We start from the raw sequence: 72,089 nt of genomic DNA, 5'->3' as shown, positions 1-72,089 counted from the left end.
GGCATGTTTAGGCGATGTTCAGTGTACCTTAAAGCAATGGTAGGCTTTGGTAGACTGGCCGGACGACGGGCTTCACTGCAGGGAATCCCATAAATCATGAATACTGCAGTAGTGAATGTAAGAACATCTACTGTTCTCCTCCATTACGTTTGTTGCAGTGATTCTGTTCTACTTTTCTCTACTTCCTCCACACTACCCTCCCCTCATACTACTAGCTATGTTATCATTTTTTCCACCCCATTTGCTCTTTTGTATACTTGTGTAGTATGAGTTTTTGTTTGTTATATTAATACTTGTTAATGTTTGATTTTATGTATTTTCTATATGCTTCAGTTGTATTAGACATGAGTAAGAAGTCATGTTTAAGACATGCATGTTGTGATTTTTATTGCATTTCATTTTATCACTTCATCTTTTGTCTGCTTTGACTCTAGTGGTTAGGCAGTGTTTGCTTGAGGGTAGCTATGCACCTTTTTTCCTATTTCTGCTGAATTTAAGTTCATCAAAGGCAGAAAGCAGACCATACACTTTTTTGTAGTACTTGTATGTAGTCGGTTTGCAGTAGCTGGATAATATTTGCATTTTTATTGAGTCTTTCCTGTCCTTTTTAGACAAGGAATGTCTCAAGGTTTGTAGCTTACAATTTTCTGGCTTTTTATATGTACAAGAATGAATGCAATTTTTTTCTTATGCATATTTCTCCATCTTGTGGGCACATTTAGTGTAACAGCTGCTGTGCATTTCATTTTTTTTCTTGTATTGCTTTTAAAGGCAAGAATGCTTTTTTAAGTGCACTAGAACCAGCTACTGAATATTGTAAAGATGTTTCTGACTAGCTGTTATTCTCCTGAGCAACATGTGTTGTGTCTCGTTACAATCTTTGTTAAGTAAGTACTTGATGTATTAGTAAACTTTATGTTGTTTGTTGTGGTACTACCCATCTGAATGTAACGGCTCTCAGATATTTGAATATGTATTAGTTAATGTACAACTCTATGACTTTACATTGTACAAGGATAGTAATTTCTACTGTATATGCTTTCCTGCATTAATATATGTTTACTTCCCAGATAATATTTCAAATATCACCTTGTTTCCTCACTCTGTTTGGTCTATCAAAAGGGAAGTAAGACGTAGTACATACTTATTTTGTTTTAATTTTTAGGTGATGTAGTGTACTGGCTCACTGGCCGTTTTGCGCAGGAATGGGCGTGGCCAGAGGGATTGACAGGGCTAATGCCTGTGATGAGGTATGTAAATGATGAATGATTGGCATGCCATGCAGATTTGCCATCGACATCATGCATACATTGATTGTTGCTTAGTTTGTTACAGCAGGAGTATTCATTGTGTAGGCATGTGCTGGGGGTGTTCCTCCTGCAAAAGCAAAGGGAAAACAGTAATGCCAAAGACATCATGCATACATTGATTGTTGAGTAGTTTCAGGAGTATTCATTGTGTAAGGAAAGCAAAGGCAAAACAGTAATCACCGGTACTGAACAAAATCACCTGTACTGCCCTGTTGCTATTTATCGAGTGTCCATTTCATACAACAGTGTGTATTAATGGGATAGGTAGCCCTAAACAAGTAAAGTGACCTAGATATTTTGTGCGTGTTTGTTAGAACATGCATGTGTGTGTATGCTAAAATATAGCAAATGCGTGTATGTAATCATACACGTGTGTTAAAATACAACAAATGTGTGAACAAAGTAAGGCCCCATGCCTTTTTCTGGCAATTTACAATAATGTCATGTCTCTCTGACTGATACACATAACGGAAAAACAAGTCCTCAAATGAGTCACAAAGTATGAATTTGTTCAATCAATAAAATAGATCTGTGACTCAGATAAAGCACACCTATCAAATATCACACCGTTATATAAATGCCTGCTTAGTACTAGCTTTTCTGATGACAACCACATCATATTGGTTATTCATGAGGACAGACAGATGGGGCGGGAATTGGGTGGTGCTTGCTACTGCACATATGGTGAGCCAATACACTACAACATCGCCAATTTTTGTTGCTGCTCACAGGCATAATGAGGGCTGTGGTGGGTCAGTAGAACATCATCTTCCTCTGTTCACCTTCAACTATGCTGTCACAAATGACCTTACAAAAGAGATATAGTCCCTGAATTTGTGCTTTACTTGGAATTTGTACATCTGAACAAGGTATTAACTCAACGACATGGGTGATTGTTTCCCACGGAGAGCTGGACTGGAGCTGAAACTTGCTTGTTCCTATTCTTTTCATACCCTTCAGTACATTAGTTATATAGAACATATAGGGTTACACCCCTATCTACTGCACCTGTCATTCACATCGAGCACATCTAGCCAGCTATTCTCAAAAGATTTTGTCTTCCTTGCTTAACTTTAACTCAGTCAGTCATGGATTCAACTCAATTTGATTATACAACTGAAGTACCATGACACTGTATTCTGTAGCAATTACTAAACATGACTTGTTATTGTCTGTATTCATCTGCTCTCTTCATTTTAGCAGTTTTAGTATACATATACATATTTTACCAAGTACAGTTTCCAATTTCCGATACTCAGATTAATATGATTTAAATGGAGCACATGTATGGTTTGAGCTCCAAGTAATGCCAAGCAAATCTAGTATTAACCAGTGCATCTTTTTAGTGTTATTAAACACTTACATGTGACTGCAGTACTTGTCTGCTCTCTCTGGGACATTTTAACAGCAACTTAGTATTTTAGATTAGGGATAACACTGGTCAGATCTTAAATTGCACTTAAAACGTTCCATGCTTTGATGATAAGGTAGTAAACCAAGCTCTCATCATGGCAGTATGGAAGTCACAGAGCAGCTCTACATCTATAATAATTACATATCCAGGGCTTCAGACCTAAGTGCTTCCATTCATGAAGCCTGCTGGTCTCATTTAGTCCCATAACCAGATGTCTCACCCTTTCTGCCCTTGTACTTATTCTTCATAATTCTCTCAGCTGGTTGCAATATTCCACTTCTACTGCTGATAATGCAGTAACAACTAATGTCAAAACTGTAGATGTACCATGACTTTATAGACCCATATCACCTCCAGCAGAACCAAATTCAAATCAACTCTTTGCCGCTTATGTTGCAGTAATGATATTCAGTCTCATCCTGGCCTTAAACTTGCAACTTTTAAACTGAATACCCCATTAGGTAATAACTTGGCAAGAATGTAGGTTGCAGCATATTTTAACTAAATGTTAGGAACCTACACAGAAAGACTGAACACTCCATAGTACATGATTCCTCACACATGTATTTTGTATATCAGAATAGTACTTTTAAACTCATATTTCAGGCAGGGAAGTGACTTTAGCTGACTACTAAACTTTGTGGACTGATGGATATCCCAAAGGTGCTGGAGGTGTGGTTATATTACTCAAAGAGAAAAACTACCATATTGTCATCATTCGACCACCACCTAATCAGATGAGACCAATGTAGTTAGTACTAGTCTTACAACTGCTTAAAGACTTTCAAAGCTACATAACAATATACATCTCCAAAATAAGGCAGTAAATTTGCTGAAAATACATTTCACTGTTCCCTCATGTACTTGACAGCATTTATAGCAGATAGCATTAAAATATTTTACTAACCGATTCTGACCCACATTGTCCTGGGATGATTATCCTGTGTGGTTCAGCACAGTTTATAAATCTGCCAACCCACAATGATACTGACACAGGTAGGAGAATATTACTAAGAATTATGTTGTTCAGTCTCTAGCATTCAAACTCCCCGGACACTGAAAGGTTCATCAAGTAACAGTCTCCTAATACCTCTCAACTGTTCAGATTTTCTCAGACTGTCCAGATTTGTCACTTACATTTTTGATCTGATTTAATAAAATTTGTTGTTTTCTAGCAAATCATTGAGGCTTGAAGTTGCCAAATAATGAAAGACATTTGAGTATCAGACTTCAAAACCTTCAGAAAATGCATATTGACAAAAAAAAAGACTTTTTTTCTAGCAACTTTCTAAACTTATAAGAACAAAGTGTAACATTTGTCTTGTTTTGGGCCTTTAACCCCCTCCGCCATTATTTTGGCTTTGTACAGATTTCTTGTCCTAAGGCCATTGAGAGCTAGTGACGTGACATGCTAAGATTGTCAAGACTCACAAGTCTGACAGGATTAAGTCCATGCATAATTTTGACTGTGCATGGTATCTCCCTGGTTACAGTTCAATGTTACTTGGCTCAGTCATTTCAGCTTCATCTTCATTGGTGCTGCTACTTCTTTATCAATATTTTACTCGGTATCATATATCAGGTTACACCTTTCAAATCTGCTGCATCTCTGCAATCAGGCTGCTAGAATGTCTGTTTATGTTTCAAGTTTCTAAGATACTTAGTTGGTTTTGGAAATTAGACATTACCCCCAAATCTTTCTCTTCTGTAGAAACCTGGATCAAATAAACAAACCACACAACCCCAAGGAAACTAAGTTGGTTTAAAATTAAACCAACTTAAATTGGTCCTCACTTAAATATCTCCCACTTAATGAAGCAGTAGAATACTTTAACTCTACGTTCTTATCAATTCTAGACCAACATGCCCCAACACGAACCATCAGAACTAAAACAAAAATAGCACCCTGGCTAACTAATAATACTAGGCATAAAATCATTCTTAGAAATAAATCTTGGTCTAAATGGCGAACCACTAAAAATCTAACTGACCGCCAAAATTTCAGAGAACTTAGAAACAACACCAAAAGATCTATCCTAACAGACAAAAAGAACTATTACCTCCAGCTACAGCATAACACTAATAAAGAACCTAAAAAAATCTGGGCCAGTATTAACAATCTTCTATCCCCAGGTCATTCCATTTCACCAAATCCCCAGGACTCTAACCCAGATAACCCTAAACAAACAGCAAATGATTTCAACTTGTTCTTCACAAATACTATCAAAACACTTGCTAGTCATTTATCTCCTGATACGTCAAACCTACTTCCACCTATATCAAATCCACCTCCTACCCTCCACTTACAACCTGCCTCTACCTCCTTCATCACATCACTGCTCCAAAAACTAAAACCAACCACTCCCTCTGCAGACAAACTGCCTGCAGAATTCCTGCAGGTAGGTGCCAAAGCCTTAAGCTATCCTATTTCCATTCTAATTAACAGATCTATAAAGGAAGGAATCTTCCCCTCTCTCTGGAAGATATCTCATATCATCCCACTACATAAAGGAGGCAGCTGTAATGAGTTTTCCAATTTTCGACCAATAGCTCTACTCTCACCACTTGCAAAAATTATGGAAAATGTATTCACAAACAAATACTAAATCACCTTCTTAACAACAACCTACTCTCTAACTGTCAGCATGGTTTCAGACCCTCACACAGTACCACTACAGCTTTACTCTCCTTCACTGACTCCATTAACACTAACCGTAACAACAACTACTTATCATCCTCAGTCTTCATCGATCTATCCAAAGCGTTTGATATGGTGAATCACAAACTTTTACTACATATTCTCAAATATTTTGGTCTTGACCAGCTAGCCTTATCCTGGTTTGAATCTTACCTAGAAAATCGTAAGCAGGCAGTACTTTGGAAAAACTCACTTTCAAATCTTCTACCTATCTCCATAGGCGTACCCCAAGGCTCAGTCCTAGGCCCTTTACTATTTTCAATTTTTATCAATGACCTTCAAGCTGCTATTCCTCATGCTACCTGTATTCAATACGCAGATGATTCTACTATAATCTGTACTGCTAACTCTCTAACAGAACTCCAGTCACTTACTCAAAAAGCTTTTAACACTGTAGAACAATGGTTCTCTGACCGCTGTCTACTCCTTAACCCCAAGAAAACCAAACTGTTACTTTTTTCACCTACTCGTAAATTGACTACACCACACTTTACTCTTACATCCTCTGACAAAACACTCATTTCCCCTGGCTTAACCACAAAACTATTAGGAATAACCATTGATAATAACCTCAACTTTGATTCTCACATCAACAACACCATAAAATTAGTAAATAAAAAAATAGGATCCCTTTACAGAATAAAACCTTTCCTAACGCCTACAGGAAGACCCATCATTGCTAGGTCTCACCTAATTTCTACTCTTCTCTATGCTTGTCCCATTTATACTAATCTTTCCAAAAACAACATGAAGAAACTTGAAACATCCTATCATAACATAGCTCGATTTGCTGTAGGATCTCCTTTTCGAACTCATCACTGCCAGAACCTAAAAGAACTAGGCTGGCTTGAACTTCCTAACCAACTTGTTCTTCAACAAATCTTAATAGCTCATAAGATTCTATATCAGCCAACCAATACACCAATACTCTCTAGCCTTATTTCCCCATACAAAAACCTGAAACAACTTCGCTCTGCCAACAAACTCCTGATTAATATTAGTAAATCTCACAATCATGCAGGTGACTGTTTATTCTCCAACTCTGTTGGAAAAACATGGAATAATCTACCCTCTCATATCACTTCTTTAACCTCTTTCCAAATTTTTAAAAATCAACTAAAGACTCATCTCAATAAACACTGGCTTTGCTCCTGCACTAATCCAGACTAATGCTCACTCTGCTCCTGCACTAATCCAGACTAATGCTCACTATATAAAAAAAAAAAAAAAAAAAATTTTAAATTCTAGTATCTTATTTTATCTTTTTAAATCATATGTTTAAATTGCTTTGTGTCTCATGTAATATTTTCATGCCTTTTTGTGAACTTGTACAACATATGGAGCTTTTCTCCCCGGGCCTCTACTGAAAATGGACATATATCCAGTTGGACTAGCCCGGTCAACAAATGTAAAATAAATAAATAAATAAAATAAAATAAGTTAATACCTTTTACCTTAAAAAGTTTACCAAATCAAAAGCAATCTTTCACAATAAAGTCATCAAATAATACTGTCATTGAAACTGTAACTCACAGTAAAATTCTAGGCATTATAATAGATGACAATCTCAGATATGACCAGCATATATTGCACACCATTAATGTACACACTATAAACGAGGCTTCCTTTACAGGATTAATGGCTATGTTAAAGATACTGCAAGACAACCTCTAGCTACCACTTTGTTATTGCTAAGTCTCATACATTGCTCCTATCCTAACAAACGTAATACTCAAAGAGAGAAACTCACCTCCTGCTTCAATAAAATAGCTAGATTTGCCACCAATGTCCCTCATAGGACCCACCAAGTCCTCAAGTTGTCATAGTTTAAAGCAATAAACTGTCTTGAACTGCACAACTTCCTAACATATTCAAAACTAACCATAGTGCACAAAATCATTCATCATCTAGAAAAATGCCTTGCAGTAAAAAACACATATTACTGCCCTACTGTCTAGCAAGGGACCTCTGTTTGAGTAAAAAATTCTTATTACTCACGGATAAGTCAAATAATATTACAATACATTGCTAACTCTGGAATAATATCCTCACACAAATAAAACTCTGACAAACTCAGTAGTTTTAAACCACTGTTTAAACAACATTGAGTCCTGCACATGCTCATCACCAGGTTAATACTTTGTGCTCACTGCACAATACTCTGCAAATACTCTCCTTAAACAGAATACTCTCAAACTCTCACTGAAATGACAAAATTTTTATTCATAACTGCTACCTGTATAATCCACTAAGTTACACGTGGGCTTTCTCATTAGTAACGTCTTCCTCTGTAAAATTGTAGAATGTATAAATGCAACTATTGTATGTGTACAAATGTAAATAGAAATGTAACTAGTCTGTGTTTATCTAGAGCTAAGTATAACGCAATGCAAACAAATGGAGTTTTTCTCCCAGGGCCTCTGCTGAAAATGGATATTACCCAGTCGGACTTTCCTGGTAAACAATAAATAAATAAGTGTTCCTGTTTTAGGTTTGTGTTTTGCCTATTTATTGGTAGTTACTGCAGTTTATCTAAACCAGTTTAAATTCATATTTTTTATCATTCTTAACTGGTTTAGTTTGTGGATTTCCAGTATCACTTCAAATCTTCCTCATGTTTCTGCTTCTACATAAGAGATGTTTTTCATCTGTGCTTATTATTTACTGACATTTCTGTTAGAGCACAGCTGTCACTATCCTTGGTTTATGTGATGTGATTTAGTCCTGATGGCTGTCATCTTGGTAGTAACTTTCTTTAATCCAGACACCCGAGTCAGTTTAGACATCTGAGAAAAAGATCCCAAAAATGAGAGGTCCCAGGACAGCCTTGAAGGCCTCCATTGGTGACAGGAGCAAATAAAAATAATAGTCCTGCTGTTCTTACCTGTTGTGTGTGACCATATAGCCAGTTCTGGGCCCAAGTTATTACAGTTTCATTTAACTCTAGATCTATGAGTGTGTGTATGAGTCTGTCAAACACTTTAGACAGATAAACCTACATCCAAGGCAGTACTCACACTTTCAAGCAAATTTATGGGGCTAAGCATACAAGATCCATCTTTGACAAAACCATTCTAGATTAAATCAGGGAGAAGGAAGCTTCCTGTGTTTGCCTAAAAAGTTCCATGACACTACTCTCCACTACCTTGTACAGTATGAGCAAAACAAAACAAAATACACCAGCAATCAATACTCTACCAAGACTGCTGCTTTAACGGATTCAAATTTTTGTTCATACATTTTTGAATGTCCTCAGATAAAAACACATCCTCAAAAGTGAATTTAATTACTAAAAACTTCTTGTTCATGTGATCAAAACTAGTTAATGTCCTGTAAGTTCATTATGTTATTTCGTCAGGTTGGGTGCTAGGGAAATGTAGTCATTTACGCTTGGTGCTGTCTCATTATTCTTCAATACTTGCCAATATGTTTCTCCACAAAGAAGTTCTATTTTACCATTCCTCTCACTCATATTGTCAACTTTTCTAAAACAAAAACGAAAAACATTTTGAAATGTTTTGCAAACGATGTAATGTTTGAAGAGGGCTTTTTTCATATCCTTAATTTTTTTATACTATAGCAATGTTTTTGTATCCTCTTAGATAATTTCCTTTGAGTTTTGCCACATAAAAACTGGGATAGGGGTTGCATGTTGCTAAATAAACAACATTGCAATGATTACAATTGACTTTAACAGAATACTTCAATACCCTAGAAGAATTTCCAACCACAGCATTAGGTCCTTTGTGAATGTATTAACAAGATCGACAAGAGCCACACTTAACCTTGGCCTCAGTCTGTTTCAACAAGTGTTTATGTTCCCTATTGTGAACCAGTATTGTTGATGGTCTTCAAGATGAAATTAAGGTTTCTTTTCTTCTTGACTAACTCTGGCCAAAATGCAAAAAGTAACGTCTGATGTGCTACAAATCATGGGATTCACAGGAATAAAGTAATGCCAACACCTTGGAGATAGAAGTACTTGCTCTTACTGTCATGACATTTCCAGATGCCTCAAAATAGGGACAAATTTGACATCCCTGTTTGTTTTAACATATTTCTGGATGTCATCCTGCAGCACTCTTGGATAGCCCCTAGAAAGAAACATATCTATAAGACTCTAACACTCCTTCATATACATGATATCAGTGAATGTTAATCTGGAAACCATAAAAATTGTCATTTTGTAATGTCACGTTTCTATCCATAATTGTGTGTAGTCTTGAAATGTACAAACTGGTTGGAATATGTAGGTTTCAATAAATTCTAAAAGATATCCCATTGACGCCCTTGGTTAATTCCACATCCAAAATATGTCAGAATAATAGTAACATTTGAAAGCAAATTCCAAGAAAGCCAATGCCAATATGTTTCTCCACAAAGAAGTTCTATTTTACCATTCCTCTCACTCATATTGTCAACTTTTCTAAAACAAAAACGAAAAACATTTTGAAATGTTTTGCAAACGATGTAATGTTTGAAGAGGGCTTTTTTCATATCCTTAATTTTTTTATACTATAGCAATGTTTTTGTATCCTCTTAGATAATTTCCTTTGAGTTTTGCCACATAAAAACTGGGATAGGGGTTGCATGTTGCTAAATAAACAACATTGCAATGATTACAATTGACTTTAACAGAATACTTCAATACCCTAGAAGAATTTCCAACCACAGCATTAGGTCCTTTGTGAATGTATTAACAAGATCGACAAGAGCCACACTTAACCTTGGCCTCAGTCTGTTTCAACAAGTGTTTATGTTCCCTATTGTGAACCAGTATTGTTGATGGTCTTCAAGATGAAATTAAGGTTTCTTTTCTTCTTGACTAACTCTGGCCAAAATGCAAAAGTAACGTCTGATGTGCTACAAATCATGGGATTCACAGGAATAAAGTAATGCCAACACCTTGGAGATAGAAGTACTTGCTCTTACTGTCATGACATTTCCAGATGCCTCAAAATAGGGACAAATTTGACATCCCTGTTTGTTTTAACATATTTCTGGATGTCATCCTGCAGCACTCTTGGATAGCCCCTAGAAAGAAACATATCTATAAGACTCTAACACTCCTTCATATACATGATATCAGTGAATGTTAATCTGGAAACCATAAAAATTGTCATTTTGTAATGTCACGTTTCTATCCATAATTGTGTGTAGTCTTGAAATGTACAAACTGGTTGGAATATGTAGGTTTCAATAAATTCTAAAAGATATCCCATTGACGCCCTTGGTTAATTCCACATCCAAAATATGTCAGAATAATAGTAACATTTGAAAGCAAATTCCAAGAAAGTGGTAGTGTCCTTTAAATTCAATAAAAAGTGGTCTAACAACTCCCAAGAGCCATTCCAAATAAAAAATCATTCAAAAACATGTGATAACTCTTTAAAAGCATGTAATATTCACTGTTGTACACAAAATTGTCCTCCCAATAACACAGAACAATATTTGCAAATGTTGGGGCACAGGCTGCCCCTGTTGCAACTCTACTAGGTTGTTCAAACTATTCTCCTTCAAATACAAAGTAGTTATTCTGTAAAACCAGATTAATAAATAAACACATATTATTGATTTTCTGTGTTAAAAATGACATACGAGTGGCTAGAAACGCTATGAACCAATCCAATACAGTAAACAAGTATTTAATGTTTCCTGTTACTAAAGTATTACTAGATTCCACAGGAACATTACTCAATTTGCCCAAGAATTCCCAGGAATCTTTTTTTTACTCCAGGACGTTTATCCATAAATGTTTTTAGATTTATGATCAATAAAAACTGGTAAAGGCTGCATGATGGATCCTTTTGAAGAAATAATAGGTCACATAGGTGAATCCTTAATATTTTTATGTATTTGATGAATCCCCAAAGTAATTGGGATTCATGGTTTCTTCACCATTAATTGAATTCTTTTTTTTTTTACTCAAGTGATTCAAGTGATTTTTATTTCTGATAATAAGATAATGAATAGTACACACTCAAAACCTTAATAGACAAACATAAATTAAACAAAATTAACTATATACAATATGTACAGTTACCTGAAAAAAAGGAAGAAGGAAAAATTCAAGAATTTACATTTTCAGTACGTGAATAAATATTGAACAGATAACTTTCAGATTGTCATTGAAGAGATAAAGGGTCCATTTGCAAAGTGTCAATAAGGGATAGGACTTTTTCCCAGGGATTGTTGATGAATGGTTTAGGATAGACTCTGTATTCTTTGACTTTGGTCTCCTTAAGACAATTTATTTAAAAAAGGATAAGAAGTCTTTGATGATAGGAGGAGAAGTTGAATTCCATTTCCTTGTAATACTTTTCCTGGCAATTGTAAGTATTGTCCATAGTAAAAAATTATTATCTTTGTTCTGAGTGATACCATAATTAACATTAAATAAGATTAAGCCTGTAGTTAGTAAAAAGGAGTAAAAAAATAAAGCTTTTAAGAAGTCATCCAGATCACTCAAAAATTGGTTTAACATAGGACAGTCATAAAAGACATGTAGCCAATCTGCTTTGCATAGTTGTAAGCATCTCCAGCAAGAAATGTTCTTGGATTTACTAAGTTTAACTATTCTACTAGGAGTTAAAAAGGCTCTACGTAAAACTTTTTAAGTGAATATACTCCAGTATTGTGTCTAAGAAGTAACTTTTACAGGTGATATCGGATTTCTTTAGATGTAGCATTTCTAACAGAGCTGGGTCAGACATGGCTTTGAAAGTCAAGCAGAAATCACCTTTAAGAAGGTGATATGAGACAGAGAATAGTTGATGATTTTTGAGTCTGTCCATACAGGACAAGTGTTTAAGGCCTAGGATCCTCTTTGTGAGGTACTTTTGCTGCCTCTCCAGTTGTTGCAGGTGTCTAGTGAGGTACATGCCAAATGGGGCATTGTACTCGATGATTGGTCTAAAGAGGGAAGAGTAGAGGGAGACAATGACCTCTTTATTCTTGGATGCAAAACCATTAGTAATGAGATGTGCCACATAGAAATGCTTTCTGACTGCAGTGGCAATGTAGTGGTCAAAAGAGAAGTTGCTGTCAACCTGTGTTCCCAGATCTCTTACAACACCTTCTGTGTTCAATTGACTACCATCGATGTAGTAATTCAAGGGAACCAATTTTTTCCCAAGGAGGATGACACATTTTCTGGTATTGAGCTTAAGGCCATGGTTCTGACACCAATCATCGGTCTCATTGAGGCCTTTCTGTAGGATGTCAACATCACTTGGGGAGTTAATAATAGCTCCCAACTTGCAATTGTCTGTGAACTTTGTCAGCCAGAGTCCCTTCATGTTGGCCTGGACTTCAGAGTAGTAGATAGCAAAGAGGAGAGGACCCAGGACCGAATCCTGAGGTACTCCCCTTGTGACTGGTCAACATTCTGACTTGGAGTCAGCTACTTTCACATTGTGGGTTCTGTCTGTGAGCCAGTTTGCAACCCACCTAGCGATATAGGAGTTGATGCCTAGCTTAGTGAGTTTTTCTATTTTTCCTGAGTGGGGAATGGTATTAAAGGCCTTGGCCAGATCAAGGTAGGCTGTATGAACCACCTTGCCTTCATCCACAGTTCTGGTGACTGACTCAAAGAAGTCGACCAAGTTGAGCAGGCATGATCTACCCTTCACAAAATCAAACTGTGTAGGATCCAGAGTTTGGAGATTCCCTATATCCTTGTTTATTAGATCCATGATGATCCATTCCATAGCTCTGCATATCAGACTTATCAGGCTAATGGGGCGATAGTTCCCGGGGTCTGTAGTCACTCATCCCTTGTGGAGAGGGATGCCTGTCGCAGTATGCCATTCGGTAGGGACAAAGCCTGAGGTTAGGCTGTGATTGAACTGGGCATACAGGTGAGGTGCCAGTTCACTCTGTAGTTCATGTAGAACACAGCCAGGGATATTGTCAGGTCCCATAGAAACTGTATTCTTGGCCTTGGACAGTGCTGTTTTAACCTGTGCAGCAGTAATACTGGGTGCCTGGCAGTCTACTGGTATTGTGATTGGTCCTTTGGGGGGAGAGAGGAATAAAGTTGGTACTGAATCTGTCAGCCAGTATAGAGGTGTAAGAATAACCAGTCATGTGAGGCCAAATCAAATTCTTTCATAAGATGATGAAGATCAATTACTTTTTGTTCATTGATACATTGTTGTCAACAAGTGAATTTTTTTGTTTCACATGAAATAAATGCATTCTTATTTATTTTGCCAAAATAATTTGTTGTAATACTGAAGTGTATTAAACGTTCAAACCAGATTTTAACATCAACATTAGCAATGATAAATTTACTAAAATCGTTAAGGATATCATTTATGGAATTAAATTTAGTTGGTGTAGAGATGTTACATTGTGAGATATAACAGAGAAAATACCAACATTTATTGGGTTGATTCTCTGAAGAAAGGCTTGTTAGAATATTGTTTTTGTTTTGTAGAATAATAAATGTAAATAATTCCAATTAGAAATATAATCTGGGTCTATCCAATTCAAAATAATTTTAAAGGTAGAAACTTTAATATAAGTTTCAATATCTGGGAAGTTTACCCCACCCTGATTCCATGGTCTGATGTGATGTGAGAAAGTGATTCTATTTCTATTAGGAAACCAAACAAATTTTAATAATAGCGTGTTTATATCATTTATGAAGTGTTATTCTGGAAGTATTGAGAACTTGAATTATATACAGAATTTTGGCCAACAAATCATTTTTATTAGTTGAAGCCTGTCTTCAAAGGAAATAAAAAATTAATTCCATCTATATATAGAATTTTTAATTATGTTTATAATATTATCAAAATTGGTTGTTATTGCATCTTCTATTGTACTATGAAATGACTATAATCAGAGAATCAAGATAATTTATTTTCCAATAATGTTGTTTTTACACATTTATATTTTCATCTTTTTGTTCAGTAACAAATAATCCAATTATTATTATTAAATTGAAGACCAGACATTGCAAAATATTTATTGAGAATTCTAATTCTGATAATATTGTGTGTGAATTAGTTAAAGCTAATGCAATATCATTATTTTGGAGCAGTATTGATTTTAAATGTTGATACTATTAATCTTTTGATTATTACAAATTAGAATGGCAAAAATCTCAATGGTAAGATGAAGCAGAATGGGGACAAAGGAGAGCCCTGTTTAGTACCTTTTGACAGAGGAATATAACTCAAAGTGAACGGTCCTAATTTAACATAAGCTAGATTGTTGTTATAAATATTTCTTAAAAGAGAAGTAAAGGAAGAGAGAAAATCAAACAAGTTTAGAACTTTGAATAAAAAAAATCACAATTTAAAGAATCAGAAGTCTTTTTGATGTCCAAACCAATTAACAAGGTTTCTTTGTTTCCCCTATTCAAAAATTCAGTAAGGGTTGATATTCTTCTAATATTATGTGTAAGTCTGTTGTATATAAAGCCTGTATGATTATCATTGATTATATGAGACAATGGTACTTTTTTGTCAGTGAAAATGGGCATGAATGTCTTATAATCTTTATTTAGTAGAGAGATAGGTCTATAAGAGTAACATAATTGAGGATCTACATTCTCTTTTAGAATTGTGGTAATTAATGACTATCTCCAAGATGGGGGAATATTATTTTGTGCTTGAATTTCCACCATAGTTTTATGAAGGAAAGATATAATTGATGGAGGAAAACATTTATATATTTCTATAATTATTCCATCCATTCCTTGTGCTTTGTTAGGTTTAACATTTTTAATTTTATCAGTAACTTCTTTATATGAAATTTGTGACTGAAGATTAGTTTTTAATTCCTCTGGAAGTTTCTTAATATTAGGACAAACAAAACTTAGTTTTGAGAAGTTGGACTCTAATTTAGTAGAGTTATTATGATCTGTATAATCCAGAAAAAGAATACAAAGGTATGCAATCCTGGTAAAATACACAAAAATAAAAATAAAAAGCAAAACAAGGAGCTCCAAGGGACCAGAACCAAATCTCCAAATTTGAATTTATTAACACAGCTTTTAAAAATGAATAAAATCCACCATCAAATACACTGCCAAAGTATGGTTTAGTGCTTTCATCAGTTAAAGTATGACATCATCAGAACCGTACAGTAAGGAACAGATGAGCAACAGATGAGCAATATATATAAATTAAAAAAACAATCATACCCCTTCTAGCAACCATTCATTAGTCTTATACATTTAAATTAAGAGAAACTTAAGAAAACATGTTCATAATACATTTGAAAATAAGAAAAATATATAAAAATGAACGAACACATAAAGTTTACAACCACATAAAATTTTAAAAGTGTTTACACTTTCTGTGATCTGTCCTTTAATTCACTAACTATGGAAATTGTCTCATTTAAACCAGGGAAAACATTTGCATTGAACCTAAACTGCCAAAACATTTTCCTAGTTAATAACCTGTTTTTCCAATCCCCACAGTAATGTGATATGTTTATTTTTTCCACTATGAAAAATTTAAACTTCTCAAATCTTGTACATATTAACAAATGTCTTGCTAATGTGCTTTCATTATCATTATGCTGAATACTATACATATGTTGGTAAATGTGTTTGTTAAATGCATTATTAGTCTTGCCAATATAAAAGGCAGGACATTTCATGCAAACTGAAAAGTATATCACTCTTTCTGAGGAGCAATTAAACCTTCTGCCCCTGGCGTAGATTTTAACTTCACCAAGTAACCAGCCTTCATAGTCGCACTCAATGTAAACACATTGGTTGCAATGTCCACATCTTACATTTTTAGGAAAACTGTCTATAGTTCAAATGGGTTTGTTCTCTAAAATGTTCTTAAAATTGCTATTTCTTTTAAAAGTAAATTTAGGTTTAACATCCTTAAACCTGCTTAACCCCTCGCCATTATTAATGATAAACCAGTTTTTTCATAACTATCTTCTGTATTTCTTTCAAATCTAAAGAATAGTGTAAGACCATGTTGGTATTTAAATCTAAACAACTTTGTTTATTAACCAACCCATTTTCATTGTTATAAAAACATTTTCTTATAATGGGGGAATAAATATCTTTATGCTTACTCTAAATTTGTTCTGCTAACTCATCTATTAAAGAAAAGGGGTAGTTTCATTCTACAAACATCTTTTTAGGGTAGTAAATTCCTCATGACAAATATTATCATCTGAGGTGAGCCTAGACACCCTAATAAATTGACTTTTAATTATCCCCTTTTTCTGGTGGTCAGGGTGGCAACTGGAGAAAAATAAATATGAGTTGCAGTATGTAGGCTTTCTATATGTTCTTGTTTCAAGATTACCCATATTTGAAATTACAATTTTAATGTCCAAATAACTAATTTTGTTGGCATCTATATAGTGTGCAAATTCTAGGAAGTCAGTACTTAAATGCATCTGCCTCAATAAATAGTTCATTAAATTCATCAACACTACCATTTCATAATATAACCAAACCATCTAAATATCTATAATATGCTTTACAAAGCTTGAATAAAGGTAGTTGAAAAAGGGTAGTTAGTTCCCATCTTAATAGAGCTCATTTGGCAAATACAGGGGCACAAACTGCACCAATAGCAACCCCTGAACACTGTTTGTAATATTCATTGCAAAAAAACTGAAAATTTTTAGACAGAACAATATCCATGAATTCAATCACTAAAATTTCATCATTATCAGATAGTTCCCCATAGGTTTGAATAATCTCATCAAACCAAGAAAGTTCAGTTTCCTGTGGAATTACAGAAAAAAAGATTTTTGATATCACATGTTATCAAAAAATGAAAATCATGATCTGTATATCACAATTTATCCAATAAATCCCAAGAATCATGTATATATACAAAAGGCTTACAAATATCTTTAAGTTTAGTATCAATCAATTTAGCAATGTGCTCAGCTATTGATCCTGCAGACACTTCTACAGGTCGTAAAGGTGGGTCACACAAATTAGAATGAAGCTTTAGGATGCTGAAGATTCTTGGAATCACAGGTTCTTGTACCATCAAAAAGTCATATAAGTCCTGGGTAATCTGATCGAACAAAAAATAATTCATCCAGGGCTATTCTAATAGCCCTGTAAGCAATATTCACTCGCTCAGGGAAACAGAGCTATAAACTGCAGTATTACACAACAAACTCAACATTCGTCTCTGATAATCAAGGGAATACATCATGACTAGGCCCCCTCCCTTATCAGGGCACATACATCTAATATCAGTATCCTCAGTAATAGATTCTAAAATTTGTAAAGCATATTATAGATATTTAGATGATTTGCTTATATTATGGAATGGTAGTGTTGATGAATTTAATGAACTATTGAGGCAGATGCATTTAAGTACTGACATCCTAGAATTTACACACTATATAGATGCCAACAAAATTAGTTATTTGGACATTAAAACCGTATGTTCAAATATGGGTAATCTTGAAACAAGGATATATAGAAAGCCTACACATTGCAACTCATATTTGTTTTTCTTCAGTTGCCACCCTTACCACTAGAAAAAAAGGAGTAAGTTAAAAGTCAATTTATTAGAGTGCCTAAGCTCATCTAAGATGATAATATTTGTCATGAGGAATTTACTACCCTAAAAATATGTTTGTAGAATGAAACTACCCCTTTTCTTTGATAGATGAGGTAGCAGAACAAATTTGGAATAAGCATAAAGATATTTATTCCCCCATTATGCAAAAATGTTTTTATAACAATGAAAATGGGTTGGTTAATAAAGAAGGTTGTTTAGATTTAAATACCAACATGGTCTTGCACTATTCTTTAGAGTTGAAAGAAATACAGAAGATAGTTATGAAAAACTGGTTTATCATTAATAATGATGAGGGGTTAAGCAGGTTTAAAGATGTTAAACCTACATTTACTTTTAAAAGAAATAGTAATTTTAAGTACCTTTTAGAGAACAAACCCATTCGAACTATAGTCAGTTTTCCTAAAAATGTAAGATGTGGACGTTGCAATCAATGTGTTTACATTGAGTGCAACTATGAAGGCTGGTTACTTGATGAAGTTAAAAACTACACCAGGGATGGAAGGATTAATTGCTCCTCAGAAAGAGTGATATACTTTGCAGTTTGCATGAAAAGTCCTGCTTTTATATTGGCAAGGCGAATAATGCATTTAATAAATGCATTTACCAACATACGTATAGTATTTAGCATAACGACAATAAAAGCACATTAGCAAGACATTTGTGAATATGTACAGGATTTGAGAAGTTTAAAATTTTCATAGTGGAAAAAATAAACATATCACCCTACTGCAGGGACTGGAAAAACAGGTTATTAACTAGGGAAATGCAGCTTAGGTTCAAAGCAACAGCTTTGCCTGGTTTAAATGAGACAATCTCCATAGTTAGTGAATTAAAGGACAGACCACAGAAAGTGTAAACACTTTTAAAATTTTATGTGGTTGTAATCTTTGTGCCAGTTCATTTTTATATATTTTCTTCTTGTTTTTCAAATCTATTATGAACATGTTTTCTTAAGTTTCTCTTAATTTAAATGTATAAGACTTATGATTGGTTGTTAGAAGGGGTGTGATTGTTTTTTGAATTTATATATATTGCTCAGCTGTTCCTTTCCATATGGTTCTGATGATGTCATACTTTAATTGACGAAAATGCTAAACCATGCTTTGGCAGTGTAGTTGATGGTGGATTTTATTCATTTTTAAAAACAGTATTAATAAATTCAAATTTGGAGATTTGGTTCTGGGTCCCTTGGAGCTCCTGGTTTTGCTTTTTATGATCTGTATAATGATATTTGAAGGCATCAAGAATATCTCCGATATCTGAAACTTCCATTTTTGCACCTTCATATAATATTTTAACAATGTTGTTAGACTTGGAATGTATCCTAACTCTCATTGACAAATTATGTATATGTTTGTGTGATGAAGAACAAGAATTCATTTTAATGTCTCCATTGTTATATTTGACTTATGAGCTAAGATAGAAAAATATTTCTTATGTAATTCCTCATTTTTCTTTTTATCAGTTTTACTTTTGGAGAGGTTGGATTTGGCTGATAAAAGTTGAGACTGAATATTTTGCAATTTTAGGTTTCATTCTTTAAGTTTATTTTTAAACCATGTAAGAGTCTTACCATAAATATAAGATTGTATTGCCTCCAAAATCATAATTATGCTAACATCTGGAGTATAGTTTGTATTAAGGAAACATTGTAGTTCCTAAATTAACCATGGTTTGAGGTCCTTAATTTTAGTTATATAAGCTGGAATTCTAGTTGCAAAAGTGAGATCTTTGAAGTCTATTTGGAATTTAAAGATGAGTGAGTCATGCTCAGACATTGGACAGGGGAGAATGGAGAAATGTGAAATCCTAGAGAATAGATAATGGGAGACTAAATTTTGTCTGTTCTTGTTTGGGCACCTATAGTCTTGATGTAAAAAAAATAGTGATTTTAGTGTATTCCACATTAAATGTATCAAGTAAATCAATTGAATCAATTCACTTTATAAGAATTTTTGCTGTGATAGTAAGTCTTAGTATTTTTTGTTAGTAGTTTCTGAATTTTCTAGGATGCAGTTGATGATCCCTCATAATATTAAATTAGCTTTATATGTGCTTATGATGAAATCTAGATTTTTTGGCAATATTTATCCCCATATCAGGAAACCAATAAAGATTAACCAGTGTCCAAATCTTGTTATTAAACCTTAAAATAACAAGTGCGAGACACCCATCTTTGTCTTCATATTTAGAGATAATTTGAGGATTAATTATATTTTTCCTCCAAAAATCCTAACCCCTACTCTTAGTTTTGTAAGATGAATGAGCCCGAGTTAAAAAATTACCACTGTTCCAGATATCTTTTTCATCTGTTTTGAAGTGAGGATCTTGAAGGAAGACCAGTTGTGCTTTATTCTTATTCAGATATCTCATTAAGTTTGATTTTTTTCCTTGGATTATTTAACACAACACATTAGCATTTAAAGACAACGTTAATTTCAATTGTGTTTATAAAAGAACTGAGTTTGAAAATTATTCTTATTAGAGAATCCCAATGTCTCTCCTCTCCATAAAATAATATGTAAATATTTAATAATTTAGTTAATATGAATAATGTAAAACTATATATTAATGAACGTTTAAAAAATACTGATTCAGGCCTAAAGGAAAAAGAAGTAAACAAAAATAATTTGTGAAACAAATTAACAAGATAAATATAAATTTAAACATCAAACATGGAATTATCAAAATTCTAGTCTAATAGATGAGGAAAAATCTACCCTCCATGACTAACAGACTATACCAAGAAGAGCTCTACAGAATTAGATATGTGTAAAGAAGATTATATAAGTAAACAGAAATAATAATAGTAGATACTATTTAGTCAAACTAAGAAAGAAATTAACCAATATGTAAACTATTATGACAATACTAGTGTAACAAGCTATATCCCCTTTAAGTGAATGAAAATAAAGCTGTAAACATCCACTAAAATACATATCAAAGGTCATCATCTCCTTTCTGATTATCCCAGTTAGGGGTCGCCACAGCAGAACAATGGTCCACAAAATGATTGGCAGTGGAGTTTGACGGTGTCGAGTTGCCAACCCGGCACCCAACCTTCTACAGAAGGCACACACACGCACACCTAGGGCCAATTTTTAGTGTCCAATCCACCTACAGCATGTCTTTGGGATGTGGGAAGAAACCGGAGCACTCGGAGGAAACCCACGTGACCACAGGGAGGATATGCAAACTCTGCACAGAAGGCACCCTAGCTGAGAATCGAACTGGAGAACCTCTTGCTATGAGGCAGCAATGCTAACCGCTGCACAACCTTCATAGGTTCATAGGTTCATAGGTTGGCTTAGGTTACTTTAAAAACATAAAAAGGTTTTGTGCAAGATTAATTTTTTAATTTACCTAAATAATCAGAATAAAGATGATAACAAATTCTTCGAGCCTTGTTTACTTTAAGAGACACGACACAACTGAATGTAATAAATGTCCCTATCAAAATGTGTTCATTATTGCCTGTTCATTTCTTCCTTTTATTTCCTTTATTATGTAGGGGGAAAGAGAAATCATCACAAACCATCCATTAGGAAGTGTAACACAGCGAAAGGTCCTACCACTTTCCCACATAAATCACAAGTAAGGAGAGGCAACAGCTCAGTAACTGTGAGCACAAAGCCAATCACTGTAACGGTTTCTGAAGGGTCTTGAGGCATGTAAAAAAGCTTCTAGGATTTCCTTTGGAGATGACTGGATAGAACTAAAGGACGTTTTTTTTTTTTTTTGAAAAAAGAGTAAAGCAGCCCATTGATAGTTTAAGGTAATTAAAATCACATACCCACAAGATTGCTAACGATTGCAAATGCCAAACCCATGTACCACTATAGCTAAAATCTAACATAAAGAAGGAAACTACCAAACAAAAATAATAAAAGGTTTCCCAAGTAACATCTGACTACATGCATATTTGCGTACACTACCACAACATAGGGATATAATACCCCAGAAAGGGACAACACAAGATGCAATTTAATAATTATTGTTGACTAGGACAACATAACTATATAAACTAAGTATAAGAAGTGGCAAGAAATAAAATTACCTGTGAAAAGCACTGCTATGTTGATCAAATGACAGTAGTTAGTTCACTATAAGTAACTTTTTGGAGTGTTGGCAAGAAACACGAGAAAGACAGAAGCTTCATGAATTAGATTATCATTAATTGAATGCTTGAGAGGAAATGTATCTCTGGTGCGATAGGTCTAATAGCTGCAAGATTATCACCCTATATGACTGATGGACCTAATTTAATGAAGTAACACCATAAACACTTTGTCATTCATAATTAGGGAAAATATACAGGAGATATAATCCAAATTGTTTATAATTACATTGTCCCCCCAATCCAGTTTCATCATACAAATATCCTTGTTAATTCCTTGAGAGCTTGCCTCTCCCTTTTTGTCAAATTCAAGGAATATGAATCACATTCCTCAAAAGCCAAGCAATGTATTTTCTTTTATAGAAATCCTTTCAAATCCATCCAAATCCAGATGTAAAGGGGGCTCCACAATGATATCCTGTGTAACTCACAACTTTCGTATGGTTCACCAATAGCTGGCCTTGCCATTAGATCCACGTGGATTTTTCTCAAGAACAACTTTAATTAGATCATTGTGTCCACATGGCTGAACTCCTCAGTGGAATGAAGGAAAACTGTTTGTGAAAAACATCCTCATGTGTATCATTTATTACAAAGTCACTGAAGCTGTATATATGAAACATCTTACCACTAATATTGAGGCCCTCTTTTATTCATTTATGTCTGCCTCTGGTGTGTGCTCCCCCTTCTGTTGTTTTTGTACCTCTTCCCATGGACAATGCTGTTGGAATTGTCGTTGTATTGACCTCTATTTGTAGCCCAATTGGCTATCTGCTCTGATCTCCACAGGGGCAGTTCCGATAAAAATTCTTCAATTTCAGGGTTGTTTTCAATGCCCTGTTACTGTTGTACAACATCAGATGGGTTTGCCGATACACCTTCTGATGTTAAACATGGCCCATCATACACTTTCTTATTAGCATAGTCATTGCTGTTTCTATTCAATTTTTTCCTTCCTCTCTTACCATATTAACATGTATGGACATTTTATCAAAAAAAAATCCCTGTAGTCATCTTTTATACTCTCAAACAGTAAATCCCTCTTAATATTCAAATCATGCTCCTTAATTTTACTTGTCAACTTTTCCAGTGATATTTCATTGTGTTTAATCAATAACCACAAGTATTCCATGTCGTATTTTTGAAGCAAAATCAAGTTCCTGAAAAAAAAAAAAACAGAATCTTCCCTTTAGCATAATTTCCTGCTTGATACGGGTGAAATTAATTAATTACATAAATAAATAAATAAATAAATAAATAAATACATTATCATGTTGCAAATTCTTGAGTTTGAATTTCTTGCCTAGTGTCTCTATTTGCTGCTTCAATTTCTCTTTAAAATCATTGTTTGAAATATTTTGTTTCTGTTTTCTTCTGGTGTTTCCAAAAGTATCTGGAACCACAAATCCAAGCCTTCAATGTTGTTACATATTTCGAAAGGACTGGCAACTTGTTGAGTGTTATTGTTCTTCCCAATAATGCCACTGCCACTGGGACCAACCTTATATGAAATGCCTGTGAATCCGATCAGTCTGTAGGTATTTATGGGGTCTGGAGATTGGCCTCTGTTTGGGACTATAGCAGTTTGTGTCTGAACATCAGGGCATAGTCATTTTAAATGCTCTGTTAAGAATCTACATAAAAAGTATTGTAGGCTATTTTTGATTGCTTAAATTAGATTTCCTGGTGTCTTATCTGATCCCATGTAAGTGAGGTTTCTGACCTTTCTGAGAGCAGAAAACACCATTTCAGATGTAATGTTAGATGTGATAGTGTTGCAGGTCGGAAGAGTGGATGGGTTACCACTGACACTGCCCTGCCCATATCTATCTATACACACACACACATATATATATATATATATATATATATATATATATATATATATATATATGTGTGTGTGTGTATATGCATGTGATTCCTTTGAGCTTGTCATATCTGCCTGTGGCACTGAATTTTTACTGCAAATTAGGCAAAGGTAACTTACCTGAACTTACCTGCTTTAGGAAATGGTTATCATTTTGTCCTCTCATTCACACCAGTGTGATGAGTGAAAGAACAGTACCAGTTGCTGAGCATTGCTTTCTGATCTCCAGCTCATAAGTTCTATGCTCTCAATCATTGCCTTTATTACTGCCCATCTTGAATTCAGTCAGTACTAATGCAACGGGCTTCTTATAGTTTGGGTTCTGTTACCAACACCTTCAACATGGTTATTTTCACAGTATACAGTCTTTAACTCTTCTTAAAGCAGATACTCAAATAGGAACTATCATAACATGGCTCTAGCTTGACTTTTCTTGTCCTTTTTACAGAATGCTTGGTGTTACCTTGTTAAACTTTGCTTGGATATTGTTTTGGATATTTTGCAGGCACCATAATTTTTATGGACACTCCACTGGATTTAAAGCGTGTTTCTAAAGTGGATGCATAGAATATAAGTTGTTATACAATGACTGCTCAGAATTATCCAAAAATGAGCATGCTGATTGGTCAGCCCAACGAGCATGCTCATTGTAAATCAAGCGTATAACAGTAGAAAAAAGTCTGGCCACTGAAGTGCCATTGAGCAGCCAGACTTTCCATTGGTATATGCTGCAGGACAGAGCAAAATATGAGAAAAATTAGGTACGTTCTGCAAAACTAAATAATCAGAAATGTATCTGATTTTCCTTATATTTCTGCACTGTTCCTTGCAAAATCTTGGCAGAAAAAAGTGGAAAAAACAGAAATGGAGATTCTTTCTTCTCCATTGCTTCTCCTGCACTGTACTGATGTAATGGGCAAGCATGGGAATGTGAGTCCCATACATATGGGTAGTACATCGGTAAATAAGGAAGAATGTGGCGAACACTACAGTGTCGTTATACAACGACATTATTTAAGAAAGGTAAGCAATTTCTGTCTTAAATAATGTCATTGTGTAATAACAATAGTCTTCTCCTGGGTGTGGGTATCTCTGGATTTACCTATGTCTGGCTTTGTTTGATCACTGGGGTTTCCTCCTCATAATCAAACCACACCAACCATGGGTAAATCTTGATATACAGTACCCACACACAGTCTTGGATTATTGCTTGAATATATGTAACACACACCTGAAAACAAACAAATATAACACACATACTTAGGTTTTAGCAGATTTTTTAATGCTTTAAAATTCACTTTAAAACTTAAAGGTCTCAACTAAATAAAATAGTAATTTGTCTTGTTTAATTCTAAGTCTATAACCATTCTTTTTTCAAATGCAAGTCTGTTAAGCTGTCATTTTTAGATACAAAATAGGTACTAAGAAATGGAATTCACACATGCAAATTAAAACTGATTTCTTCTAGGAGATAGTAGAGGCGGTCAGAATATTTGTCTAATAATCTTTAAAGTAAAAAGTACAAGTAGAAAAGCAAATCCCAGTAGTTTCCACATGAGGGCAGTCTTGATTAGAATAAGCAGTATTTTGGCACCAATATAAAGACCTCCTTTCTTCCAAAACACACACACACACACACACACACACACACACACACACACACACACACACACACACACAGTCACCCTTTGTAGGAATCAGATTAAGACGCACACTATCACATTTAGAGACACGACTTTCTGAATGTGGGAGAAGGGAATAGTGAAATGCAGGTCCTGTTAAGGTTTTGAGTTATAACAAAGTAAGGTTGTTGTACATACATTTGTTTGCTATTTATTTTTTCCAAATACCACTTATGTGACTCTGCATTGTCTTTTACTTACCTTGTGTAGCACACTTGCCTACTTAGGCTTAGGTGGTCTTTTGTTAGTATAATTTACAGCATAGTATCATAGTCTCAGAATCATAATGCAGGATTATGAGCCAACTACTTTATTAGAAAATGTACTGTAGATTCATAGGTTGTTACTAGGCTAACAACTACCATGGCCCTTACAAGTCTAGCTACTCACCCCAAAAGAAGACTGAAGACTTTATTCCTGTACTCACTTTAATATAGCCTCTGTACTTGTATTTTGCTTATAGGGCTATAAAGGATCTATAGATTCATAGGCAAGTACTAGGCTAGATGCCCTTGCTGGACGTTTTAAGCCTAGCCAATTTAACTTTCAAAGGTGAGAATCAAAACCTGTACCTTGTATCTCAGAGGTAAACACCTTAACTATTATCCCAGACCCCAACCCCATCTTCTAATGATGTTCTTAATTTGTACTTGAAAACTGTAAGGCTTTTAAAATACAGGAAAATACTTTGAATTTTGGTTGTTGGGATAACTTACAAACATAAAATATGAATGAAACTGTAAATCTAATCAGATTTGACATTATTTTGACTAGTTTTGCTGTTTGTTGAGCTGTATTGTTTTCTGTAAATATGCTTTATTTAAAATTCAGTAAAAATAACTAGAGTTTTTAAAGGTGTAAAAAACAAACAAAAACATATAGCATTATAAATTTCAGTTACTTTAATCCAGAAAATTAGCTTTAGGCATGGCAACATTAACTCATTCATCACTTTATCTTATGAACTGTAACCTATCTCAGCAAGCAGCAAGAATAAGGGAGAAAACTGGGCTAGCAAAGTACTTGTTCTAGATTGGATGGTAACACACACACACTCACACACGCGCACACGCACACAGTATCTATGGGGAATTAAAAGATTGCTAATTCATCTGAAAAATGAAAATGGGTTTAGACTGATTCTGAAATTATTTGTTGTGTGCTCACCTAGTCATGGATATTCATTCAGTGGCTAAATCTATACAATCTGGGAATAATATGGCATATTACAGTAATTAAAATAAACAATAGCTTTACAAATATGTTTTCTATTAACTCAATGAATAGCGAGACAGGATTATTATATTGCAGTGATCAAGTCTGTACTTTTCTTGTATTGCTTGTTATACATTGTGCATAAATGATTATTTGATAAATTGGTAAGATGAACACTATAAAAGGAGAGTCTTTCAAAAATCTCATTGCATAAGAATGGTTTGAAAATGTTAAATCTAGCCAAGAGTACAACAGTCTACACAGTGGAATAAAATGCTCGCGTGCTCCTTCAGAAGGTTCCTCAATCTATGTTTCATCTTTAGCATTTAAAAATAATTTGAGATTGTGTTTCACATTAAGTATGCATTTTTTTTTTTTTTTGCTTTGGGGTTACACTCTAAGATTCTAAGTCTGTGCTGACACACAGCCTTATTAATGGAAGGTGTTATTCATAGACAACACAGCCTCCAAGCTGTTATTACTTCAGCCTGGTTTCATTTAACAACAGTAAAATAATCTGAATTGTAGAATCAGAAGCTACTTTAAGTAACTCCTTTTTTCTTCAGCAAAATGTGGAACAGGATGTAATTAGTCAGCATATAGAGAAGTGCAACATGTTTGCAGTGTGGGTGGATTGAGAAGAGTTTAGGTGTGGCTTAATCCTGAGTTTGTATACAGTATGCTTTGATCATTGTACTAAAATTTGAATGAAAAAGGTCAGATGTGTTATATATCTTTGGAAATGCTTGTCTGTGTATATCGTTTAAGAGTTTATGATGTGTACAAACCTCTTAACAGAATCATTGGTTTCCTTCAGTATGAAAGTAGATTAGATATTCATTGTAACAGTATTATTCATACAATATGTTTCTTTCTCCAAGATGTGACATCTGGAAGTGCTTTATGAGTAAATTTACAAGTATCTTTTAGTGTGTGTGTGAGTGTGTGCGAGCGCGTGCATGTTGTGAGCATAACAGTGCATATATTTGTGACAGAAAGATAGATAACCGATAGTGAGTGTGTGTGTGTGTGTGTGTGTGTGTGTGTGTGTGTGTGTGTGTGTGTGGGAGGGTATCAGATGAAGCAGACCTGTCACTCACGAGAAATATTTAAGGCATATAGTCGTAAGAAATTCAAATTTGAGACCGTTTCCTTGATAAGTACCTAATTTGAAAATGCCATCATAATTTTCATCTAAAGTAAAATTAGAGTTAGAATTTTAGGGTGGACAAAACTTGATATATTAACTTCTTTAATATTTCATAACCTTCATTTATTTAGATTTTTTTTTTTGCAAGAACAGATATACTCTACTTTACAAAAGTTTATCCAGTCTAGAAATTTAAAACAACATAAACAGTAGTAGTAATAGCCATTTCATTTTTCCAGTCAGTAGCTAGACTTCTTTAACTTCTTCTTTCTCCTCCCACAACAATTTAGAATAAATAACAGCAAACACTATATTGTATTGAAGTGACTACAACTGTGTATTTATTAGCCACATTATTGCAAAGCATTATGGTTGTGTACAGTAAGACGTTGTCCCATTCGATTCTCAGCTAGAGCATCTTCTGTGTGGAGATATGCATGAATGAGTGTACCTTCGTTGAAGGTTGTGCATCAGAGCTGGCAACTCGGCATGTAAAAATCTGCTGCCAATCATTAGTGGACCGGAGTTCTGCTGTGGCGACCCCTAACCGGGAAAAGCTGAAAGACAGAATAACAACAATATTGAATTAGAACTGGTGTATGAATTCTTTTAACTAGATGCTTTCACCTTAGCATTGCTAAGTATCACACACACACATGCACGTGCACACGCGCACACACACACACACACACACACACACACACACACACACACACACACACACACACACACACACACATATGGTGGTTATGGGATGGCTGCCCATATGCATGAGGAGCTACAGCATATTGACCTTTATCTGAAGAGGTAACTGTTCAAATTGATCAAGTATGGCCCCCTGTCCAATGATAAGGAGAAAGGACCAAACCAAAATGAAGCACAATGTCCCCACAAATCCGGGTATAAAGTGTTTATTAGACACCTTTCATTCATCCACTGTTAGAACTTCTTCAGATAAAACTCTTATACAAATTTACTGTTTAAAAGTTTTTTTAAAAACAATCGCATGGTAAAAAATCACCAATCAAACATTCATACCATTTATCTAATTAAACATTTATCTACTTAAACATATTCCCCCATTAACCATATTGTTTCCATTTTACTTCTGCTATAGCAATAGAGAAACGACCATGTATATATATTCTATATATAAAAAAAACCCAATGTTAATAAACATATAATTCATTGTATTACATATGTATATGTTACAGTATATAAAAATGTAAATTGTCATCTAGACAAACTTTTAAGCTTCAAAATACATGAGATTGAACACATATTTAACCCAGGATAACTTCCTGCATTTAGCCTAAGCTACCATAATAACTCTGACCGTTCCAATAAAAGTAAATCTGGGCCACCTCTACCATCTTGTTCTGTCTGGTCAATCACTTTAAATTTAAACATATGTGATGCATGTTCTAAATTGTGTTTTGCTAAGGCATTATCTATCTTATTTTTCTTTATACTGTATATGTGTTCATATATTCTCTCCTTTATTTTATGGTCAGTCTTTCCTATATAAAATGCTGGACAAGACATACTGCGATGTAAACAACAGCTTTTGAGTTACATGTATATTTCTTATGTATTTCCAGCTTCTTATTTCATACATAAAGCATTCTTCCTGTATCTATATATCTGCAGTAATTACACATGTTGCATGTATACATACCAGCAGTATTCATTGTATGTGGTTTACTATTCCAACTAAGCAAAGTTTTTTAAATGTTTCCCTTTTCTAAAAATAATCTGTGGTAAACTACTGAATTTATCAGGGACTAATGACTGCCCCATAAGCAAATTCCAGTTTTTATATATTATATTTTTGCAATCACCTGCATTTAAATTATATGTGGTAATAAATCTATATCTGACCACTTGCTTCTCACCTTACTATATTTACATATCCTTCTTTAATTATACTATTGGTGTTACTAATAATCATATTAGTCTTAAAACTCAAGATAGGTGTATATATTCCTCTTTCTCTCTTATTCTGAACTTCATCTCTAAGTTCAGAAAACAATTCATAAGGGTATCCCCTTTGTGTAAACATGTTACACAGAAAAATCACATTCTTCATAAAAATCTATATCTTTTGTCACCATGCGTGCTGTCGAACTAGCTGCCCTTTTATAACAGATCGTTTCTGATGTGGGGGTTGGCAACTTGCAAAATGCAAAAATGCATTTGAAAAAGTTTTTTTTCTGTGGATTTTTGCTATATACTTTTTCTCATGTCTATCCTTCCATAATTCAATATCTAAATATGCTATCTTTTCCTCATTAAAATTAAATGTGAATTCCAAAAATTCAGTTGTTTTATTTAGGTAAGCCACCATTTCTTTTGTTTTATTCTCATCTCCTTTGATAATAATGAGTATATCATCTAAAAATCCTGTATAATAGTATATCATATCTTTCATCTGGCTACTATGTATAATGAATTTACATTCCCAGAATGCTGTTATGAGATTTAAGAAACTACCTCCACAAGGTGAGCCCATTGCTACACCTGTGAGCTGTAAAAATAACTTATTCTCAAAGGATATGTAGTTATTTGTTAAAATAATATCTAATAACTCTTCCATTAATTAAATTTCATTACTAGTAGCACCATCCATTCTCAACATCATAGAGACCCATTCTATAGCTATTTCATGAGATATTGCTGTATACAAATCTTTTACGTCTATTGTTACAAAGTTATATTCATTCTTATATTTCAACATATTAATATTTTCTAGACAAGTCCAGGAATCTTTACATATTTGGGTCTCCTGTTTGATATATTTCTTAAGAATATTGTCCACAAATTTCGCACATGCATATGTAATAAAGTTCCTGGCGTCTACAAGGGCTCTCATAGGTGGATTTGCAACAGAGTTATGTATTTTAGGGGTGCCAAATAAAATTGGAACTTTGGGTACAGGCATAGCGGACAAACTAAGCAGAACTACATGACTGCCTCACGAGTGGTCTCTCAACAAAACAGTGGCAATGGAAATTTACAGCCACTGGGGCCAATCTTGCTGATACCTTTTGCTTGATATCTAAACTGCAAATGCAGAAGCTACTTTGCCCTCATCCCACATAAGGGTCAGTCACTAAGAGATTCTCTAGTTCATCCTTGGCACCCAGGTCTCCTTTATGCATTTTTTACCATTCCCCTTATTCCTCAGTTCAAGCAGAAAACAATGGAGTGCAAGACCAAAGTAATCCTCATTACTCCCTTCTGGCTTCGACAGGTATGGTTCCCCTTTCTTTGGCCTCACATGGGTGCTGGATCTCCTCACACCCCCCTCCAGGATGCCTCTACTGGACCTACAGACCATAAAACTGACCACATGGTTTCTCCATTTCCAACAATTACTAGAGATACAAAGCTTTCTTCCCCGTAGTACAAATAATGTTGTCCTCTCAGAGGAATTCTACTAGAAAAACTTACAAGAGCAAATGGAAATGCTTTTCTATTTGGGCATCTGATAATGGCTTAGACCCCCTTTTTAGCACCTCTTCCAAAAATTCTAAAATTCCTTTCAGAACTTTTTATATTCACAACTAGTTAGTCCACAATTGGCAGCCATCTTAGACTTTCATGTTGGATTCACCAAGTCTTCCATTGCTTCTTGTTTAAAGGTACCTTTTTATTGAGGCTTCCAGTTCATGACCCAGTCCCTTCCTATGACATTACCAATTTGCTACAACCTTAACTCAGAAACCCTTTGAGCCCCCAGCATCCAAAGATATGACATTTCTGTCCTGGAAGACAATATTTTTGGTTGCAATTACCTCTGCCAAATGAGTATCAAAACTTCAGGTACTTTCATGCAAGGCTGCCTTCCTGATCTTTATTATTTATTTATTTATTTCCAGTTTGATTACCGGGGAAGTCCACTGGGTCATAGTGACCCATTTTCAGTGGAGGCCCAGGGAGAGAAGCTCTAAGATACATAATACAGATTAGGTACAGAAATACATGGATGTCAGTCCTACATAATATGGAAACAGTTACAAGTAAGTACCTTGAAAATATGCATAATAAGCAGAAAAGCATTGAGTGTGGACTTATTGTTTATACATTTTCTTTAGTGTGCGCACTCAGATATTAGGTGAGAAGATGTTTTATATACATACTTTTAAGTAAAATGAGGACACACTATACATGCACAATTTCAGAAAATAAATTAGTAATGGAAAGCGATATACAATATTTACAATGCTGAACCATAAGAAACAAGCAGCTAATAGAGAATATTTTGATAAAGATAGAGTGTTGTTGAGGGTAAACCTTTCCTTTCTTCCAAAAGTGGCTTTGGGATAAAATTTAAATCAACAAATTGATATACCAGTTTTCTTCCCCAATTTCTCAAATAAATGGGAGCATATATTACATACATTAGATGTGCACAGACAACCTAGGTTTTACCTCCATCATACAAAGACTTTCAGAAAAATAGACCAAGTGTTCATATCCTTCTCCAAGAAAAAGTTGGGACAATCTGTTTCTAAAGTTACTCTTTCAAGGTGGATAGCTAATTGCATTTCCTTTGTCTATGATTCAGTAGGTATGCCTCTACAGTCAAAGCCTAAAGCGCATTCTGCAAGGGCTATGGCAACCTGTACAGCCTCTGCTAGATGAGCCCCTATCAGTGGCATTTGTGCAGCAGCAACTTGGTCATCAACTCACTCTTTTGTATCTCACTATACATTAGATGTACAGCGCAGGATGGGTACATCCTTCAGTTCTGTCATTCTCAGTAATATCCTTTGTTGAGACCACCCAGGTTCCCATCAGGGTAGTTTAGGAATCTGTCCCATATGTTAAATCAAACAAAAAAGACAACATTGGATACAAAAGTTATGTACTCACTATAACAATTGATCCGTGTTGCCTTCTTTTCACCTGGTTCAACTGCCCTCCCACCTTCCTCAGATCAAATTGTCATTCTTCATGTTGCTGGGTGGAGACAATTTGGGAAGAAAAATATACATGGATCACAAAAAAACATGAATAGATTTAGTATGGAGGCTTGTTAAAATTTGTTACACCTTTCCAGATTTGAGATTGTGAATGATAATTAGAACTGGATTTGACTGTTTGGAATTTGCTGAAGAGTAGTATAGTCAGAAATTCCTGACTGACTGAGTCTGCTCTGTGATTTGGTATCTTGAATGGTGTTTCTTGAATATTGACAGACTGGTTAAATAAAACAGTAATAAGAATTATTATAAGTCATCTGAATGTAAAGAATGTGAAAAACAAATGTGAATGACAACTTCATGCAAAATATGTGGATCAGTCTATAAGTTATAATATTGTAGTGTATTCTAATAATATGCATAACATTAATGGATCTGGCACTATTTTTTGTATAAGGTACTAGTATGACTGTAAATAATTTTGTGTATAATGATATGAATAAAAGGAAGTATGTCTGTCAATGTGGAAAAAGTAAAAATATTTTGAGACATATGACTGCTGTAATGGCAGGAAATGGAGTGTATTTTAATGTTTGAACTATAACATGGTGCACAGCTGGCAGTGTATTAAGAATTCTTGAGTACTAGAGCCTGAACAGAGGCATTGTGTCTTGAATGTTGGCAAAGTTGAGTAAACCATGCATAAAACTGATTATATGGCTTGTTGAGTATAACAGTGAATATACAAAAGAATGGGCTATTCAGCGATTCATAGTGCTAATTTCTATGAACCACTTTTTAATATTTACTTACTTAAATGGGATGTGGATAAAGCGGCTAGTTATGCATCTTAAATATATATGTAGTGTATAGACTTATATCTTAGATACAGATCTAGCTACATTCCTTGACAGCAGGTACAAATAAAAAATAAACAGCTATCCAGAATGAATGCTTTGTATAAGCACTATGAGTTTCTGAATATGCCCAGAAAAGCAATCTACTACATTTTGTTGTACAGATTACCTTAAAATTCATGTGTTATAATGTGTTTGTTTAATGAGTCTGCTGTTTACAGTAGAATAGTAGAACTTATAAAAAAAGTGGATCATCTGAATTGGGAAGGAGGATTGCTATCCTTATTGAAAATGAGAATAAAGTACGGCAATGCAAAATCAAATTGAGAAAACTGGAGGTGAGAAGTAAAGAAAGTAGTGTGAAAGTGATTAGTGAATGGTAATTCCATGCAATGCCATAAGTCTGTAAAAATAATTACCTTTAGGAAGAGGAATGGGTACAATAGACATAATACAAACATGGGCAAAGGTTATGGGAGTAGCAGTGTGGCTGCAATAAAATACTTAAAAACGAGAGTGATGAAATGAAGAAAAAGAAATTATTAAGCTGCAGATCTTGTGGTTTAATGGGGGAAGCAGGGGCTCCTGCTGTGTAGTTAATGTATACAGACAGATGCAAGAAGGAATGATGCTGATGTGCTACAAAGCACAATTAATTGAAGGACAAAAAGGAGGGAAGTTCTATGGGATCTCAACTTTTCTGCAGTGAATTGCAACATGCTGATAATTAGATTAAAGATGGCTGCCAAATAAGAAGGAACTCTGATGGGAGATGGAACTAAACAGAGTTTCAAGACCCCTGCTAGGAAGGGAAATATCTGCAGCTTATTCCTAACCATTACAGACTGGGTGGCAATGGCCGAAGTGTGTTGAGTACTGGGCAACAGTTGGTGTGCCATAATGTGGCATCCCATCCTTGGTGGAATGTCCAAATGTGTCACAGAGATAAAGATTATTGGAAGGAAGCCTTTGATCCTATGGGAAACTCAGTTCTAAACTGTATAGATGTTTTTGGAGCTTATAACAGTAGACAAGATGTTAGAATAAATTAAGGAAAGTGTGACGAAAGAATGAAGTCCTGCTTCAAGAAAAGGAAATATGCAAAGGGGAGGCAATCAGCCTGGGTAATGGAGAGATATGAGTCTGGAAGGTAAGTGAATCCTGAAAGGCTTGAATATTTCAAAAGTCCCAACCAGTACCAATTGTAGTGAGGATTTATTTTTCTGAATAGGCTGAAATCAATGAGAAGGTGGGGCTTTGTAATCTCTGTTTACTCATTCAACATGGAGAGAAGTCACTTTATAGTTTAAGTGAAAAATTGTCTGTGGTAGAGGCCATGTTATTTTTGACAGCATACCAGACTAAGATCAGTGAAAGAATAAAGATAATTTTAGACAAAGTTAAAAAGTTTGTTAGGGACATTGATAATTATATGAAAGTTAACAAGGTCAATAATGGTTGAAAGGAGATAGTCCAATCAGTTTCTTCTGATCTGGATGATTGATATATGGGTGAGCCAATAAGAATGGCAGATTTTTTTTAGAAAATGTTTCCTGTTTCCAACAACCTGTTACTGAGTAGATCCACCAAGATAGCGGGATGGAATCAGAAACATTTGATTACAAGCACAAGACTCTCCAGCAAAGGAAAGCACATTTCAGGCTAGAGAGGTACTGAATAATCCCTAGCCATTTTACAGGGTAGTTTGACCACAGAACAACATACAAAATCCTGACATGAGCAACACAGCAGATTGTGGTACAGCAGAACCCAGGACATCTTATTTGGCAGCTACCATTAAAACAGAGAACATTATGCAGAAGATGGTAACAGTGAAAGTTTATTTTAAAATATTTAATTTATCCTGTAAAAATGTAACTTTTGATGAGCACAAAATTTTGGAGAAGGGTTTTTCATATGAGCCTCTACCACAACAAACCTATTAATTGTTTAAACTGTTTTACCATGAAATTATATTTCAATGTAATGTTTAAAACTAATAATAGTATTAGTATTCCAAATAGTTTAGTTAAGACAAGTTCATTTAATCCCCCGCATCCTATCACTCAAGTATTTGAAAATGCATGTGAAGTGGATATTAGGAATTATTTAAATGGTAAGCCCATTAAATTAACTCAGAAGGAAAGGAACACTTTTGAGAAATGTAACTGGTTATAGATGATTCCATATAATGAAGGCTGACAAAGGTGGGGCCACTGTCATTATCAATGCTGTTGTTTTTTAAAACAAAATGTTTTTAGAATTATTAGGGGATGAAGACTTTTATAATTGTCTTGAAATTAGATTTTTTAAGTATTCTAAGAGAAATGATGGTGGGCTATATGAAACTGTAACAGTGGGAATCATTACTAAGGAAATATGTGATTTTTTATCCTGAATACAGACCCCCTCCCCATTGGTGTTATCTTTGGTATACCTAAGACCGACAAGGACAGTTCATCTTCCCTATTAAGACCAATTGTGTCCATGAAATGGTCTAAATTGGAATTTGTTTTTGACAAAGACCTTAGAGTCAATCATAGCATGGCCTCTTACATAAAGGACTTGTTCTATTTCAAAGGGAAGATTACAATAGTAATAGTATCAGATAATGGACAATAAGTATCAGTGGATGTAAAATTCCTTTGTACAGTAATACCATAAGACATAAGAAGTGAGTGGGCATATAACATATTGTTGGAAAGGAATGATTATGACGTAAGATGGACAACATTCTCAGTTTCTGGTCCAAGCCTTTCTAGTTTCTATATTTACTTGAAGACAAAATTGTTTAACCTATTTTTTCAGTAAAGAACTTTATTGTTTAATTTTCTTGGTAAAGAATTATGCACTTCACCTTTAGAGTGATGATTGCTTTGGAGCTAACTTTAAAGGTTGTCTTATTTTAAGGGTTAAATGCAATGTGTGCTTTCGTTTTGTTGTTTTTGAATAACTGGTAACAGTGTACCTTAAAGTATGGGTAGGAAGATTCATAGGTCAATACTAGGCTGTTGATCTAGGGGACCATTAGTAGCATAGCCACAAAACCACAAATCATATGTACCCATTAACATGACAAATTTATTTCTAGTTTTGACACATTTCAATGAGGGCTTGAGGAAACCAGACCCAGGGTGTATGTATGATTGCCCTTCCATTTATCCAGGTTACCCTTAAAGAGGGTCAGAGAGCTACTTTGCTTTACATCCAACTGAAGTCTATTCCATACAACATGTATTCTCTGGGATGTATATCTATTGCACCAGCAGGTCTTATTTATGTTTTGGTGGGAGTTAAGATCTTTTGAGTGAGTGTCAAGGATGTTATTAGAGTTGCAGATGTGCAGGAGGTCACATAGGACTGGAGCCTTTCAAGCTCTGTAGACTAGAAGAAGGCAATTTCAGACTAAACAAAGGTAATCTTCCAAGAATCTGTAGGAAAGAGAAAAGAGAGAGTGCTTTAAAGTGGTCTAGGTAGCTCACTGAAGACAAGTCCTTCATTATCTTAGTTAGGAAACACTGCAGTTTCTCAAGCTGGGTCATATACTTAGACATGTACATACCAAATGGGCAATTATACTCTATTACGGATGGGAGAAAAGTAGAGAAAGATGATAACTTCCTTATATCTGGAAGAAATTCTCCTGGTGATTAGTCTGACAAGATAAAAGGATTTCCTAACACCAGTGGATATAGGGTAATTAAAGGATAGATTGCTGAAAATGAAGGTGCCCAGGTCTTTAATGGCCAAGTCATTTTTCAATCGGGTATCACATATGTGGGAGGTGCATGGATGCCCAGTTTTGCCTAAAGATAGAGTGCTATATTTCTTGGTATTTGGTTTTAAGCCATGGTCCAGGCACCACTTAATGGTGTGTGTTAGCCCCTCCAAAAAATTAAAAAAGTGAATAGGGAGTTAATGGCTATTTCAAATGTGCAGTCATCATTGGACATGGTCAGCTATAGACCCATGATCTCAGCCTTGACATTAGAGAAATGCGAAAGAGAAGTAGTCCTAGGACTGATTCCTGGCTGACACTGTTGGTAACTATGGCTTTCAAAGAGAGTGCGTCTCCCACACTAACAGACTAGGTTCTGTTATTTAGATAGTTTATTATCCAGCAGGTAAAATAGGGATTTATGTTTAATTTGATTAGCTTGTCAATAATGCTGGAATTTGGGATTGTATTAAAGGCCTTGGCCATGTCTAGGTCGGCAGGGAATTAGGTTACAGAGTCACCATTCACCATCATTCTGAAAATATTGCATACGAGTTTATTTGCGTGTGTGTTTACAAAATAATTCTGGCAAAGCTACAGTGACTACTGGTAAGATTACACTGAAAAGCACTGGACTTGATCAGAGGTATGTGACATCCTCGATAAGCAGTAATTGTAACTCTAATTTGTAACTGGGTATTATAAGCTTATATGGGTGTTGCATGGCTTGGCTATTACCCAAGTCTGTAGTGCTTATTTGCTGCATACCCTTAGGGCCAGCCACCCTTTGCATTTTAACAGGTATAAGTAGGTGGAATCAAACTCTATACAGCTAGTTCTGAAGCACATTCCAATACTGACAGCAGGAGTGTTGGAGTTAGAACCCATAGCCCCATGTCCATCGCATGGCTACTTCAGTAAGATCGTTTGTTAACCCATTGGTATAGGGTATGGTCAGCAAACCTTTATTTATAAAGAAACACAATATTTGGAAAATAGAAGTATAAGTCCTCAACAGAAGCAGGGTAAACATTCTACTGAGGTGTCTTCATCATGGTTTGAATGTTTTTTCCAGAACTGTCCAGGCTTTGCTACATGCTGAGATTTGGTGTAATGATAAAAACTCTCCTTCATGACTACAGTAGTGGCAATCACAGATTGTTGCTTTTTAAATGTGCCTTGTTGGCATTTTATGATATTACATCAGAAGCGCAGTCTTCCAGGTAGTGCATTTTAGATCAGATTGCTTTCACCTGCAAGTTAATACACTTCAGCTGCCATTACAAGAGTAAATCATGAATCATTGAAGTTACTGCCCATCTAAAACTCTCCATTGTCTTCCCAGACCATTCTTTTAGTAAGAAGTTTCTGTTCTACTATCTTAATCACCATTAACTGTGCCAAATATACACCCATCTCTAAACTCCTTAATGTGTGTATGTGGCCATCCATTTAGTTAAACTTACAGCTTTTATTCATGAAATGAGTATAAAGTTGAGGCCTTAAGTTCTCAAATCAACTTTTACCAACTAATGTGATGGGTGGATGACTTTAAACCCCAATGCTGTCACAAAAGAATGTGAGTTGCAGAGGATACTGATCCTAAATCTGTGAATCTGATATCCATTATCTCTGCAAGGGGTGACTGGCCTTATGATTTTATGGCAAATGCATGCTACGGCCCTAGATTTTGATTTACTCAAGCCACACATTGGTAAACTTTTCACTACCTGCTATAGATTGTAATAAATTATTTTTCCACTTTAGTCTGAGTGTATTTCCATTCAGCAAAATCTTACCAACAATGATTTAGACTTAACAAGACTATCTTTTCATGCACGCACTCTCACAGTGTTTCCCAGAAGCCAGTGACAGCACCCCTTTCCTTTATTCACAGTGCATCCTACCACTAATCAGATTACTAATTCTTATACCAAGTATTTAGTTAATGAACACTCTCCAGTGCCACAGAATATATTATTATGCAGTGACCAATGACTGGGTGTGTGTAATGCTGGCTTTACTCAAGGTTGGTGTGGTCTGATCATGAGGCCGAAGCCTGAGTGATCAGACAAAAGCAACCATGGGTAAATCCAGCATTACCCACACCCAGGAGTTGGGTACTGCTATTATACAATGACATTATTTAAGTAAGAAATTGCTTACCTTTCTTAAATAATGTCTTTGTATAACAGTGCTGTAGTGCTCCTCTGCATTGTTTTCCTGTCCTTACGTGATTTCTGATGTACTGTGCATGCATAGAGAACTTATGTTCCTATGCTTGTACAGTACATTAGTGCAGTTCAACAGAAGCTCTGATGCTTTTTTTTCTTTTCTGTTAGTATGAGGTAAAAATGTGTGCATTCTCTGAAAATCAAGACAGTTCAGAGGTACGACAATCTGCCGAGACTGTGCAGAAATACAAGGAAAATCGGCTATGTTTCTCTTTCTTTAGTTTTGTAGAATGTACCTGATTTTTCTTGTATTTGGTTTGCCCTCAGTAGCATATGTTGTTGTCTTTCGGTTTTTCCTGGTTAGGGGTCGCCAGACCGGAACTCCGGTCTGCTAATGATTGGCAGTAGATTTTCACGAACGCCGAGGTGCCAGCTCGATGTTCAACCTTCAACGAAGGCATGCCCATTTATGCATGTCTTTCGAATGCCCCCCCAACAGCAGGGAGGACATGCAGACTCCACACGGAGGCACTCCCCGCACTCCAGCCGAGAATCGAATGGGAGAACCTCTTGCTGTGAGGTAACAATGCTACCACTGCACCACCGCGGATGCCCTCAGTAGCATATATCAACAGAAAAGTCTAAGCTGCTCAATATTACTTCAGCGAATGGACTTTTTTCTATTGGCATATGCTCAATTTACAACGGGCAAGCTGCTTGGCTGATCAATCAGCATGCAAATTTTTTTAATACTAATGAGAAGGTATTGTATAATTCATAATAGCTGATAGACAAACAACCTTTCTTCTAAAGGGACAGATACCAACAGCCACACCAATACTGTAACGCTACCCTTCATTGGTAAGGCATCAGCCACAAGCTTTTACAAATGAACAAATTAAACTCCTTACTTAAAAAAAAAACAAAAAAAAACTGATATACAAATAAAAAAGTATTGCCACTGCATAGCAAAATGATAATAAAATGTTTCATACAGACAGAATGCTGATTGAAAAAACTCTTAACTGCATATGCTGTGGTCAAGGGAGCCTGCAGGATTTTTTGCAGGGGGGTGCAAACCCAGAGCCTCACCCACATAGCTCACCCCGCCCCCTGCCAACACAGCCCCGCCCAAGTCCACCCACCCCAAGCCCCGCCCACACAGCCATTCCAGTGTCCCATTACTTGGCTATTTCTCCCCATTTACTGTAGACACTGTTCAAATCTGTGTGCATACTGTGTTATGCTTTAGTTCTACAATGATTACAGGCAGTTGGATTTAATTTACAACTTTTATTTCAAACATTATAGCCCAAACACCGAGATATTTACTAAACCTAAAAAAAGCAATAGTCTTACAATGAAAACAGACTTGGCATTAAAGCTTCTCTACTTTTGAAACTCACATTCAATGAAACGGCATTGAAACCCACATTCAAAGAAAATGCATCTGGCCAGTGGCAGGTTATTTACCTTTGAACTGTTTAAGCAATAGGCCCCTTGCACACCGTTAGGGCCATGCAAAAGTTATTTGATTTACCTGATTGTATTAATTATAATATATAATTAAATTATATCCCTTGTATTATACAGCAACACTTGTTTGAGTGTCGCTTCCGAAGTAAAAGTAATCTGAATAATTCCACATTAAAGATATCTGAAACTAATGAAGATGTTGTTGCTAGAAAACTGTATATTTCAGTGTTTCATCTACAAATTCAGTGCCTGCTGCCATCAAAGAATAAATTGCCTATGTTAAATTAAAAAAATGGTAAGCTGGTATATTGCAATAGAAAATGGATGACAAGCTGAAAAACAGGTTCATAGTTATTAGGCATCTCATCCAAAGGAGGACATCCTGAGGACTGCAGCATATAAATGTATATGCTGTAGGAATAGAACCTCAAGCCTTTACATTAAGATGCAAGTATTCTACTTGTGGTGCTACTAACATAGCTTTAAAACTTTATACCACAATAGAGATACCATTTGCTAAACAAAATGGTTGCACATTGTAAATAGACTTGGCATGAGCAGCAGTGAACTTCGCTTCCCTTAAAACTCACAGTTCCTTGAAAATTCACTTGAAAATTCCACCTGCTAACTTTAACTTGGGCATTTCACTTTCTCTCTCTCTTACAAAGATACCACACCCCTCAAGGCCTCACCCTTAGTGCAAGAAATCTTGACAAAGCCTAAAATAAATAGGACACAGATTATAAATATGGCTCTCAGAAACTTAGAAAGTTGCAAGAGTAACAGGATTTGTGTTAGTATGCATTTTTCTAAATGAGATGACATCTAAAACTGAAATGTTTCATTATTTAGCAACTTCAATCCTTTTTAAGAGGAATATGGGGCAAAAATCTGGACAGCTGAGGGGTATGCTACCTCCCTCTTATACACACACACCAAATAATTCTGGTCAGACTTGAATTAGTTCTGGGAAGATTGCACTGAACGGCACCGTGCTTGATCTGAAGTGGGTGAAATCCTAGTAGCTAGTGATTGCAGCTCAGCAATGTGGAGCATTAAAGCATTTTTAGCAGAGCATTGTTTCATCACTGCCTATTGTGCTTGCACATAAGTTGTAGTTATTTCAAACATTTGCCTTTTTTTGATTACTACAGAGTACATTTACCCACCAGAGCTATTGTGTTTTGACTTCAGTGTGGAGCTAGTTGTTGCAGGGCTTGGCTTTTAAGTAAGGTAGCAATGCTTATTTACCATATACCATTAAAGCCACCCAACTACAAGTGTACTAACACACAGGCACTGCTATAAGACACTGGTCTCCAATAAAATGTAATGAACTTCTGAAAACACTGTAATCCTGTCCTTTTATTACAAATACTGTCATATGCATTTCAATACCCAAGGCTTATACATTATCTAGCTATGTAAATATTCTCTGCATGGCAACAACGAAAAGGCTTTCAATGCTGGCAATTCTTTAACAATATGCTTACTAAAGCTTACTTGCATCTTACAATGTCCGACAAGCTTACTAAAGCTTACTTGCATCTTACAATCTCTGACAAGCTTACCTGATGTTCATTAAACCATGGCTACTTAAACAGAGCAACAGGACACTGTGATAGCATGCAGTTCCTGAATAATAAGAAGCATAAATCAACAGTATAAAAATCTGATAGAAAACCAGAAAATTTTGCAAAATCAAGGACAGATGAAAAGCCACGGTCGTATTTGGGATCTACCTTGGATGGGGGAATACTCTGCACACTTACTGCATAACTGCTTCTTGCCTTCCTTGGACACATCCCGAGCCACCACAATGGGGGCTGGGGTGCAATAAGTATGTCATAATTTGAAATGTCTCTGGCTGACAGTGATGGCTGACACTCCTACCTCTCAACTTCAGAGCAAGAAATCTGGACAAAGCCATACATAGAACTAGAAGTGGGACACAGGCCCAAAAATAAGGCCAATTTTTTAAATATTGCTCTTATTAACTTAATAGAACAGGTAGATCTTGCATTAGTACAAATTTTCTGAAGGGTATAAAATCTGAAAATCAAATGTCTGCCATTATTTTCTAACTTCAATCTTTAATGACTTGCCACTAATTTGCCAGAAACCACAATTTTATGAAAAACAGACCAAAATGTGATGCAAAAATACCTGTCAAAAAAGGGACACCTTTTTAATATTAACAGTTAACTTGAAGCAGCTAACAAAATAAGAGCATCCACATGCATTTCTGAAATAAAGGTAATCTATAACTGATCATTACAGTTATAATTGTAAACCCTCCACATTTTCTTCCAAAATTGCCATTTTGGAGGAGGGATTAAAAATTGCTCTTGTATAAACTTATACAGTCTTGCATTAGCATGCATTTTTCTGAAGGTTATGACATCTGAAACTCAGTGTCTGTCATTTAATGGCTTCATTCCTAAATGATTTGCTAGAAAACCACAAATTTTATGAGGAACAAACCAAAAATAAGCAGCAAATATCTATTAATTCTGCAAAGATATGGACAACTGAGAGGTATAGTTCAACCGGGGCTGTCTGAGTTTGATACCCCCCCCTCACAAAATCATGGTCAAATGGAGCCTCCCCCCCTGCAGCCATTCCAATGTCCCATTCCTTGGTTATTTTGCCCCATTTACCATAAACACTAATGTGCATACTGCTTTACTTCTGCGATGATTTAGGATTTCATTTGAAAGTTTTATTTTGCATTTTACAGCACAAACCCTAATACATATCTGTTAAAGCAATGCAGTCTCAATGAAAATAGACTAACATTAAAACTTCTCTGCCCTTGAAACTCACATGCATTGAAACAGCACTGAAACCCACTTTCAGAGAAAATACATTTTGCCAATTGCAAATATTAACTCTGGGCTGTCTTCAAAATCATAGGCCCCTCGAACATAACATACACATGCTCTTTGATACACCTTCCTGACTGTATTACATTATATTCCTTGTACAATACAGTACAGTTGTTAAAGTGAATTTTAAATTTATTGTTTTGAAAATTTTTCCAGTAAACAAAGAAACAAAAAGCATCCACCAATGACAAAAATGCCCAATTCAGAACATTTCCATCATAAAAAGTCTACTCAAGTCCACCAGTATCAGTAAAAAATATACACAATCTCTGTAGTAAAATCCACATTGAAGAAATTTGTAACTAATAGAGGTTGCTGCTAGCAAACACTTTATATGTCATTGTTTAATCTACAAATAAAGTGCCTGTTACCCTTGAAGAATAAATTGCCTTTGTTGCATGCAGTAAAAAAATGAAAAGCTAGTAATACCGCAATAGAGAATGGATGGCAAACTGTTAACAGGTTCATAGTTACTAGGTATCTTTGCCAAAAGGACTGCAGCATCCACCCCCTTTACAATACAATACAGCATCAGCAATGCATTTACCTACTGTGGGAGTAGAACCCACAGCCTTCAGCATCTAAAGCAAGTACACTATCTGTTGTGTTATTAACAATGCAAGCAGACTAAACATAAGCAGCACTAAACTTTTGCTCCCCTGCAGCTCTCAGCTCCTTGTAAAATCTACTAGACACTCAGCTGTATCTCTGAACTTTGCAGCACAAGAAATCTGGAAAAAGACGAAATTTATTGGGGGGGGGGTGGCAAAAGGCCAAAAACCAGGGACACATTTTAAACATTGCTTGTATAATGTTTGAAAGTTGCTAGAATAAAATGCTGCGTTACCACCATACATTTCACTGCCACGTCTTGAACCCAGGGGACCCCGTGCAAAACAGTCAAAGCAACATACCACTACGCCAAATCAGCTGTTTTGTGAAAGAGGAAGACAAAAACTTTACCATTTAGTGAATTCAGTTCTCACCATAGCACAGCTGTCAACCTCTTAGCACAAAAGACCTGAACAAAGCCAATAATGGGTGACTACAACCACCAAACATTCAGTGAATTCTGTTCTCACCATAGCTCTCAAACTCTTAGCAAATAACACCAGGACAAAGCCAGTAATGAGAGAATATAGCCCCCAAATATTTTCAGTGAATTCAGTTCTTACCATAGCTCTCAACATTAGCAAAAAACCTGGATGAAGCCAATAAATACCTGAACAAAGCCAATACTGGGTTAATACAGCCCCCAAACATATTCAGTGAATTCAATTCTTACCATAACTCTCAACCCTAGCACAAAACCTGGATGAAGCCAATAATGGGGGGAATACAGTCCCAAACACAGGGATACATTTCAAATATCCATCTTGTACACTTAGAAAATTGCTAGAATAAAAGCTTGCTTTTGTTACCATACACTTTCTGACTTTCTGAGGAATATGAAGTCCGATATTGAAATGTGTCCATTTTTTTAACATTTAACTACCCAACCATAGATAGGAAAAATTACTCATGCCAGAACACAAATGCCCAGAGATTCCTCGATTTTATCAATGCAAATGCTTTGGAACAGCTAGTCAATACCCCAACAAGCAGTGATACTATCTTGGACTTGGTATTAACCAACATGAGTAACCACTGCAGCACCCCCTACAGTATTATCCTCCCTGGCAAGATCCAACCATAAAGCAGTCACTTTTGAAGTCACCATCTCCCCTGACCCCCTCTAGCTAGGGTCAAACAAAAAAACTTCTCCAAAGCTGATTACAATCTCCTGAGGAATGTATAAACAGTTTCACAGCCTCCTTCACCTCTGTAGTAACTGGCACCGATATCCAAATTTATACCAAAGTACTATACAAGCATTTATATAGACACATGGAATCAGGAATACCCAACAGGACAAAATCATCCACCGCAAGGAAGAGTAAACCTCTCTGGTGGACATCTGCAATAGTATATAACAAAAGGAAAAAACTGCAGTCTAGGACCAAGAAGGAGCAGGTGCCCAATTGGAAGCAATCTCTCCTTAGCCTGAACAAGCAAATAAGAGCACTAGTGAAATCCTGTAAAGCCAACTTAGACTCCAAATTGGCCACATCTACTAGAGACAATCATAAGGCCTTCTTCACATATGTCTGCAATCTCAAAGGAAGCACCCAGATCTGTTCATAACTGGTGGTCAAGGACACCACATACACAGATGCTGTAGATAATGCCAACCTACTGGCTGACAGATTCAGCAAAAACTTCACCCCTCTGTCCACCCATCAGTAAATCAGGACATCCTCAGTACCTGCCCCCCTCCCCTTTTCTCTAGGGGAACATGTCCTCACTGCCCTCTCAAAGGCAAAAAAATACAGCCTCCATGGGACCTGAAAACATTCCTGGCTGCATCCTACATGAATTCAGGCATGAACTTACAGCACCATTAGGCACCCTATTCAACCAAAGCCTGAGTACTGGCTTTATCCCAGCTGATTGGAGGACTGCCACTGTCATCCCTTTACACAAAGGTGGAGTGTCCACCGATCGGGGAAATTATAGTCCCAACAGCCTAACTAGCCTGATCTGCAAGACCATGGAATGGATTATCATGGACCTCATTAACAGGGACATTGCCAACACTCGACCCCACACAGTTTGGCATTGTCAAGGGGAGGTCATGTCTGTTAAACCTGGTTGACTTTGAGACAGTCACCAAAGCATTGGACAAGAGGAAGATGGTGCACACCACCTACCTTGACCTGGCCAAAGCCTTAGGTCATAGGTGTTTACTATGCTAACGACTACAAGGGCCTTTTTAAACCTAGCCATGCATCCCAAATCTTTGACAAGTTCTGACACCCTTGATAAGTGTAAGCATGGGTCTGGGAGATGAACCATTTACAGGTTACCTGTTTGCATTAGAGATATAGGTGCTAAACCAGGGATGAATTACTGGTTTCCCATCCAATTGTCCAAGTTACACTTGAATTGGATTAGAGAGGACCTCTGCTTCAAATGGATGGGGAGCCTGTTCCATAGACTGTGTAGTCTCTGGGATACATACCTATCTCTATAGCAGGTCCTATTTATATCACAGGCAAAGTTTAAGTCTGTAGAATGGGTAATTCTGGTACTGTTTCTTTTGTGGCTATGTAGGAGGTCTATCAAAGTGAGGCCTGACAATGCCCTGTATGCCAGGCATAAATTGCCCCTCAAAACCTATAGGAGACAGAATACAGGGATAGGGCCTTGAGGCGACCTGCATAGGACATATTACTTACACCATGTATTCTTTTAGTGAGGAACCTCTGTGGACTTTTCAGTTATTAGATATGCCTGATATATAGTTATTGGATATGCCTGGTTAGGTATATATCAAAGGGGGCATTGTACTCAATGATAGGTCTGATGGAACAATGACTTCCTTGGACTTAGATGCCATATCTTTGTTTATAAGTTGTGCAACATATAAGGATTTCCTCAACACAGCAGACACATAATGATCAAAGGCTAGATTACTACCTGTGTGTGTCCCCAAGTCTCTGACTACTGGGTCAACTCTAAGGGGTGTGTTGTCAATATGATAGTATCAGGTATGGATGACTTCCCAAAGCAACTACAATCCTTGGGACTATGAATATGAACCTGTATTTTCCAAGCATCCAAATATAAATCTGGCTTCTTGTGACTAATGTTGTAAAAATCAGAATTCTTATAACAAGAGCTGTGTATAGTTCAACAGCATTATTTAAAACCTTCAAATAATTCACAAGAGGACATCAATAATATTAAACGGACATACAACATTATTCATGCAGACAAATTTAACTTGTATAAAAACCGACTTTGCAAACCTGAAAAAAAACTATATAAAAACTGTACAAACAAACATTTTGGGTTATGCCAAATGGTTGCCAGACATCCACACTGTCACTTTACAAAGTAATAACACAGTACCACACAAACTAACCAACATTATCCCTGAACTCCAGTTTTAAATTTCTGGTAAAGAAACAAAAACCTTGTTAGCAAAGAGGAAAAAGCAACACAACTTAAACATTGTTTTACAAACCAAACAAACACAACCTTATTTTATTCCTTTTTTGCTGTATGCATCTTATTGCAAAACAGATCAGCCAGCACTTGCACACGCAATAACACAACCATACACATGGAGTCATAAAAATCTGTCAGTTTGGACCACAATCCTAATAGTGCATAATAATGAACACTTCAGTCTATTAGTAAGGAGTATGTTCCCTGGTAATTGTTATTAACCAAACTAACTTATTTCTGCAACCTTCCTACCTTTGTGGAATCCCTCTCTGCTCCTGAAACAGCTTGCTTGCTCTGATTTTAATGGCAAGACCCTCTTTGTGGACACAACACGGCATCTCTGCTGGCGCCCATCTAGAATTCAAATTTCACGCGCGAATGCAGAAGATAAAGACGTAAACCGTATGGAAACGATGAAAACGGGTCGCAAGCACCTCCATTTGTACGACCGGATGCAAAGGGAGTTCTTAAAGAAGAACGCCCTTAATTTACTTCTAATAAAAAAAAAAAAATTACTCTCCTGGCCAGCCGATTCCAGGGGGGTGCAAGTGCACCCCCTTGCACCTGCCTGCGGGCGCCCTTGGCTGTGGTTATTTCCAACTACCTACTGTAGATCACTCAGGCCTCAGTGTAAGACTAAAGTCCATCAAGTTTATAATACAGAAAAAAAACTTGTTTTTTAAAATAGCATCAAAAGGAAGTAAGAACCAAATCTGCTTTTTTATATCTTTGTCCTACCTAACTTGAATTGCCTTGATAACAGTGTGGCAAAGTAAATCTGCATTGTCTGATGTTTTCTGTAAAGTCTAAGAGCCACCAAATAATCTAATGCTATGTTACATAAATTCAGAGAGAGAGAGAGAGAGAAATAAAACCCATTTTGGAGAAAATGCTTCAAATAATTCAGTAACATAAGCAATCACCTTTCATAAGACATGGCTGCAATTTACAGTATTTATTCAGTTTTTGTTTTCAAGGTGGTCGTGTTGGTGCAGCGGTTAGCATTGCCACCTCACAGCAAGAGGTTCTCCGGTTTGGTGCTCAGCTGAGGTGCCTTCTGTACGGAGTCTGCATGTCCTCCCTGTGGTCGCATGGGTTTCCTCCGGGTTGCTCAGGTTTCCTCCCAAAGACATGCTGTAGGTAGATTGGACACTCTAAATTGGCCCTAGGCATGAGTGCATATGTATGTGTGCCTTCTGTGGAGGTTAGGCACTGGGCTGGCAACTCAACACCATAAAAACTCCACTGCCAATCATGAGCAGACAGGTGATATGCTGTGGCGACCCCCTAACTGGGAAAATCCGAAAGACATTAGTATGACAAGAAATGCATGTATAGTTGTGTGAGGGAGAAGTCAAATAATATTCAAACATGTTTATGTCATCAACCATTTCTGGAAATTGCAGAAAAATACTTTAATGCTCTGGCTTTGTTTTCAGTTATGTTTTCCTATGTGTAGATGCTGCTATAATTTCCAAAAGAATGCTAAACATGATCTATTTTTTTTTCTTTCGGTTTAAAATATGCAATTCACATCTGTTTGTTTTTCTTTTTAACTTTTGACTTTGAATGTAGGGTTTATTAATATTTTTTACCAATGTATAAAAGTCAGTGGGGAGCTCAGTGATGCAACAGTTGCATTGTTGAATCATTTATATTATAAATTAAATGTAAGACAGTTCTGGCAATTATATTAAAAGTTGTAAGGCACAAAGATAATTACAGCTATAGCAAAGAATAAAATAAGGTTATTTACTTATTTGAGCAATATTAGTAGTTGGCTCCACATTTTGTAATAAACAGATATTTTTCAGAAAATGCAAGAAGCCTTGTTGCTATCTTTAAAATGTTTATTCCTGTCAGCACATGTACTATACTATAACTGACTTTTATTGAATTCCATTGAATGACTTTCAAAACTAATATTCTATTTATATTTTTATATGGAACTTGATGGCTGTTTCTAGTAAAACTTTAACAGCTTATTGTAAAATGGCTAACAACAATCAAATCACTGTATGATAAGCAACATTTTCTAGGTGATATTTTGCTTTCATCCCCACTCTAACCATCAGCTCCTCCTACCAATCCTGAGCCCATTTGTTCCACCCCCACTTATGGAGTTCCTGGCATTAATAGTGTGAACAGTGATTGTGTTTCTAATTAGCCCCTAAACCTGACTCTGGTAGCTTATATGAGTCAAAACAAAGTGAGCCAGCAGAAAATGTGGAAATCCCTTTTAATGAAATAAATATATTATGACATAGGTAGAGGGAAAGAATCCTACTACCTGCCCCAAACCGGCTTCGACTGTAATAGCGTTCTTCACTGAGAAAAACATAGTCATAGATGCATACATACATTTATATATACCATACAAAATCTGTTCATTGGTCCATCATAAATGATTAAGTCCAGGTGGAAACAATGCTCCTAACTTAATAATCCATTTGCGTTCCTTAAAATTAAGTATATTATGCCATCCTGATTTGTCCCTACATTTACCAACAATGCAGTCAATGACAGTAAAATGAAAAGATGCAGTGTTATGTTTGCACACATGTTTATATAAAGCATTGGTGGAACGTTTATTTTTGATATCACTAATATGCTCCCCAATTCTAAGACGAAAGGGTCTAGATGTTTGACCCACATAGAATGAGGAGCATGAATAAGTGACTAAGTAGACTACCCACTCTGTACTACAATTAGCCCAGAGCTTGATATTAAAAACTACAGATGTGTTCTGGCTGCTAAATTCCTTGGTTTTATTAACCCTAAAACAGTGTGTACAGTGTCCACATGGCATACAACCTATAAGTGGATCTCCTGTTAGTGTCCGTTGAGTGGGGGACATTAATATCTGTTCCACCCTCTTATAATGACTGAAGAGGGAACCTAATGTATGCCCCCTCCTAAAGGAAAAAGAACATCTATTGCCGAAAAATGGGTATAATCTGTCTTCGGCCAAAGGTATGTTCCAGTGTTTATTAATGATGTTCATAAACCCCTGTGTGTTACATCCATATGTTGTCACCAAATGAACCAATGGGCTGGTGGAAGTCAGTCTTACATAATATGGAAACAGTTACAAGTAAGTACCTTGAAAATATGCATAATAAGCAGAAAAGCATTGAGTGTGGACTTATTGTTTATTCATTTTCTTTAGTGTGCGCACTCAGATATTAGGTGAGAAGATGTTTTATATACATACTTTTAAGTAAAATGAGGATACACTATAGATGTACAATTTCAAAAAAGAAATTAGTAATGGAAAGCTATATAGAATATTTACAATGCTTCAGCATAAGAAACAAGCAGCTAATAGAGAATATTTTGATAAAGATAGAGTGTTGTTGAGGACAAACATTTCCTTTCTTCCAAAAGTGGCTTTGGGATAAAATTTAAATCAACAAATTGATATACCAGTTTTCTTCCCCATTTTCTCAAATAAATGGGAACATATATTACATACATTAGATGTGCACAGACAACCTAGGTTTTACCTCCATCATACAAAGACTTTCAGAAAATTAGACCAAGTGTTCATATCCTTCTTCAAGAAAAAGTTGGGCCAATCTGTTTCTAAAGTTACTCTTTCAAGGTGGATAGCTAATTGCATTTCCTTTGTCTATGATTCAGTAGGTATGCCTCTACAGTCAAAGCCTAAAGCGCCTTCTGCAAGGGCTATGGCAACCTGTACAGCCTCTGCTAGATGAACTCCTATCAGTGGCATTTGTGCAGCAGCAACTTGGTCATCATCTCACTTTTTGTATCTCACTATACATTAGATGTACAGCGCAGGATGGGCGCATCCTTCAGTTCTGTCATTCTCAGGAATATCCTTTGTTGAGACCACCCAGGTTCCCATCAGGGTAGTTTAGGAATCTGTCCCATATGTTAAATCAAACAAAAAAGACAACATTGGATACAAAAGTTATGTACTCACTATAACAATTGATCCGTGTTGCCTTCTTTTCACCTGGTTCAACTGCCCTCCCACCTTCCTCAGATCAAATTGTCATTCTTCTTTTAGTGAGTGACCAGATCTCATTTAGACCCTGTCTGATCCCTTATAGTTCTTACACTTTTGATGTTTACTCCTTTTTCTCTTTGTCCTTTTAGGTGAATAGGTACATATATATATTTTTTGTTTCATATCTACACATAATAACCCTTGATGGTCAGTCAGCAAACTTAATCTGAGGTAATTCAGGCAGGACAGGGGAATTGTGGGTAGGGGAAGAATTGGAGCTCTCTGATCCAAAGATTTGGCATGTTGAGGTAGGATTCACATGTTGAACCAGACAAAAAGAAGACAAAATGGATCTGACATTATGATAAGTATGTGACTTTCATTTCCTGGACACTAATTTGCAGCAAAGGATGCAGTTTCTGACACTATTTAAGAGGTTTAATTGATTTAAAATTTGGTTTAAGTTATAATTCCCAGTGGTCTTTTAAGATATTTTTCTCCTTGGGATTGCAGATGCACACACTGGTTCAGCTGGTGCTGTATGTTTGCAGGGTTTTCCCCCAGTGTTGGACAATGTGAGAGAAGAACCTTCTGTGGAAGACTTGGGCAAGAGTAGTGGATGTCTAGAAGCTGTTGAAGTGGAGAAAGAAGGGGGCCAAGAAGGTGATGCTACAGCAGCTGCATGTTGCTGGGTGGAGACAATTTGAGAAGAAAAATATACACGGATCACAAAAAAACATATGAATAAATTTAGTATGGAGGCTTGTTAAAATTTGTTACACCTTTCCAAATTTGAGATTGTGAATGGTAATTAGAAGTGGTCTTGACTGTTGTTTGGAATTTGCTGAAGAGTAGTATAGTCAGAAATTCCTGATTGAGTCTGCACTGTGATTTGATATCTTGAATGATGTATCTCGAATATTGACAGACTGGTTAAAACAGTAATAAGAATTATTGTAAGTCATTTGAATGTATTAAAGAATGTGAAAAACAAATGTGAATGACTACTTCATGCAAAATATTTGTATCAGTCTATAAGTTATAATATTGTAGTGTATTCTAATAATATGCATAACACTAATGGATCTGGCACTATTTTTTGTATAAGGTACTAATATAACTGTAAATAGTTTTGTGTATAATTATATGAATAAAAGGAAGTATGTCTGTCAATGTGGAAAAAGTAAAAATATTTTGAGACATATGACTGCTGTAATGGCAGGAAATGGAGTGTATTTTAGTGTTTGAACTATAACATGGTGCACAGCTGGCAGTGTATTAAGAATTCCTGAGTACTGGAGTCTGCACAGAGACATTGTGTCTTGAATGTTGGCAAAGTTGAGTAAACCATACATAAAACTGATTATATGACTTGTTGAGTATAACAGTGAATATACAAAAGAATGGGCTATTCAGCGATTCATAGTGCTAATTTCTATGAACCACTTTTTAATATTTATTTACTTAAATGGGATTTGGATAAAGTGGCTAGTTATACATCTTAAGTCTATATGTAGTATATAGACTTATATCTTAGATACAGATCTAGCTACATTCCTTGACAGCAGGTACAAATAAAAAATAAACAGCTATCCAGAATTAATGCTTTGTATAACCACTATGAGTTTCTGAATATGCCCAGAAAAGCAATCTACTACATTTTGTTGTACAGATTACCTTAAAATTCATGTGTTATAATGTGCTTGCTTAAGGACTGTGCTGTTTACAGTAGAATAGTGGAACTTGAAAAAAAAAGTGGATCATCTGAATTGGGAAGGAGGATTGCTATCCTTATTGAAAATGAGAATAAAGTACGGCAATGCAAAATCAAATTGAGAAAACTGGAGGTGAGAAGTAAAGAAAGTAGTGTGAAAGTGATTAGTGAATGGTAATTCCATGCAATGCCATAAGTCTGTAAAAATAATTACCTTTAGGAAGAGGAATGGGTACAATAGACATAATACAAACATGGGCAAAGGTTATGGGAGTAGCAGTGTGGCTGCAATAAAATACTTAAAAACGAGAGTGATGAAATGAAGAAAAAGAAATTATTAAGCTGCAGATCTTGTGGTTTAATGGGGGAAGCAGGGGCTCCTGCTGTGTAGTTAATGTATACAGACAGATGCAAGAAGGAATGATGCTGATGTGCTACAAAGCACAATTAATCAAAGGACAAAAAGGAGGGAAGTTCTATGGGATCTTAACTTTTCTGCAGTGAATTGCAACATGCTGATAATTAGATTAAAGATGGCTGCCAAATAAGAAGGAACTCTGATGGGAGATGGAAATAAACAGAGTTTCAAGACCCCTGCTAGGAAGGGAAATATCTGCAGCTTATTCCTAACCATTACAGACTGGGTGGCAATGGCCGAAGTGTGTTGAGTACTGGGCAACAGTTGGTGTGCCATAATGTGGCATCCCATCCTTGGTGTAATGTCCAAATGTGTCACAGCGATAAAGATTATTGGAAGGAAGCCTTTGATCCTATGGGAAACTCAGTTATAAACTGTATAGATGTTTTTGGAGCTTATAACAGTAGACAAGATGTTAGAATAAATTAAGGAAAGTGTGACGAAAGAATGAAGTCCTGCTTCAAGAAAAGGAAATATGCAAAGGGGAGGCAATCAGCCTGGGTAATGGAGAGATATGAGTCTGGAAGGTAAGTGAATTCTAGAAGGGTTGAATATTTCAAAAGTCCCAACTAGGACCAATTGTAGTGAGGATTTATTTTTCTGAATAGGCTGAAATCAATGAGAAGGTGGGGCTTTGTAATCTCTGTTTACTCATTCAACATGGAGAGAAGTCACTTTATAGTTTAAGTGAAAAATTGTCTGTGGTAGAGGCCATGTTATTTTTGACAGCATACCAGACTAAGATCAGTGAAAGAATAAAGATAATTTTAGACAAAGTTAAAAAGTTTGTTAGGGACATTGATAATTATATGAAAGTTAACAACGTCAATAATGGTTGAAAGGAGATAGTCCAATCAGTTTCTTCTGATCTGGATGATTGATATATGGGTGAGCCAATAAGAATGGCAGATTATTTTAGAAAATGTTTCCTGTTTCCAACAACCAGGTATTGAGTAGATCCACCAATATAGCGGGATGGAATCAGAAATATTTGATTACAAGCACAAAGCTCTCCAGCAAAGGAAAGCACATTTCAGGATAGAGAGGTACTGAATAATCCCTAGCCATTTTACAGGGTATTTGGACGACAGAACAACATACAAAATCCTGACATGAGCAACACAGCAGATCGTGGTACAGCAGAACTCAGGACATGTTATTTGGCAGCTACCATTAAAGCAGAGAACATTAAGCAGAAGATCGTAAGAGTGAAAGTTTGTTTTAAAATATTTAATTTATCCTGTAAAAATTTAACTTTTGAAGAGTACAAAATTTTGAAGAAGGGTTTTTCATATGACCCTCTACCACAGTGAACCTATTAATTGTTTAAAATGTTTTACCATGAAATTATATTTCAAGGTAATGTTTAAAACTAATAATAGTATTAGTATTCCAAATAGTTTAGTTAAGACAAGTTCATTTAATCCCCCGCATCCTATCACTCAAGTATTTGAAAATGCATGTGAAGTGGATATTAGGAATTATTTAAATGGTAAGCCCATTAGGAAGGTAATATAATTATCTCAGAAGGAAAGGAACGCTTTTGAGAAATGTAACTGGTTATAGATGATTCCATATAATGAAGGCTGACAAAGGTGGGGCCACTGTCATTATCAATGCTGTTCTTTTGAAAACAAAATGTTTTTAGAATTATTACAGGATGAAGACTTTTATAAGTATCTTGATATTTGATTTTTTAAATATTCTAAGAGAAGTGATGGTGGGCTATATGAAACTGTAACAATGTGAATCATTACTATGGAAATATGTGATTTTTATCCTGAATACAGACCCCCCCATTGGTGTTATCTTTGGTATACGTAAGATCGACAAGGGCAGTTCATCTTCCCTATTAAGACCAATTGTGTCCATGAAACGGTCTAAATTGGAATTTATTTTTGACAAAGACCTTAGGGTCAATCATAGCATGGCCTCTTACATAAAGGACTTGTTCTATTTCAAAGTGAAGATTACAATACTAATAGTATCAGATAAGGGACAATAAGTATCAGTGGAGGTAAAATTCCTTTGTACAGTAATACCATAAGACATAAGAAGTGAGTGGGCATGTAGCATATTGTTGGAATGGAATGATTATGAGGTAAGACAGACAACATTCTCAGTTTCTGGTCCAAGCTTTTCTAGTTTCTGCATTTGCTAGGAGACAAAATTGTTTAACCTACGTTTTCCAGTAAAGAACTTTACTATTTAATTTTGAATGCTTGTGGCTTATGGTTTATTTCTTGGTAAAGAATTATACACGTCACCTTTAGAGTGATGACTGCTTTGGAGCTAACTTTAAAGATTGTCTTATTTTAAGGGTTAAAGGCAACATGTGCTTTTGTTTTGTTGTTTTTGAGTAACCAGTAAGAGTGTACCTTAAAGTATGGGTAGGAAGATTCATAGGTCAATACTAGGCTGTTGATCTAGGGGACTATTAGTAGCATAGCCACAAAACCACAAATCATATGTACTCATTAATATGACTAATTTATTTCTAGTTTTGACACCTTTCAATGAGGGCTTGAGGAAACCAGACCCAGGGTGTATCTATGATTACCCTTCCATTTATCCAGGTTACCCTTAAAGAGGGTCAGAGAGCTACTTTGCTTTACATTCAACTGAAGTCTATTCCATAAAACATGTATTCTCTGGGATGCATATCTATTGCACCAGCAGGTCTTATTTATGTTTTGGTGGGAGTTAAGATCTTTTGAGTGAGTGTCAAGGATGTTATTAGAGTTGCAGATGTGCAGGAGGTCACATAGGACTGGAGCCTTTCAAGCTCTGTAGACTAGAAGAAGGCAATTTCAGACTAAACAAAGGTAATCTTCCAAGAATCTGTAGGAAAGAGAAAAGAGAGAGTGCCTTAAAGTGGCCTGGGTAGCTCACTGAAGACAAGTCCTACATTATCTTAGTTAGGAAACACTGCAGTTTCTCAAGCTGGGTCATATACTTAGACATGTACATACCAAATGGGCAATTATACTCTATTACGGATGGGAGAAAAGTAGAGAAAGATGATAACTTCCTTAGATCTGGAAGAAATTCTCCTGGTGATTAGTCTGACAAGATAAAAGGATTTCCTAACACCAGTGGATATAGGGTAATTAAAGGATAGATTGCTGAAAATGAAGGTGCCCAGGTCTTTAATGGCCAAGTCATTTTTCAATCGGGTATCACATATGTGGGAGGTGCATGGATGCCCAGTTTTGCCTAAAGATAGAGTGCTGTATTTCTTGGTATTTGGTTTTAAGCCATGGTTCAGGCACTGCTTAATGGTATGTGTTAGCCCCTCCAAAAAAAATAAAAAAGTGAATAGGGAGTTAATGGCTATTTCAAATGTGCAGTCATCTGTGGACATGGTCAGCTATAGACCCGTGATCTCAGCCTTGACATTAGAGAAATGCGAAAGAGAAGTAGTCCTAGGACTGATTCCTGGCTGACACTGTTGGTAACTATGGCTTTCAAAGAGAGTGTGCCTCACACACTAATAGACTGGGTTCTGTTATTTAGATAGTCTATTATCCAGCAGGTAACATAGGGATTTATGTTTAATTTCATTAGCTTGTCAGTAATGCTAGAATGTGGGATTGTATTAAAGGCCTTGGCCATGTCTAGGTCGGCAGGGAATTAGGTTACAGAGTCACCATTCACCATCATTCTGAAAATATTGCATACTAGTGTGTTTGTGTGTGTGTTTACAAAATAATTCTGGTGAAGCTACAGTGACTACTGGTAAGGTTACACTGAAAAGCACTGGACTTGATCAGAGGTATGTGACATCCTCGATAAGCAGTAATTGTAACTCTAATTTGTAACTGGGTATTATAAGCTTATATGGGTGTTGCATGGCTTGGCTATTACCCAAGTCTGTAGTGCTTATTTGCTGCATACCCTTAGGGCCAGCCACCCTTTGCATTTTAACAGGTATAAGTAGGTGGAATCAAACTCTATACAGCTAGTTCTGAAGCACATTCCAATACTGACAGCAAGTGTGTTGGAGTTAGAACCCATAGCCCCATGTCCATTGCATGGCTATTTCAATAAGATCATTTGTTAACCCATTGATATAGGGTATGGTCAGCAAACCTTTATTTATAAAGAAATACAATATTTGGAAAATAGAAGTATAAGTCCTCAACAGAGGCAGGGTAAACATTCTACTAAGGTGTCTTCATCATGGTTTGAATATTTTTTCCAGAACTGTCCAGGCTTTGATCCATGCCAAGATTTGGTATAATGATAAAAACTCTCCTTCATGACTACAGTAGTGGCAGTCACAGATTGTTGTTTTTTAAATGTGCATTGGTGGCATTTTATGATATTACATCAGAAGTGCAGTCTTCCAGGGAGTGCATTTTAGATCAAATTGCTTTCACCTGCAAGTTAATGCACTTCAGCTGCCATTACAAGAGTAAATCATGAATCATTGAAGTTACTGCCCATCTAAAACTCTCCATTGTCTTCCCAGACCCTTTTGTTTAGTAAGAAGTTTCTGTTCTACTTTCTTAATCACCATTAACTGCCCCAAATATACACCCATCTCTAAACTCCTTAATGTGTCTATGTGGCCATCCATTTAGTTAAACTTACAGCTTTTATTCATGAAATGAGTATAAGGTTGAAGCCTTCTTAAGTTCTTAAACCAAATATGTCAGGAATAGGAATGCAGGTCTTAAATCCTGTACCACTTTTACCAACTAATGTGATGGGTGGATGACTTTAAACCCCTGTGCTGTCACAAAAGAATGTGAGATCACTACCTGTTATAAATTGTAATAAATTATTTTCCCACTTTAGTCTGAGTGTATTTCCATTCAGCAAAATCTTACCAACAGCGATTTAGACTTAACAAGACTATCTTTTCATGCACGCACTCTCACAGTGTTTCCCAGAAGCCAGTGACAGCACCCCTTTCCTTTATTCACAGTGCATCCTACCACTAATCAGATTACTAATTCTTATACCAAGTATTTAGTTAATGAACACTCTCCAGTGCCACAGAATATATTATTATGCAGTGACCAATGACTGGGTGTGTGTAATGCTGGCTTTACTCAAGGTTGGTGTGGTCTGATCATGAGGCCGAAGCCTGAGTGATTAAGCAAAAGCAACCATGGGTAAATCCAACATTACCCACACCCAGGAGCTGGGTACTGCTATTATACAATGACATTATTTAAGAAAGAAATTGCTTACCTTTCTTAAATAATGTCTTTGTATAACAGTGCTGTAGTGCTCCTCTGCATTGTTTTCCTGTCCTTACGTGATTTCTGATGTACTGTGCATGTGTATAGAACATGCGTTCCTATGCTTGCACAGTACATTAGTGCAGTTCAACAGAAGCTCTGTTGCTTTTTTTTTCTTTTCTGTTAGTATGAGGCAAAAATGTGTGCATTCTCTGAAAATCAAGACAGTTCAGAAGTATGACAATCTGCCGAGACTGCGCAGAAATACAAGGAAAATCGGCTATGTTTCTGTTTTTTTAGTTTTGTAGAATGTACCTGATTTTTCTTGTATTTGGTTTGCCCTCAGTAGCATATATCAACAGAAAAGTCTAAGCTGCTCAATATTACTGCAGCGGATGGGCTTTTTTCTATTGGCATATGCTCAATTTACAACGGGCAAGCTGCTTGGCTGATCAATCAGCATGCACATTTTTTTAACACTAATGAGAAGGTATTGTATAATTCATAATAGCTGATAGACAAACAACCTTTCTTCTAAATTGACATATACCAACTGTCACACCAATACTGTAACACTACCCTTCATTGGTAAGGCATCAGCCACAAGCTTTTACAAATGAACAAATTAAACTCCTTCCTTAAAAAAAAAACAAAAAAAAACTGATATACAAACAAAAAAGTATTGCCGCTGCATAGCAAAATGATAATAAAATGTTTCATACAGACAGAATGGTGATGGAAAAAAGTCTTAACTGCATATGCTGCAGTTATTTCCAACTACCTACTGTAGATCACTCAGGCCTCAGTGTAAGAATAAAGTCCATCAAGTTTATAATACAGAAAAAAACTTGATTTTAAAAATAGCATCAAAAGGAAGTAAGAACCAAATCTGCTTTTTTATAACTTTGTCCTACCTAACTTGAATTGTCTTGATAACAGTGTGGCAAAGTAAATCTGCATTGTCTGATGTTTTCTGTAAAGTCTAAGAGCCACCAAACAATCTAATGATATGTTACATAAATTCAGAGAGAGAGAGATATAAAACCCATTTTGGAGAAAATGCTTCAAATAATCCAGTAACATAAACAATCACCGTTCATAAGGCATGGCTGAAATTTACAGTATTTATTCAGTTTTTGTTTGCAGGGTGGCCGTGTTGGTGCAGTGGTTAGCATTGTCGCCTCACAGCAAGAGGTTCTCTGGTTTGATCCTCAGCTGGGGTGCCTTCTGTCTGCATGTCCTCCCTGTGGTCACATGGGTTTCCTCCGGGTTGCTCAGGTTTCCTCCCAAAGACATGCTGTAGGTGGATTGGACACTCTAAATTGGCCCTAGGCATGACTGCATGCATATGTGTGCCTTCTGTGGAAGGTTAGGCACTGGGCTGGCAACTCAACACTGTAAAAACTCCACTGCCAATCATGAGTGGACAGGTGATCTGCTGTGGCGACCCCTAACCGGGAAAAGCCGAAAGACATTAGTATGCCAAGAAATGCATGTATAGTTGTGTGAGGGAGATGTCAAATAATCAAACATGTTTATGTCATCAACCATTTCTGAAAATTGCTGAAAAATACTTTAATGCTCTGGCTTTGTTTTCAGTTATGTTTTCCTATGTATAGATGCTGCTGTAATTTCCAAAAGAATGCTAAACATGATCTATTTTTTTTCTTTCGGTTTAAAGTATGCAATTCACATCTGTTTGTTTTTCTTTTTAACTTTTGACTCTGAATGTAGGGTTGATTAATATTTTTTACCAATGTATAAAAGTCAGTGGGGAGCTCAGTGATGCAACAGTTGCATTGTTGAATCATTTATATTATGAATTAAATGTAAGACAGTTCTGGCAATTATATTAAAAGTTGTAAGGCACAAAGATAATTACAGCTATAGCAAAGCATAAAATAAGGTTATTTACTTCTTTGAGCAATATCAGTAGCTAGGTCCACATTTTGTAATAAACAGATATTTTTCAGAAAATGCAAGAAGCCTTGTTGCTATCTTTAAAATGTTTATTCCTGTCAGCACATGTACTACACTATAACTGACATTTTTTGAATTCCGTTGAATGACTTTCAAAACTAATATTCTATTTATATTTTTATATGGAACTTGATGGCTGTTTCTAGTGAAACTTTAACAGCTTATTGTACAATGGCTACCAACAAACAAATCACTGTATGATAAGCAACATTTTCTAGGTGATACTTTGCTTTCACGCCCACTCTAACCATCAGCCCCTCCTACCAATCCTGAGCTCATTTGCTCCACCCCCACTTATGAAGTTCCTGGCATTGATAGTGTGAACAAGGATTGTGTTTCTAATTAGCCCCTAAACCTGACTCTGGTAGCTTATATAAGTCAAAACAAGATGAATATTAAAAGGGATTTCCACACTTTCTGCTGGCTCATTTTGTTGTGATTGCATTTTGGGACTTTTGGAGCCGTGCAGCAGCCGTAGGTGCAATACGCAGTTCATTTGGATTCCTCTTCTCTTTGCTGTTGGCATTTTGTGGTTTCCCTCCATGGTTGTGGATTATCAGCTAGTTCGTTGTTTCCACATTTTGGATGGTTTTCATCCGGTCCATGGAGATTGATACTGCTCCGAGGTTTTAATTGATTAGTACGGCTGTTTGCTTTTCTTTACAGTATGTACATGGACTCGTTCCTTCTCTCCTGATTTGATTTTGCACATTTTTTTCATGTGATATTGTGGACTACACTAACTAGTGAACATTTATTTTGTTGTGAACAACATTTGGACTGATTTTGCTTGGACATTCGAGTGTCGTTGAGTGTATTTGATGCTTCACTTCTTTTTTTCTGGCGTTTTTCATTGGAATCTGTATTGGGATTTGGGCAAGTTGTTGGATGGCTTAATACGGAGACACTGGTGTATGCCATTTTCTACTTATAGACTTTAAAACTTTTTAAGAACAGGATTGCCAACAGAAGGACTTGGTGGTTCGCTGTTTACATCAAGGGACATCTTGATGTAAACCTTTTGGTACTTATATGGACATGATTAAGTATAATATTTAATCTTCCAAGTCTGCATGTTTTTAGGCCTAGTGCGGAGCCAGTTTGTATGTTTCTTGGCTACATCTTTTTATGCCTATTGACATTTAATACCAGTCCATTATATGCATATGTTGAAGTTTCAATTGCTCTTATATTTGAGTATTTAGACTTTATTACGTATTATTACTATATGCTATGTTGATTGTTAGGCATCCAATTCTACTACATGTTATGCATTTTTAGGTTGGGTAGGTTCTTTTTCTTTTCATACCTTTCAGGTAGATTTGGGTTGAGATAACTGGTTTATCTTTGGGGGCAGTTTGCTGTATTGATTTTTTTTGAGTGAGGTTATCAATCATTATCTTGGAGCCGGCCATAATGCATATTTTGATATGTAGTTATTGTTTATAAGTACCGTCATTCCACCTCTTAATAGATGACACAGGTATTTACTCATATAGTATTACTGATTGGTTGGTCTAATACTTTTCTCTGGTCCCATATAGATGTATGGTTTTCCTATTTATGTGTCGTTTTTGAATGGCACACTTCTATATCTTAAATGGTTTCGTTTTTGGTGTTGATTTTCCAGTTTCTAGTTCTTGATTACATTGATACGCAGCATTGTGGGTTTCTGGTCTCAATGTAGGATGAATGCTAAGCATTACCACAAGGGCTAGCTATGGTATCGCTGTTTGAAACTAATGTGAAAGCTTTCCTTCAATTTAGAGATAATGAGTTGCTGGATTTTTTGACCATTTGTATTTAACACCATTGTACGCTTGTTGGTTACCTGCATGGGTTGAGGAAGTATATGGTTTCCACATTGTGGTTGCTATTTCATTTATTTAGGACTTGGTTTGTGTTTAGACTATATATTTCTTAAACTGGCCTTTTTTGGCGCTTTAATTTAAGAGTTTTTGTGTCATTACTGTTATTGGTGGATTTGATTGTGCCACTTTTTGTTAGTGTCATATAAGTGCAATATGGCGCTGGCCCCATTAATATGAGGTCTTGCTTCGGATATGGATGACCTGGCGGTTTTTGGGTTAGGTCCACCCAATGAAGATAACCAACCCAGGGGTTTGGATCAGGACCCAGGTAGACAATGTGAGACAATATTTTTCAAACTTAGTAAAGGTATGAAGGGACTTCGAACAAATGTCTCGCATTTACACCTATTTAAGGCTTACCAATTAAAAAAGATTACTCCACAAGGCCTTAGGGTTAAAGTATAGCCCTTGTTATATAATATTGATGACCTACTAACCGATGAATGGATGCAGATTCAATAATCCACATCTATGGGGTTTGTCGATGCCCTAGCAGGATTTTATGAACGGGCTGTCAAACACGGGATTAAGGAGGTTGAAACATTATGTCTGGAGGCCAACAAATTTAAATCAATAGAGTCCTTTACCTCTTGTGTTAATCAGCTTACTACTGAATTACTTAAGCTTGAACACATTTTAAAGGAGAAGAAACTTAAGAAGTTTCAAAGGGATGTAGGAGATTACAAAAGAGGTAAACCTTTTGAAAGCCCTAGGAATGTTACCTTTAGGTTTCCAGATAAAAAATCTTCTGCCCCTAAGAGAAAAAGACCTAAATCTATTTTAAAAAGTAATTCTGAGTCATATAGCTATACATCAGGAGATGAAACATCTTTGAACACAGAAGGGGAGGGAAACCACACAGATGTCTCACCAGATCCCAAAAGGTGCAGTTTGGCACACCCTTTGGGGTCAAGTCCAGGCGAGGGGGAGAGGAAGCACAAAAAGTATAAGACCTGTGGATAGCTTGGAGGGTCTGTTGAAACTGATGACCGAATATTAGTTAATTTTATGAATGTTCACAATATTTCATCCGTACACCTCTCTGATTTGGAAATTAAAGTTCTGAACAAAGGTCTTAATTTTGTCCCCGGCTTTTTTGTTCCAGAATACTCTTTAGCACAGGATGTGATAGATTTTTGTCATCTGTTGAATCTCAAATTATTTTTTGATAGTGAATCCACTCAGGAAGTTCATGAGTTCAAATTTCAAAGATCAACTTTCATGTCACCCATGTCACAGACATTATCCATATTTCAAGCAAATGTTCTCAAAGATTTGCATTGTAACCTTCGGGAATTTCAACACTCTCATAATAATCTCACTAAGGATGAGGAAAAATGTATAGAGACTCTTAGGAATAATAAGGAGATTGGTATTACACCAGCTGACCAGGGTGGTGTGATAGTGGTTCAGGATTGGGTTGATTATAATGCAGAGGCATTGAGGCAACTTAGGGATGATGGGTTTTACATGGCCATGCCCCTGGATCCAACTAATCATCTTAAGACCAAAATTGATTCTTTTTTGACCAAGGCTAGGAAAGAGGGCATTATTACCAATTCAGATATGCATCATCTTATGGTATCATCCCCAAACAAACAATACTTTTACTTATTGCCCAAAATACAAACGAATGCTAAAAGTCCTCCTGGTAGTCCGATTGTATCAGGGCAGGGATCCATTACTGAACCACTTTCAGAATATCTGAAGTACCATTTGAAACCACTACTATCTATGGTATGGGCATGAATTCAGGACATTACGCAGTTCCTTGATATTATATCGGGTGTGCAATTGGAACCACATTGGTTACTGTGCACCCTGGATGTCACCTCTCTCTATACGAATATCCCACATTGGGCAGGTTTACTTGCTTTGGAATACTGGCTGGGTAAATTTGGACTATATCAACTGGGCTTTAATACATTCTTAGTGTGTCTGGCTGAGTATGTCCTAACTAGTAATGTATTTTATTTTCAGGACCAATGCTTTTGGCAGATCAAAGGTACAGTAATGGGTGCATCTTTGGCACCCATTTATGCTGACCTGTTTATGGCCTTTATTGAGGAGGTACTTATCTATGACTCTAGTCTCAATCTATATATTGAGGAAGTAGATATTTGGCATAGATATCTCGATGATTGTTGGATAGTGTGGAAGTCGGATGATATTTACTTGCATGAATTTATTGGTTATCTTAATGACAATAAATGTGGGATCGAATTTAAAGTGAACTTCCATAGGTCGAAGATTGTTTTTCTCGATGTGGAAGTCAGTAGGAATCCTGATGACACTCTAGGATCATGGGTGCACAGGGAATTTCTTCATGCCACCAGCTTCCACCCCAATATATCATTCGGAATATCCTCAAATCTCAGTTCCTCCAGGTCAAAAGAATTTGCTCCAGCCAGGAGACCTTTGAAGACACCAGGGATGACCTAATACAACGGTTTCATGAGAGGGGTTACAAATCTGGGGTGGTTAGTTCCACTTGTCAATGGGCTTCTACCCAGGATAGAACCAAACTTCTCCAATATAAGGAGAAACCAAAGGGTTCTACCAGCCCATTGGTTCATTTGGTGACAACATATAGATGTAACACACAGGGGTTTATGAACATCATTAATAAACACTGGAACATACTTTTGACTGAAGACAGATTATACCCATTTTTGGGTAATAGATGTTCTTTTTCCTTTAGGAGAGGGCGTACATTAGGTTCCCTCTTCAGTCATTATAGGAGGGTGGAGCAGAGATTAATGGCCCCCACTCAACGGACACTAACAGGAGATCCACTTATAGGGTGTATGCCATGTGGACACTGTACCCACTGTTTTAGGGTTAATAAAACCAAGGAATTTAGCAGCCGGAACACACCTGTAGTTTTTAATATCAAGTTCTGGGCTAATTGTAGTACAGAGTGGGTAGTCTACTTAGTCACTTGTTCATGCTCCTCATTCTATGTGGGTTAAACATCTAGACCCTTTCGTCTTAGAACTGGGAATCATATTAGTGATATCAAAAATAAACATTCCACCAATGCTTTATATAAACATGTGTGCAAACATAGTACTGCATCTTTTCATTTTACTGTCATTGACTGCATTGTTGGTAAATGTAGGGACAAATCAGGATGATATAATATACTTAATTTTAAGGAACGCAAATGGATTATTAAGTTAGCATTGTTTCTACGATCTAAGTCTGATGATGCAACATTATTCAGCAATTTCTCCTATACTTGTTGTACTAATTGCTGCAAAACATTCAGGCTTTCACATGCAGCTCAAGTTTGCGTACCTGCAGCTCTAATTCTTTCAGTTCCACCAAGGAGCCTTCAACTAGGCCACAAAGCTTGTTGGAAATATTTGGCTAAGTTACTCATTCTCCTTCCTGGATGTTCAGACACACACACACACACACACGCACACGCACACACACACACACACGCACACGCACACACACACACACACACACACACACACACACACGCACACATACACGCACACGCACACACACACACACACACACACACACGCACACACAATATGGCCACATTTTATTTTAAACTAATTCACACCAGAATGTACCATATTAACCCACTAACCCTCAGAAATTTCAGATTACAATCCTAAACTACCATACTAAATAGTGTGTCTGGTGCAATTCCAAATGATTGTTAAGTTCTTATAAACTGTGGTGTAAATTATCTGAGGTATGGCTATAATTTGTCAGACTATGCACAGCATCTTAAGTCTGGTAAACTGACTTTACTGTATGGTCAATTACCATCTCCCATGCACACATTCTTTCATTCATTCATTCACACTCTCATATTCACAAAACTTTCACCTAATGCTCACATGTAATGTGCCAGCATATGCAAACACACATTGTCACATAAGCAGCCATTTAGTCATCCTAGGCTTTCTCCCACTCATAAGAACACAGACTTTCCACTTATTCATTCTTACTCACATACAGTCCTACTTCTGCATTTGCTCATTCGTGAGCTGAATCAAGAACAGCAGCATATGTGCTTAAATAAACGTTATCACTGATTTCCGTGCTTTGGTTGTGAAGTAGCAGTTAAAAAGTATCACTTTTAAAGTTGTATCACTGTAAGTACTCTGTTTACATCAAACCAAAGAAATATTCATTTAAAGTAAATGTATTGGTTCCAAAAGATACATTAATGAGGGCAAACATTTAATGACTTAATATCTGTTATACACCATCAGTATTAGCATATGTCTATAAAACTGTAACACTTAGTTATGAGTAGTAACTTTTAATAGGACTTGAAGCACTCTGAATTTCATGCATAAGACTTTTGATAATTGGTAAGGTAAAATAGTAATCCATTTAACATAACCAGCTATGAACATCAGGGAGATATTTTTTTCTTTAATATAATCTGCACACATAGCCTTTAGCTACTTCTGCGTCTTACGCCAATCTGCTTCCATCTGATAACACTTTTACCACATTGCTGTGGCTTATTTTGTTGTGCTATGTAGCTACACCATCAGCTGGTGACTAGTATTAAAAAAAATCCCAAAAAACAGCACAGAACTGAGAACCTTTTCTTTTACAAGGGTCACATATCAAATATTATATACAGGAGTGGCCTGTGTCACATTTTAATCAGACAAGTTAAATGTTTATTTTCGGGGGTGACCTGGGACTCTTATTTTAGACAAGTGATTTACACACGTTATAAGTAGAGAGGGATGATGCCTTATGTAATATAGCTAATTAGAAGATGTTTGGACACCGGGCTGTATTACAAGCCTTCCCTAAACATCCAACATGCTCATGAACTGTACTTCAGACAGATATACAGGTACGAAACCATAAATATGTTCCTTTATTGAAGAGAAAGATTGAAAATGCTTACCAAAAATTTAGAATTGGTATCTTATAAAGTTGTCTCATGAAAGACTGAATACTTCAAAAAGCAAATGAAAAAAAGAATGATCCTTTTAAAAATGAATCTAAAATGATTGAAAAAAAATTAATGTACTGCCCCCCCCCCCCCTGCTAATTATATATGCCAACTCCAAGATTGCACAACAGTGGGGTTTGGGCAAATTCTCAGACCCTGATGTAATATGATCTTGCATGGACAACAGCTGCCAGGCTGAAAAACAAGCAAAAAGCCAGAATACTATCTTTTAAGTGTTTAATCCTATAGATTGCAACTGTTATAAAAGATCGTAAAATGCTGCAGGTTTTTCATGTCTGATAATTTCATCATATTTATAAAGGAGCCTAACCAGACTTCAACAAATTAGGAAAATATACAATAAAACCAAACTGGAAAAACACGGAATAAAAAAACTTCACAAATGACCAACCATGTAAGGCAGCTGAGGAACTATGAATTCAAGCCAATAATCAGAACTTGACCAAACTAAAAATCTTCAATGGAAAAAAATTAAACTAGTTAAGCGCTTTCATTTCTACAGTCAGAAACTTCATCAGAACTAGCTGAAAATTACCCGACCACAGTTTATGTGAATGCAGCAATCACGTGACAATTAAATTCGATACAATTAGTAATGTCAAGCAGTGGAAAAAAATATGTCTAAAATATATTTCTTAAAAATACATATATATGTATAGTAACAAAGGAGATAAAACCATGAAGTGACAACTTGATAAACATAATTAACTGCTAAAAAAGTAAATAAATATTTGTATTTGTAAACATTCTAAAAGAACAATAAATTAAACAGCTAAGTGCTTTAACTTTAGTAGACTGTTAATAGAAACAGAGTCATTAATACCTGGTGACTGCCTTATGCACACAGACAACCCTCTACTACTACCACCTAGGAACACAATATGTGAGAGATGCAATCACACTAAGAACCTAGCATCATTGCTGTCTCAGTCACAAGCCAGTACATCTGGCACTGAGAAGATTGTCTGCACAAACACTAGGAGCACCACACCTCTAACTCCACCCACATCTGTACAACACGCTCCTACATATGCAGGGGTTCTCAACAAAAACATACCTAAACAAAAGAGACCTCTGAAGCAAAAACACACGCACATCACAACCCACAGAACCAAGCATCACACATAGTACACGTCTGTGTCTCACAGCCTCTAAGGCCCAGCCACAAATCTAACATACTAGTCATAGGAGACTCTATAATGAGGCACACAGATGTGCCCCTCACCAGGCTAGACAAGGAGAAAGTCACAGTTAATTGCTTGTCAGGTGCTACAATCCACCATATCACACACACACTCAGGTATCTTAACAACAGGTACTGTTATGACTCTGTTATAGTCCATGTCGGTGTGAATGACTTGAGATGTACCTCTCTGGGCTATATGAAGAGAGACATGATTGAGCTCACTGAATATGTGCCATAGGTAGGTATATCCCTAGCCTTAAGCAGCATCCTACCATCACCCAGAATGATACCTCAATACAAACAGAAAATGATTGACTTTAACAATTGGCTTAGTTTCTGGTGTCATTCCAAGGGGATCCAGTACATGACAGCTTGGGAGGACATGATTGACAGACCACAATGCTTTGACAGAGATGGCCTTCATCTGTCTCCCCTGGGCTTTAGGCTTTTGGCAAAGGCTCTTGCCTCCCCATAGTGCCTTTTTTAGGCAAAGTCATGAGCACAAAATTACCAATATGAAAAATTCTTATAAACAAAATTTAAAGGTCATGCTGCTAAATGCTAGGAGTCTTAGCATGAAACTGCACTCATTGCAAGCATTCCTTGCCTTGTAGGATGCTGAGATTTGTGCAGTCACTGAAATCTGGTTCAAAGCTGTGGAGAGCACCCTAGCCTTACCAGCTTACTCATCCTACCTTACTTTCAGACCCCAAATGGAGGGCTACAAAGCCAAAGGAGGTGGAGCTTAAATATTTATCAAAGACATACACACCTTCAGGCTGGTCAGATGGTATGATGCACAGGAGACACTCCAAGTGCAGTTAACTGTTGACAAAACACCTATTCAAATCATAGCTAGCTACAGACCCCCAAACATGACTCAGGACGCCCACTCCACCTATCTGGACTTACTTGAATCCTTCAAGATTCAACCCTCTACCCTGATCCTGGGTGACTTTAGCTTTCCAACCATAGAGTGGAAGACCTATTCTAGCCCAAACATGAATGACCAGAGATTCCTCGAGTTCGTCAATGCCAATGCATTGGATTAGCTGGTCGACACCCCCTATGAGAGGTGAAAATATCCTGGACCTGGTCCTAACCAACGTGAGTAGCCACTGTAGCACTCCTACAGTGTCATCCTCCTTGGTAAGATCCGACAATAAAGTGATCACTTTTGAAGTCACCATCTCCCCAGACGCCCTCCTCCTTGTCAGGGTCAAATGAAAAAACTTTTCCAAAGCTTACTACAATCTCCTCAGAGGAGGTATAAGCAGCTTTACAGCCACTGTCCCTTCAGTTGGAACTAGCACTAATGTCCAAACCTGCACCAAAAAACTATATGAGCACCTAAATAGCTGTATGGACTCAGCAATACCTGACAGGGCCAAATCATCTTCCTCAAGGAAGAGTAAACCTGTCTGGTGGACAGCATCAATAAACAAACTCTAAAATAGAAGGAAAAAATTGCTGTCCAGGACCAATAAGAAGCAGGTGCCAAGTTGGAAGCAATGTCTCCTGTGTCTGAACAAGCAAATAAGGTCACTGGTGAAATCCTCTAAGGCTAACTTTGAGTCCAAATTGGTCACATCCACCAAGCACAATCACAAGGCCTTCCTTACATATGCCCGCAGTCTCAAAGGCAGCACCCAAATCTGCTCTTAACTGGTGGTCAATAACACCACATTCACAAACACCATAGGTATAGCCAACCTGTTAGCAGACAGGTTCAGTGAAAACTTCATCCTCCTGTGCCCCCATCAGTAAACCAGGACATCCTCAGCAACTGCCCCCTCTGGTCCTTAATGCCCTCTCAAAGTCAAAAAATACAGTCTCCATGGGACCCGATTACATCCCTGGCTGTATCCTACATGAACTCAGGCATGAGGTCTCAGCTCCATTAGACACCCTGTTCAACTAAAGCCTGAGCATTGGCTTTATCCTAGCTGAATGGAGGACAGCGACTGCCATCCCTCTACACAAAGGTGGAGCATCCACTGACCCAGGCAGTTATAGGCCCATTAGCCTATCTAGCCTGATCTGCAAGGCCATGGAATGCATTATCATGGACCTTATAAACAAAGACATTGGCAACCTCCAAATGCTTGACCCAACATAGTTTGGTTTTGTCAAAGGGAGATCATGACTGTTTGACTTCTTTGAAACAGTCACCAAAGCCATGGACGGGGGAAAAACAGTGCACACCACTTACCGTGACCTAGCCAAAGCCTTTAACACTATTCCCCACTTGGGCATAATAGATAAACTCTCCCAGCTAGACATCAACCCGTATGTTACCAGATGGGTAGCTAACTGGCTCACTGATAGAACCCACTCAGTCAAAGTAGGGGAAGCAACCTCTAGTAGTAGACCCTTAACAAGCTGTGTACCCCAAGGATCGGTCTTGGGGCCTCTACTGTTTGGGATACACTTTTTTGAGGTGCAAGCCAAAACCAGATGACTGCAAGCTGGAGCTGTCTTAAATTCCCCTAGTGATGTGAACATCCTCCAAGAGGACCTTTACCGAAACTGATGACTGATGCCAGAAGCATGGCCTCAAACTGAATGCTAAGAAGTGCATCATTATCCCCTTTGGGGAAAATGTCATCCCCACTAATTATCACATTAATAACAATGTACTAAGCATGTAGTCAGTCGTGAGGGACTTGGACACCCAGGTTGATAGAAACCTGACTT

Source organism: Protopterus annectens, chromosome 6.part0 (genome assembly GCF_019279795.1).
Source record: "Protopterus annectens isolate FY-2018-M chromosome 6.part0, PAN1.0, whole genome shotgun sequence".
NCBI classification, from domain to species: Eukaryota; Metazoa; Chordata; order Ceratodontiformes; family Protopteridae; genus Protopterus; species Protopterus annectens.
Note: the sequence above shows the minus strand (reverse complement) of the source record.